This window comes from Lycium ferocissimum, chromosome 10, assembly GCF_029784015.1.
Source record: "Lycium ferocissimum isolate CSIRO_LF1 chromosome 10, AGI_CSIRO_Lferr_CH_V1, whole genome shotgun sequence".
Taxonomy (NCBI): Eukaryota; Viridiplantae; Streptophyta; class Magnoliopsida; order Solanales; family Solanaceae; genus Lycium; species Lycium ferocissimum.
The window spans coordinates 67,139,992-67,212,080 of NC_081351.1; the positions used below are offsets into that span (position 1 = coordinate 67,139,992).

Here is a 72,089-nt window from a genome sequence, read left to right on the forward strand (position 1 = left end):
TTGCTACTGAGGATAGGAATATACCATTTAGCCTGTCTTAGTTGAATACGGAAAAGTAAATGCGTTCTTATTACCTCTGGCAACCATAGGGATATAGGAATTATAGTAGCATCTACAGGCTTGTGAGCAACTCGAAAGATACTCATAAAGTTATAATTAACCCGTCAACCAGTAACCCAGGAAATAAGATGTCACACCCTAACCTTATTAGGGTGTGATGGGCACCCGACCCTTACCTAGGGCCGTGCGAACCCTCAGACTTTTACTGCACATAATTTTTTTTTCAAATCTCTAAACTGAACAATCATAAAAGACATAGTGAAGCTTGCAATTTTTGACAAAATCAGTAATTATACAAAATTTACTACACCACACAATTTGACATATCGGCTGGTGGAGCCGCTGACAGACTGACATATCATACCCACGACGCTGTCTGCAAAGTCTCTAACACAGATCCAGAAATCATGACAGACAAACTCTGACTTGGCAGTGCTCCGGGAAAGTAGAGCTTGCCGTCTCCGCTGGAACATCTTCTGTAATAACTTCAGCTCATCTGGGAGTACCTGCGCGGCATGAAACGCAGCCCCCGAAGACAGGGGGTCAGTACGGACAATGTACTGAGTATGTAAGGCATGCAACACAAAGTAACAGAACTATGACTGAACAGACAGAACTATCAGACACATACACTACTCGGAAATACAGACACTTACCGTTCAGACACAGTCCATACACACCGGTCTCATACGTCAGCAAAGGGTACAGAGAGTAAGTAGGTCTAATAGATTACCAAAATGCTTATTTTACAATCACAGACCGCACGTCCGAAGAGGTGCAGAACGTACAGAATGTCCAGACGATGTCGTATATCAGACGCAGACGTACAGAGGTATACCGAACAGATTCGTAATCATAGTCAGACGTACAGAGATATGTCAGACAGATTCGTATTCAGAGTCAGACGTACAGAGATGTGTCAGAGTAACATGTCCCGGCCCTCCTGTGAGGAACTCGGTGGATAGACTCATAAATGTATGTCACGTCATGGATCACGATGCATATAACGTGTCCCGGCCCTCTGATGAGGGACTCGGTGAATAGGATCATATATCGATTCATAAGTCATATATGCAAATAACGTGTCCCGCCCTTGTTAAGGGACTCGGTGAAGTAGAATCATGCATTTCGAATCATGTGCCAAGTATACATAACGTGTCCCGCCCCTCTCTTGCGGGTCTCGGTGAATAATCATAATATGCCGTCCTGGCCACCATCCCCGTACCATCAAATCGTAAGTACATACGAGATAACGTGTCCCGGCCTGCAAGTACGAGGGACTCGGTGAATAATGCGAAGAAGTGCACGATAACATGTCCCGGCCCGGGACTCGGTGAATCGAATCGTATCGTGACGTACACACGAGATCATAACATGCCCGGCCCGGACTCGGGAAAGATACATTGAGTCGCGCACGAGCAGAGTAGTGCGAGAAACATATGCATATAGAATCGGACTCGATGAATACATACGCTTTATTAACATCGAAGAATCGAACAAGTTTCGGGTTCTTCCGAGTTAGCATCGGAGAGTTATAAGCATTTGACATGCAGAAACCTCTTCGGACTTTCCAAGCGATCCGGAGTCGTGTATGGAGAACATTAGGACTTATAACGATACTCGCATCAGAATACTCAGGTCAACAGATTCATACCCAAATAGTCATAGCAGAATTCTTATGTCAAACATTCATACCAGAATACTCATATCGAAATTTTCATGACGGATTATTTATACCAGAATACTTAGACCGGAATACTTATGTCAGATCATATACATATCCGAATATTTACCTTCGAATACTTATAACCGAATGCTTATGCCAAAACATGTACATCGGAATGCTTATGTCAGAATATTCAAATCAGATTATTCATACCGGAGCGTTTATATCAGAATAGTCAAACCATAATATTTTATCTGAGTTACCAGACACTTATAGCAAGCTCGGAACATTAGCCAAAGGTTTCCAGTACTTTTCATGCGGAAGTAAGGCAAACAGGACGATATACATAGGTCTCGGGGTTTGTGGGCCCACTTCGGGTCAACTGAGGTGACGTACCTTACTTACATAATTTTACACTTCATGATGTCATTCATAATAGTTCTAAGGCAATCGGGTTCCATTTGTTCAAGTTCTAGGCGTTTAAACAAATTTTCAAACCATTAGCAGCATAAATGATTCAATTCTATTGAAAGAAAAAGGGCAATTTTTGGACATGAATTTCGAGGAGTAGAGTTGTCCTCGAGGTCCAATTTCAAGCCTAGTATATCTAGGACATGCCAGAGAAAGAAAGGGTAAGCCTTACATACCTTTCGGACGTCTTATGCTCGTCCAATCTCGAATCCCGTTTCGCCCAAAATTTGCAAATGGTCATGTTCACCAATTGTCAATAGTAGACTTTCTGCTTTCAAATCTTCCATTCTTCACTTGTCTACAAAAATTTGGGCAGCATCTCCTTTGTAATTACTCTGTCCCGAGAATATGGCTCGGCCCAAATCAACATCAACAGCAATCCGGGAATTCAACCCGGCCATACTATCAACAATACCAACACTATTCTGGCATTAACAACTCCTTACTACATAAGTTAACAATATTCATGCATTCAAGTAAACTACATACGTTCAAACCTACACTTATGATCATACGTTCAAATATCATCCCGAGGCCATTCAAACACGAATTAAGAACATTCCAAGCAATCCATACAACTTCCAAAATAATCCATCCAACATGCCATTGAACCCGAAATCACCAATTTTCCATAGGAACAACGACGATGCATTTCCTTCTTCCATATTCATAAACTATGTCGATAATCCCATATGTTGACAACATTATTATCATCAAAACAAGGAACTATATCAAACCATATTGGCTTCCAAAAACATACCTACAACATCTACCATTTCCACATGGATCATTAAGCTTCATTTTGCGACATAAAATTCATAATGACGATAACCAAATACTAGATAACGTTAGTTCATTTCTTGCTTTCCAAACAGCCCTAGTCACGGCTCAACATCCACATGTGTGATCTCATGAATTCCATACATTTTCTACACATTACAACGACACAAAAACATGCTAAATACAATTTGTTCACCACTTCCATACAATCAAACACACACACGGCCGCAACACTATGCATACGGCCAACATACCACACACCATATTTTAATGAATTCCATTCATTTCCATACTCCACAATACTCACAAATCATGCATAACACAAGTAAAACAAGTTTGAGCCTTACCTTTCCTTCAACTCTCTTCCACGGCTAGCTTGAAGAATCACAACAACAAATGGTTTTCTTGTTCCATCAACCATTCCATGTCGACGAGGGCCTTCTAATTAGTAAGAAAACATGAAGAAAGAAATTCTCCATGCTCACTCCAAGGGGGCTGGTTCGGCCAGCCCCTTGTCCGTCCCTTTCTCCTCTTCTTTTTCTTGTTCTATCTTGTTCTTTCTTTCCTTCTTCATGAAATATAGAGCACCCTTATATTTATATATATCCATATTACATGCATGTGAGGGGCACATGCCCCTCTCTCTAGATTTTTCCCTCATTTTCTTGATTTTTCCACAATTAAATTAAAAGAAGACTAATGTCTTCCTCAACAAGCTTTGGCCCATAACTCTTAGGATTTACAAATTGGCCCCCATTAATTAAAAATAAGGGCACATAGTGCACGGCCAATGTGGCCCCCTTCATGAGTTTTTCTTGAACCGTGTAAAATTACCATTTTGCCCCTAAGCTCCCACATTATTTTCATTGACCACTTTGCAATTTCCCCTTTTTAACCTTAACCTTTCTCAATATTTCCCATGCAATAATAGTCATAAATTACATTTATAACAACTCGTACATCAAAATTTTCTTTGAAAATGATCTCGTCCTTAACTTCCCACGACGACTTCGAAATATCCAAACGTACAAAATACGGGCTATAACATCCTCCCCCCCTTTAGAACATTCGTCCTCGAATGTTCGACTGATCTTATGGGGTCTTGCAAAGACCTTGGGAGGGGGGCTCCTTATGCACCAACGATTCTTCTTTCCGACTCCGTGCACGACATAGCAAAATTCCTTATCATAAGTTTTCCTTTCGCTTTCCATCGATCTCCTCACGTATGAGGTGTCATACATGTTCATATGCATACACATATAATTAGCATCAACTAATCCACAAAATACTTCCAGACATTATTCAAGCCTATTCAAATTCCAGAACCGTGACATACTTTTCATTTCTTCTTTAATCGGGTCTATCGCATGCTGCGTAGCCTTTTGTGGTCTCCAATCATCTTGTATAGTCTGACTTCACTTAGGCCATCCCGGTTCCTCATTCGTCCTTTTGCAACTAAATCTTTAGAATTTCTTGCTTCCTTCCCGTGGTCACCCATCCCGAAATTGCTCCCACCGAGCACACTTAACCTCGAAACTTTAGTGGGATTCGGTGCCCTAATGCCGCTATTATCAAGTACACCTTTTCATATGACCTTTATCACATAATCTGAAGCGCTCAAAGTTCTACGTATCTTCGGGGCATGTTCGTAACACGTCCTTTCTTGTACAATTACCGTTTTTGCCCTTTTCAATCTTCCCTATCACCTTCTCAAATTCTTATTATCCTAAATGCGCACACCGCGAATGCCATCAATATCTTACAGAGTATATAGCTTCATATCACATTCTCGCCATCCGGAACTGCCGGTCTCGAGTAACCGGTCAAATATATCCACACTTACCTTCTTCCGTCATATGTAAGGCTTACAGATGGAATTCTTATTTCATTCTCCTATGACTTGGCTTTTATCGCACGATCCTTGACGGAAAGAAGGTCCAATCTTAGACGCTTCGTAACCTCGTTTATAAATGTGGCGCGCTTCACACCATAAAATGTGACTGCCGACACGACTTTGCGTACAACCCACGGACAGGACCTCGCTGCGATAATATTTTGTCACACCCTAACCTTATTAGGGTGTGATGGGCACCCGAGCCATACCTAGGGCCGTGCGAACCCCTCGACTTTTACCGCACATAATTTTTTTTTCAAATCTCTAAACCGAACAATCATAAAAGACATGGTTAAGTCATGCAATTTTTGACAAAATACGTAATTATACAAAATTTACTACACCACACAATTTGACATATCAGGTACAGGGGTATTGTGGGAGACCGACATATCATACCCATAATGTACGTCGTCTCGCAAAGTCTCTAACACGCATCCGTGTAACACATGACGAACCAACTCGACTGGCCGCCGTTCGTGCATTGAAAGGCGAGTCACCGTCTCCCGTGAACATCTTACGTAATAACTTCGGGCGGCTCATACGGGAGTACCTACTGCATGAAAACGCACCCCACGTGTGTGGGGTCGATACGACAATGTACCGAGTATGTAAGGCATGCAACACAAAGTAACGAACCCCATGACTGAACGACGGAACTATCGGACACATACACTACTCAAATACAGACACTTACCGTTCAGACACAGTCCATACACACCGGTCTCATACGTCAGCAAAGGGTACAGAGAGTAAGTAGGTCAAATAGACTACCAAAATGCTTATTTTACAATCACAGACCGCACGTCCGAAGAGGTGCAGAACGTACAGAATGTCCAGACGATGTCGTATATCAGACGCAGACGTACAGAGGTATACCGAACAGATTCGTAATCATAGTCAGACGTACAGAGATATGTCGGGCATTCGTATTCGGAGTCGACGTACGAGAGTGTCGGATAACATGTCCGCCCTCCCGCGGGGAACTCGGTGGATAGACTCGTAAATGTATGTCACGGTCATGGATCACGGATGCATATAACGTGTCAGGGCCCTCGATGAGGGACTCGGTAAATAGGATCATATATCGATTCATAAGTCATATGCAAATAACGTGTCTCGGCCGCTTTGTTAAGGGACTCGGTGAAGTAGAATCATGCATTTCGAGAATCATGTGCCAAGTATACATAACGTGTCCCCCTCTCTTGCGGGTCTCGGTGAATAATCATAATATGCGAGTCACGGCCACCATCCCCCGTGCCATCAAATCGTAAGTACATACGGTAACGTGTCCGGCGCAGTACGAGGGACTCGGTAATAATGCAGAGAAAGTGCACGATAACATGTCACAGCCGGGACTCGGTGAATCGAAATCGTATCGTGACGTACACACGAGATCATAACATGCCCGGCCGGGACTCGGTGAAAGATACATTGAGTCGCGCGCGCGGCGAGTAGTGCGAGAAACATATGCATATAGAATCGGACTCGATGAATACATACGAAACATTAACATACGAAGAATCGAACAAGTTTCGGTTCTTCCGAGTTAGCATCGGAGAGTTATAAGCATTTGACATACGAAAACCTCTTCGGACTTTCCAAGCGATCCGGGTCGTGTATGGAGAACATTAGGACTTATAACGATACTCGCATCGAATACTCGGTCAACGATTCATACCAATTAGTCGTAGCGAGAATTCTTATGTCAAACATTCATACCGTAATACTCATATCGAAATTTTCATGACGGATTATTTATACCAGAATACTTAGACCGAATACTTATGTCGGATCATATACATATCCGAATATTTACCTTCGAATACTTATAACCGAATGCTTATGCCAAAACATGTACATCGGAATGCTTATGTCGAATATTCAAATCGTATTATTCATACTTAGGAGCGTTTATATCGAATAGTCAAACCATAATATTTTATCTGAGTTACCGACACTTATAGCAAGCTCGGAACATTAGCCAAAGGTTTCCGATTTTTCATGCGGAAGTAAGGCAAACAGGACGATATACATAGGTCTCGGGGTTTGTGGGCCCATTTCGGGTCAACTGAGGTGACGTACCTTACTTACATAATTTTACACTTCATGATGTCATTCATAATAGTTCTAAGGCAATCGGGTTCCATTTGTTCAAGTTCTAGGCGTTTAAACAAATTTTCAAACCGTGCGGCGTAAATGATTCAATTCTATTGAAAGAAAAAGGGCAATTTTTGGACATGAATTCCGAGGAGTAGAGTTGTCCCCGAGGTCCAATTTCAAGCCTAGTATATCTAGGACATGCCGAGAAAGAAAGGGTAAGCCTTACATACCTTTCGGACGTCTTATGCTCGTCCAATCTCAAATCCCGTTTCGCCCAAAATTTGCAAATGGTCATGTTCACCAATTGTCAATAGTAGACTTTACGCTTTCAAATCTTCCATTCTTCACTTGTCTACAAAAATTTAGGCGGCATCTCCTTTGTAATTACTCCGTCTCGAGAATATGGCTCGGCCCAAATCAACATCAACAAAGCAATCCGGAATTCAACCCGGCCATACTATCAACAATACCAACACTATTCCGGCATTAACAACTCCTTACTACATAAGTTAACAATATTCACATTCAAGTAAACTACATACGTTCAAACCTACACTTATGATCATACGTTCAAATATCATCCCGAGCCATTCAAACACGAATTAAGAACATTCCAAGCAATCCATACAACTTCCAAAATAATCCATCCAACATGCCATTGAACCCGAAATCACCAATTTTCCATAGGAACAACGACGATGCATTTCCTTCTTCCATATTCATAAACTATGTCGATAATCCCATATGTTGACAACATTATTATCATCAAAACAAGGAACTATATTCAAACCATATTGGCTTCCAAAAACAGACCCACAACATCTACCATTTCCACATGGATCATTAAGCTTCATTTTGCGACATAAAATTCATAACGACGATAACCAAATACTAGATAACGTTAGTTCATTTCTTGCTTTCCAAACAGCCCTAGTCAGGCTCAACATCCACATGTGTGATCTCATGAATTCCATACATTTTCTACACATTACAACGACACAAAAACATGCTAAATACAATTTGTTCACCACTTCCATACAATCAAACACACACACGGCTGCAACACTATGCATACGGCCAACATACCACACACCATATTTTAATGAATTCCATTCATTTCCATACTCCACAATACTCACAAATCATGCATAACACAAGTAAAACAAGTTTGAGCCTTACCTTTCCTTCAACTCTCTTCCACGGCTAGCTTGAAGAATCACAACAACAAATGGTTTTCTTGTTCCATCAACCATTCCATGTCGACGAGGGCCTTCTAATTAGTAAGAAAACATGAAGAAAGAAATTCTCCATGCTCGCTCGGGTGGGGGCTGGTTCGGCCAGCCCCTTGTCCGTCCCTTTCTCCTCTTCTTTTTCTTGTTCTATCTTGTTCTTTCTTTCCTTCTTCATGAAATATGAGCACCCCTTATATTTATATATATCCATATTACATGCATGTGAGGGGCACATGCCCCTCTCTCTAGATTTTTCCCTCATTTTCTTGATTTTTCCACAATTAAATTAAAAGAAGACTAATGTCTTCCTCAACAAGCTTTGGCCCATAACTCTTAGGATTTACAAATTGGCCCCCATTAATTAAAAATGAGGCACATAGTGCACGGCCAATGTGGCCCCCTTCATGAGTTTTTCTTGAACCGTGTAAAATTACCATTTTTGCCCCTAAGCTTTACATTATTTTCATTGACCACTTTGCAATTTCCCTTTTTAACCTTAACCTTTCTCAATATTTCCCATGCAATAATAGTCATAAATTACATTTATAACAACTCGTACATCAAAATTTTCTTTGAAAATGATCTCGTCCTTAACTCCCCACGACGACTTCGAAATATCCAAACGTACAAAATACGGGCTATAACATCAGATAGGTAGAATTATCAGAAGATCAACTAGATTGTTGACTGCCATGACCCTGGAGCTCTCCATCATCTGATAAATCTTATAGTTTTGTTGAAATACTCTCAGTCACAAAAACAACCATTATAAATTGTTTACTTTCAGTTTTAGTTTAGTTACAACAAACACCTTGATTTTCATTTTCTTGAATAGTTTTATTCGAATTTGAACTAGTTTAATAGTAGAATCTAAGTCTCAGTGGGATCGATATCTGGACTGAAAAGTTCTATATTACTTGTACTACCACGTATACTTGCATGTGTGTTTGGGAGCAATAAGTTTTTGGCGCCGCTGCCGGGGAGTTAGAAGAATTTACTGTTTTTCTAATTTGAGTTTGTTTTTCTATTCAAGTCTTTACTTTTTTGGTTGGTCTACTTGTGTCACTTCAGGTTTCTCTGGTTTATGCTAAGCACTAGAAGTTCAGAAAAATCGTTAGTTGACCTTGATCCCGAAATCGAAAGAACTTTACACAGACAGAGAAAAATGGTTGAGAAAGCAGCAAGACTTGCTCTTAAAGAGGACGAAAAAGATAGAAATAGAAACAGGGATGAACAGGGTGCAAAAGCGCCTATGAGGACACAAGAACAACAGATTCTTTTGTCCAGTTATATTAGACCTAGTCTGGCAACTACTGCTAAGGCAATCATTAGGCCTGACATTACTGGAAATTTTGAGCTGAAAGAAGGAACATTGCGGCTGGTGCAAAGATACGTGCCGGTATATGGGTAGGTCTAGTAAAGACCCGCATAAGCACTTGATGCAATTCGTGGAGTTGAGCGAGAATTTCCAATATAGAGATGTTCCCGATGATTATGTGAAATGGTTCTTATTTCCGTTCTCATTAATTGGTGAAGCGAGGGAATGGTTGATGAATCTGCCTGCAGGTTCTATCACTTCTTGGGACGTATCATCGAATAAATTCGTCGACAGGTTTTTCTCACCCAAGAAAACAAAGGAGCTACGAGGGAGAATTTCTAACTTCATTCAGAGAGATTCTAAATCTCTGACACACACTTGGGAAAGGTATAAAGGCAATCTGCGAGATTGCCCACATCACATGCAGCCAAAAGAGATCATTGGAAACTATTTTGTTGAAGGACTTAAGCATGAATTAAGGGCCTTATTGAATGCCTCAACTCAAGGGCAGATCTTAAACAAAACATATAAGGAGATGGAAGCTCTCCTTGAGTTGATGTCCGAAGGGGCTTATGAGTATCAAGAAACTAGCCGGGGGTTACCACAGAAAGATGCTGGAGTTCTTCAAGTAGATAATGTTACAGCTATTCGGGCCGATATAAGTACTCTTACTAATGTAATGTTGAGGGCGTTTCCTCAAGCTCAGCAGATCTAACCAGTTCAACATATTCAGCAGGCAGTGTATGTAAGTTGTGGTGAGCCTCATGATTATATAAATTACCCATTGAATCCAGAATCTATTTATTATGTGGGGCAGCAAAACCGCGGTGTCGAAAATCGTGGGAACTATTATGGAAATAATTACAATACTCCATTCGGGAAGAGGAGGACTTCCTGACGAACAATTATCGGAACTCCCAAGCTCAGCCGGCTAGCAACTTGGAAGAGATGATGAAGTAGCTTATAGCTCAAACACAAGTAACGCAGCAGTAAAATTAGAAAATTCAGAGTGAGATGCAAAAATCTATTCATGAGCTTGAGCGTCAAATGGGGCAGATGGCTATTATGCAGAATGTCAAACCACAGGGTGCTCCTCCTAGTGATAATGAGAAAAATCCAAAGGAATGCAAGGTAGTCACCTTGAGGAATGGCAGAGAACTTGAAAAAGTGCCTTCGAAAAAGAAGAACATAGTAGAAGAAGAACTTATCCCTGCTAAGTGTGCTGAGCCAAAGCAGACAGTCGAAGAGCATCTCGTAGAGGAAGTGATTCAACCACCCCCTCCCTTTCCACAGTGACTTCATAAACAGAAAGCAGATTCGGCTTGCAGAAAATTTCTTGAACTCTTAAAACAAGTACACATCAACATTCCTTTGGTGGAGCTTTTGTAAGAAGTTCCAAAATATGCGAAATATATCAAAGATGTGGTTGCGAACAAAAGGCATTGGACAGAATTTGAGGCATTAGACAGAATTTGAGACCATTTGCACTTACTGAAGAGTGTAGTTCTAGAGTGAAGAGTAAAATTCCTCCAAGGTTGAAAGATCCGGGTAGCTTCACGACTTCGATTACTATTGGCAACATTGAAGTTGGGCTAGCATTGTCTGACTTGGGTGCTAGTATTAATCTGATTCCCACTTCTGTGTTCCGAACATTGGGCTTGGGTGAGCCTAGGCCAACGACTATTACCTTACAACTAGTTGATCGATCTCTTGCTTATCCTGATGGTATTATTGAGGATGTTCTTGTGAAGATAGGCCCATTTATTCTGCCACTTGATTTTGTGATACTTGATTATGAGGCAGATAAGAGCGTTCCTCTCATCATGGGGAGAGGATTCTTGGTTACTGTTGACGCTGTGATCTGAGTTAGAAAGGGGAAGATGTCCATGACAGTTGATGGACAAGAGACGACTTTTGATGTGTTTAAAGCTATCAAGCTTCCAGCCTATTATGAGGAGTTGAAGATGATTACCGTGGTGGAACCCGAGCTCACTAATGCAGAGTTAGATCACTTTCTAGCTTCATGAGATCCTTTGGAGACAGCTTTATTGTATAGGGAAGACATGATGATTGATGCAGAAGTCGAGGAATGTCTTAGCATCCTTGACACTTTATGTGCTTATTTGTGAGCAAACACACCATTTGAGGAGCTAGACAGACTAGAGTCATGGAAGAAGCCGAAACCATTTATCGAAGAGGCTTCAGTCCTTGAGTTGAAGTCATTGCCTCATCATCTTCGCTACGCTTTCTTTGGTAGTGGAGACACATTGCCTGTAATCCTCTCTGCTTATTTGACTGATGTGCAGGTTGAACGTGTATTACGAGTGCTAAGAGATCAAATCCAAGCCCTTGGGTGGTCGATAGCTGATATTCGAGGTATTAGTAGTTCATTTTGCATGCGCAAAATATTATTGGAGGAAGATAGCAAGCCTTGTGTTGAGTGCCAGAGACGACTGAACCCGATCATGAAGGAGGTGGTGAAGAAAGAGATAATCAAGTGGCCTGACAGCTGCATTATTTATCCCATCTCTGACAGCAAATGGGTAAGTCTTGTACAATGTGTCCCCAAGAAAGGGAGTATGATTTTGGTAGAGAACGAGAAGAATGAATTGGTGCTTCAACGAACTGTTACTAGTTGGAGGATATGTATTGACTATCGCAAGTTGAACAACGCCACCAGAAAAGATCACTTTCCTTTACCATTCATGGATTAGATGCTCGATAGATAGATTGGGCACGATTATTATTGCTTTCTGGATGACTATTCGGGCTACAACCAAATCATGATTGCACCTGAGGATAAAAAAAGACCACATTCACATGTCCATATGGCACGTTTGCATTCCCGAGCATGCCTTTCGATTTGTGCAATGCAGCATGTACTTTCCGGCGATGCATAATGGCTATTTTCACCGATATTGTGAAAAACTATGTGGAGGTATTTATGGATGACTTCTCTATTTTTGGGAACTCTTTTGATGACTGCTTGAACTATCTTGATATCGTTTTAGCTCGTTGTGAAGAAACAAACTTAGTACTTAACTGGGAAAAATGCCATTTCATGGTTCGAGAGGGCATTATTCTTAGACACAAGATATCGAGGAAGGGAATAGAAGTTGACAAGGTGAAGATTGAAGCAAATGAAAAATTGCCACCACCCCTTTCAGTTCAGGGAGAGCGCAATTTTCTTGGGCATGCAGGCTTTTATCGACGCTTCATCAAAGATTTCTATAAAATTGCTAATCCGATGTGCAAGTTGCTAGAGAAAGATGTGAAGTTTGTGTTTAATGAAGCCTGTCTGACGGCTTTTGATGATGCTCCTATTATCATCGCACCCGATTGGTCTCTGTCATTTATTTTGATGTGTGATGTAAGCGATTTTGCTGTGGGAGCTGTCCTTGGCCAGAAAAGGGACAATATTTTTCATCCTATTTATTATTCCAGCAAGACAGTTGATGTAGCCCAAATAAACTATACAGTCACAGAGAAGGAGTTATTAGCGGTTGTTTACGCCTTTGACAAATTCCGGTCATATCTTGTGGGCACGAAGGTAATTATTTATATTGATCACACTGTAGTTTCTTACCTATTTGCAAAGGAAGATGTGAAGCCGAGGCTTATTCGTTGGGTATTGCTGCTGCAAAAGTTTGACATTGAGATTCTAGACCGGAACCACTTATCGAAATCGGAAGATCGGAAACATGTAGATGAAGTAGTGGTGATTAAGGAGACTTTTCCTGATGAACAACTTTTTGCTCTTCAGTCAGCTGAGGTGCCATGGTATGCAGACATGGTGAACTTTGGTGCCATGGTATGCAGACATGGTGAACTTTATAGTGAGTGATATTTGTCCCCCTGGTGCTAATCACGAGAAGAAGAAGCGGATTTTGCATCATAGTCGTTTCTATGTATGGGATGAGCCCTATCTATACAGGGTTGTAAATTAGCTGATTAGAAGATGTATCCCAAAGAAAGAGGTCCCCGCGATTCGTGAGAAGTGTCATGCGTCACCCTATGGTGGCCATCACGCGGGTGACAGTACAGCTGCGAAGGTACTTCAATCCGGATTCTATTAGCCCACTTTGTTCAAAGATGCTCATGAATTTGTGACAGCCAGCGATAGGCACGCCAGTGAACCGAAAATATCTCCAAACATCATGAAATGCCTTTGAAGGGCATCTTGGAGATTGAACTATTTGATGTGTGGGGTATCGACTTCATGGGCCCCTTCATACCCTCCAAGGGGAACAAATACATATTAGTTGCTGTAGAGTATGTCTCGAAGTGGGTGGAAGCCATTGCACTTCCCACCAATGATGCTAGTGTGGTGGCAAGATTTCTGAAGAAGAATATTTTTACAAGGTTTGGAACCCCTCCAGCCATCATCAGTGACCAACGTACGCATTTTTGTAATCGGCTTTTTGATAAATTGTTGCTCAAGTATGGGGTAAAACACAAGATAGTGACTGCTTATCATCCTCAGACGAGCGGTCAAGTGAAGGTATCGAATCGAGAAATTGAGAGAATTTTGGAGAAGACTGTGAGCGTGAGTAGGAAAGATTGGTCGCTGAAGCTCGATGATGCTCTGTGGGCATACAGAACAGCCTACAAAACTCCTATTGGCACATCTCCTTATAAGCTCGTCTTTGGTAAGGCATGTCATCTACCAGTTGAGCTCGAGCATAGAGTGTATTGGGTGATAAAGAAGCTGAATTTAAATATAGTTCAAGCTGGAGAAAAGAGACTGTTGCAGCTGCACGAGTTGGACGAATTTCGCTATCATGCTTATGAGAATGGGAAAATGTACAAGAAGCGAACTAAGAGAATTCACAACAAGCACATCCAACCTCGTGACTTTGAGCCTAGACAGTTAATCTTGTTGTATAACTCTAGGCTAAAGATTTTCGGAGGGAAGTTGAAAAGCAAGTGGTCTGGACCGTTTGAAGTCGTTCGGGTAACCGCACATGAGGCGGTTGAGCTAAAACTGCTGAATGCAGAGCGGACATTCTTGGTAAATGGGCAGAGAATCAAGCACTATTTTGGAGAGGTCATCAATCTAGAGAATACCTCGGTGGAACTAGAAGAGGCTTGAGAGAGCCTGTATTGTGCCGCGAAGTTAAATCAAGCACTTCTCGGGAGGCAACCCGTGTTTATAAAAGTAGCATAAAGAAAAAGAACAAAAAAATAATTAAAAAATGAGAAAAATACAAAAAGTGTCGTGCCACGACCTTAACTAAGGTGCTGGTTGGGAGGCAACCCAACGTTTTTGTACATATAGGTCACGTGTATTCATGTTGCAGGACTAGGGAAGGAGGGAGACCACAAAATTCGCAAAAAAAGTCAAAAAATTGTTCCAGGTTTGTCGTATGCGTTGGATTTGCGAGGCGGGGCCAACGCCTGCACAAAATATTTCCTGCAGCTTGTTTTTGCGCGTTAGACCCGCGACGAGGGGCCAATGCCTGAACAAAGTTTTGATTGCAGCTAGTTTTTGCGCGATGCACTCGCGACGCAGCTCTAACGCCTGGACAAAAAAAAATGAGATGTAATTTTCCGTGTTGGACCCGCGACGCAAGGTCAACGCAGACGGGGGTCCATTTTGAAATTTTTTTAAGTTTAAAACACCACCCGCAGCCCTTCACTTCCATTCTCACCTTTCTTCTTCCAAATATCTCAAAAACTCGAAAAAACCCCTCTCCTAATCCTTTTCCTTGACAATCAAAGTTCAAAACGTTTCACTCATCCCTCATTAACTCAACAAGGTAAGTAATTTCTCATCCATTACATGAATTCCATCCCTTTTCTTCCTTTTGTTCTTGAATTGTGAAAAGTGGTAAAACTAGGGTTGATGGGTTTGGGCGATTTTGGGCGGTGTTTGGTATTATTGTGCTTGTGTGAGGTGTTTATGGCTAGAAAATGACTCCCATTGCACAAACGAGGGTTTCATAACCCACCATTATTGTCAAAAGTAAGGGAAGATTCTATGCTCGCAAGGTGTTCGATGAAAGTCCTAAACCACGTTTTTTGTGAAAATTGTGAAGGCTTGAGTAGCAATTGAACATTAAACACACATAGGAGCCCTTGTGCATTACCTTTCACCATAAATTCGAAGTAGGATGGAGAATTCGGAATTTGTGATTTTCCAACTCGAACCCTACAACATGAACTTGCTTAATTTTTTTTTTTTTTTTTTTTATTGTTTTCCTCTTTTGTTTGTTTGCTGTGTAGTATAGGAGTAGTTAGCTTCTTTTATTTTGATTTTAGTAATATGGTTTGAAGTAAGTGTGGGGTCGGTTCAACCCCTAATGAAACTTTATCGATAATAACCGTGAATAGGGCCACACACATGTACAACTACATATACTTGCGTGTGCGTTTGGAAGCAACACACATGCACTTCTATTATTTAAACATTATTATATTTTTACTTAATTAAGTCGTTTAATCATAGTAAGATAAATTATATTTGAACCTTATGGCACATAGTAAAATTATATTTGAACCTTATGGCACATAGTACAAGAACTTAGGCAATTTAAGATAGAAGGAAATACTTTTTCCTTCCTTACTGGCCTTCTTATCAATGAATATAAATATAAGGTGGTCGAGAAAATAAAATGATAATTTTTTATAATTTATTTTTTACAGCTTCCGCGCATCGACGGGTACTATACTAGTAAACAAAAACATATGAAGTATAAATCATATATAGACAACTAGAGAGAATGGTGTCACATAAATTGAGATCGGGGGAGTAATTGAAATTATTAAAATGGTGTCACTAGAGAGAATGGTGTCACATAAATTGAGACCGAGGGAGTAATTGAAATTATTAAAATTTGAAAAATGTACAAAACTTATTATTCCACGCTCTTTGACGAACCATGAACCTGAAGACATTAATTTTAAGCATGACGAGCCAAAATTGGGTGTCAACGCATGGTAGGGAATATAAATAATGAATCAAACTTTGCATTTACAGTTTACTGACAACTTTAGGGACTAGGTAATAAAAACATAAAACCTAAAGGGACTAAATCGATAATTTTACTAACTTTAATATGACGGTAAACGCAAAACATGATTTCGATCCCGATTCATAACAATATACGTTCACAATTGAGTTTATAATCTAAAGTTAGGCGCCTTTTTTCGACTAATGGATCTTCTCATTATATGCTTTAATTTTTTTATCCCTGCTAATATTCTTTTTTAAATAAACCACTAGGAGGTGATTAATGTTCTATTAATAAACAGAACAAGAGAAAATCAAATATAGAGCCAGATTAGACTAGAATCTTATTATTGACTATTGAGGAAGAGTACCCTCCGATCGTTATGCTTGTCTTGTACTGGATTAATTTATTTATATCTTTCTAACCTCTGTTCCCTTTTGTAATCCCTAGGTCAACTATATCTTTTTTAAAGGCGACTTAAGGAGTAATATATTAAAGAACACGCAATCACCCTCAATTATATAGTTCAAATCACTATAACAACTTTCAAGAACCTGAAGCTAGGCATCTTCTTAATTTGAAGTAGAATTCTAGTGCTAAAAATTATAGTTGCTAACCATGGCCTTCTTTCATGGCTTCGTCATCGTGTGGTTGTCTCTAACTGCCATACCATTTGGGTGTCTTGGTAGCTATGATTATGAAAAAATATCATCAGTTCAAAAACAAAAAGCCCTCTTTGTGTTTGGTGATTCCTTCTTTGATCCTGGGAATAACAACTATATCAATACTACTACTCAATTCCAAGCTAATTGGTGGCCTTATGGTGAATCCTTTTTCAACCCTCCTAGTGGCAGATTTTCTGATGGTCGTCTTATTCCTGATTTTATCGGTAAGGTTAAATCTCTACTCTTAAATCTCTACTCTTTATATTGATTGAGACATCGATTTTGTCTGTATACCACCTCGGATACCTTATGTATTGTATAAGAATATTATCATATGAAACAATATGTAAATTCATTTTGTTTTTTTAGCTGAATTTGCTGAGCTGCCACTCATTCCATCGTATTTTGCGATTTGCAAAGACCAATTTGTTCATGGAGTAAATTTCGCATCAGGAGGAGCTGGATGTTTAACTGAATCTTATCGTGGCTTTGTAAGTGATTTTTATTTCCATTGTGGTTTATGCTTTAACCAGAACATTAAACCAAGAAAGAATTGAAATTTTATCATTACAGTTTGTTGAACATAGCTATGTTCACGCTTACTTAAAAATCGATCCAAATCGAAAATCAGCTTAAATTGACTAAACAAATCAGCATTTTTTTTAGAAAAATTGATTTGGTTAAAAAAAAACGATAATATCTATTTTTTTTTAAAAAGGAAATAGTTGAACCTGACCTACAAAATATGCACACAATTTTTATAATTACTAGTTTCTCAAAGACACGTGTCCCGTGTGTATTCCATCTCAATAGGTATAATTTTTGGTTAAAAAATGACATAAATATAATTAGAAGTTGTGTTTTTGTTATAGGTAAAAGTTAAAGATAAAAGTGTAAGTACAAGATATGATAATAGTTTATTTTTATATACAACCAACTCAATAAAGGAAGATCCTCAATCATCTCAGGCAATTTATCATCTTAAATTTTGTTCAAGCTTTATAATTTCAGTACTTTAATTTCATAGGTTATTATGCTTGATTTTTAATTTAGCAAGAACAGATAACCTTTGAATACTTATGTATCTCTCTTGGAAAGCTATTTATTCTTAAATACACAAATAATCAGATAACTGATAGAATGTGGATTTTTTTTCCCACGGGTAAAATGCACAAAATGCAAATTGTCCTATTTTCTTAATCTATAAGAAATACTATAAGAATTATTTTCAACATATTAGAAATAAATAAATCGGTATTGATAAAATGAATCTAACCGCTACATTTTAATTAATCTACTAATCTTCATTTTTTTGTGGGGTGTCCATGTCACGACCCAACCGGAGGCCGCGACGAGCACCCGGTGCTATCTCACCCGGGCACCCCTTAATATACTTTCACCTCATATCTAGGTGAGCCACATACTAATCATGCTTTTCATTCATCATCATTCTAGCCTCAACGGGCAACAACACATCTATATCATCATTAACAACTATGCCCATACAAATGTACATAAGCCGACAAGGCTATCAAAATAATATCCCAAAATATAGGCCGACAAGGCCGAATATATCTAACCATATACACATGTCTACGAGCCTCTAAGAAGGGTACGTCATATCATAACATATGGGCGGGACAGGACCCCGCCGTGCCCATAAATATATACACAAAAGAATCTATACCAAAAGCTGCAGCTCCGAATGAAATGGAGCTCCGCTATGTAGTCCCTGAGAAAATACAGCTATGGATCAAGTTTGTCTCCCTAGCCACCTGCGGGCATGACGCAGCGTCCACAAACAAAAGGACGTCAGTACGAAAAATATACTGAGTATGTAAGGCATGATCAATATCAATATGAAAACATAATAGTCAACATATGAAATAACATAGGATGGGAGGTAATAGCATCATCATCATAGCACTTACTTGCTTTCCATAGGGACGTTCCATTTCTATTGCATATTCGCGTACATACATTCATATCCGTACTCATTTACCTTTCGTATTCATTTTCGTATGCGTATTCATATTTCCTTTCATACTCATGCTCATATCATATACATAGCCTTTACTTGGCACTTACATAATCTTAACATATTTGTACTCATATTGATGTCATATATATAGCTTATTCGTACTCATATTGATGCCATATACATAGATTTTATATAGCATACCCGACCACGAAGGCTCGGTGTTTCACATACCTGGCCCTACCAAGGCTCAGTGCCTGGCCCTACCAAGGCTCAGGGTTGTTCGTACCCAATTGCAGTGGTGCGCGCGCATCGTCATATACATATACATATATATACATATTTACTATATTCTACCCAACCATATAAGCTCGGGGTTCACAATAGCCTCTCATGGGCACACATACACATAAGCTCATATTTATCTTTAGCCTTTTTACTATCGTCATTCATTACATTCTATTTTTAGAGAATTACTCGTCGTATAAGGAACTTAGTGCAATCGTATCATTGAGCATCATAAGCTTAGTAGCTTCTAGAGGTAGAATCATTGGAGAATATCGTAGACTCGTAGAAGGATAAACATTTGGCCAAAGAACCATGCCTTATGAAAGAAGGGTTAGCCCTACATACCTTTCCGTGCAAATATTCTATCACTTGTACGTTCTTCTTCAAGGCTCACGTTCTACCTTCATTGAAGTGCATACTCATATTAGATAATGGATAGCTTAGCATTCATGACTAATTCTAGAGAAAATTGGACAGCATCTCCTTTATTCATACGACTTCCCTCGTATCATATATCAACTCCCAAACATCAATAATAACATTCACAATCTCCTCACAATAGTTTCTATTCAACTACATTGTCCTCACTTTCCAATTCGCTTCTAATCATCCATAACCATAGACATATCACAATGTCACGTTCATTCACATACAATGTCGATTCCATACTCTCAATATCATTTATAACATGATCATATTCATAATGTATCAAAAATCACAACTCATTCCAAACATTTACTCAAAAGTGGCACTATTGCACATTCATGACTCATTTCTTATATTCTTTTGTAATCCAAGTGTTTCAACTTTCAAATACCTTAAATAACATGGAAACATCATAAAACTTACCTTAGATGGTGTAGGATTAAACCTTGGTTGCATATACCTCACTTGAGCAAAACGCTAGATTTTTCCTTCACTTGAATCCCTTGGTTTTGATGAACTTTAATGGGTTTTCTTACTTTGATTCACTTGGTTGGATGATAGGAACCTTTGATTTCCTTTGAATTCTTGTTTATGAAATATATGTGATGCCCTAGAGACTTTAGAGAGAAGTGGAGAAGTGTTGGAAATGAAATAATGAAGTTGGAATCACATTTATAAACTTGGAACATTTCAGCCGGTTGGGAGTTCCACGGTCCGTGGAACCTAGTGTCGTCCGTGAAGCTGGTCGTGGTTCATGACCAGCCAGTCGTCTTCTCTGCTGGCAGTTCCACGGATCCATCCACGGTCCGTGGAACACAATGCTGGCCGTGGAACATGGCCGTGAAACCCATTATTTCACCAAGTTCGATCCCGTCATCTCGTTTGATCTCCAATCCTTATGGGACCTTCTTAACACTTGTTTATCACTTCATTAACAATCTAAGGGGCGTTATAACTCTTCCCTAACACATTATTAAGTTGTCATCAACTTGCTACTCATAAATCTTTTTCGATACTTATCGCATACATGGCCTTCTCTTGGCAACTTTCTCGTCAAACATCGAATGTCTTTAAAATCTTATTTAGAATCATCAAATGTTATATCTTACCTATTGAAACATCGCATACCTCGTACTCCTCATTAGCCTATTCACTGTGCATCAACGAAAAAAAATTTGAGGTGTAATATTCTTCCCCCCTTAAGAACATTTGTCCTCGAATGTTAAGCACCCGGGGATTCTACAAAAATTTCGCCAGAGTTTCCCCTATAATATAGCACTACCATCCAGTCACAACAACCCATAATATCAATGCCTCATAGGGCCACAACACAATAGCAATATAATTTGGCCACACACGACCCCAAATGCATAAAAGAAAAGCATACATACCTTATGATCTTGACGTTTCAGCTTGGCCCTCTTCCGAGGGCTGAAATAAGTGCGGATATTTGGATTTCATGATTTCTTCCGCTTCCCATGTCATCTCTTCTCGATTATTATTTCTCCACAAAATCTTAACTGAGGCCACTTCTTTGTTTCTAAGCCTCCGTACTTGCCTATCTAATATAGCAATGGGTTTTTCATCATAAGCTAACTTTTCTATCTCTTGAACATCATTTACTGGGACGATCCTAGTAGGATATCCAACACATTTATGAAGCATCGAGACATGAAAAACTGGATGAACTAACGCCAAATCAGGAGGTAGATCTAATTCATAAGCTACTTTGCCTACTTTGCGCACAACTTCATAAGGCCCAATATATCGGGGACTAAGCTTCCCCTTTTTACCGAATCTCATAATGCCTTTCATTGGCGACACTTTCAAGAATACCCAATCTTTAACTTGGAACTCCAAGTCTCTTCGACGATTATTCGCATAGGACTTTTGACGACTTTGGGCTACTAACAACTGATCTTGTATAAGCTTGACTTTCTCTATGGCTTGTTGGACCAAATCTGGCCCTATCAATTTAGCCTCTCCTGTTTCAAACCACCCAATTGGGGATCTACACTTTCGCCCATATAAAGCTTCATACGGTGCATTTAAATGCTAGAATGATAGTTATTATTGTAAGCAAACTCAATAAGTGGAAAATGATCATCCCAATTTCCTCTAAAATCCATCATACATGCTCGTAACATATCCTCAAGAGTCTGAATAGTACGCTCAGCTTGGCCATCCGTCTGTGGATGAAATGTCGTGCTAAGGCTCACATAAGTCCCCAAACCCTCTTGGAAGGACTTCTAGAAATTAGCTATAAATTGAGTACCTCTATCGGAGATAATAGATACTGGAACACCATGAAGTCGCACTATCTCTTTAACATAGAGCTTTGCATAATCTTCTGCTACATACGTCGTTCTGGCTGGTAAGAAATGAGCTGACTTAGTGAGTCTATCCATAATTAGCCATATGGAATCATACTTACGTCGAGAACGGGGTAAACCTATAATAAAGTCTATGTTAATCACTTCCTACTTCCAAGTTGGGATCTCTATAGCTTGCAACAATCCGCCTGGCTTTTGGTGCTCGATTTTCACTTGTTGACAAGTGGGACATTGAGCTACAAATTCTGCTACATATTTCTTCATCCCATTCCACCAATACATGGATTTAAGATCATTATACATTTTCGTTGCTCTGGGGTGGATAGAATAACGGGAACAATGAGCTTCTCTCAATATTTGGTAGCGTAGACCTGCTACATTAGGAACACATAATATGCCTCGATATCGGAGAACCCCATCTCCTGTAATCTCAAATGATGACTCCTCTTTCTGAGGGAGTGTGTCTCTGTACTGCACTAGCATGGGATCTTCGTATTGTCGCTCTTTCACTTCCACTACTAGTGACGAAACTACTGAATTCTGAATGGAAGTTCCCCTGCTACCTGAGTCCACTACTCGAACTCCTAGGCTAGCTAACTGCTAGAGCTCACGAGTTATTTCTCTTTTCTCTGATTGTACCTCACATAAACTTCCCATATATCTGCTGCTAAGAGCGTCAGCCACAACATTTGCCTTTCCGGGGTGATATAGAATATCAACATTACAATCTTTTAACAATTCTAACCATCGTCCCTGCCGCAAATTCAACTCTTTTTGCTTGAAGATATACTGAAGGCTCTTGTGATCTGTATAAATATCTACATGAACACCATATAAATAATGTCTCTATATCTTTAATGCATGAATCACTACGGCCAATTCAAGATCATGGGTTGGATAATTCTTTTCGTGTTTTAGCCAGAATCGCCTTGGAAGACACGCAATCACCTCGCCATGTTGCATCAATACACAAACTGGCTAGCCCAACGCCCGAAGCATCGCAATAAACAACATAACCTTCCAATCCCTCTGGAAGTGTCAGGAGTCGTGCAGAAGTCAATCTGTCTTTTAGCTCTTGGAAACTACGTTCACAAGTATCCGTCCATTGAAACTTAGCTGATTTCTGGGTCAACTTTGTAAGTGGTGCAGAAATAGAAGAAAAACCTTCTACAAATCTCCTGTAATATCCTGCTAAGCCCAGAAAGCTACGTACTTCCATAGGAGTTGTAGGCCTTGGCCAAGTCTTTACAGCCTCAATCTTTTGGCTATCTACCCGAATTTCATCGGCTGAAACAATATGCCCCAGAAATGTCATTAAGTTCAACCAGAACTCACACTTAAAAAATTTTGCAAACAACTCTCGAGTTTGAAGAACTCTAAGGACAGTACACAAATGATCAGCATGTTCTTCCTCGGATCTAGAATACACCAAGATATCGTCAATGAATACAATCATGAACAAATCTAGAAAAGGCCTGAACACATCATTTATCAGATCCATAAATACTGCTGGTGCATTAGTTAGCCCAAATGACATCACCCGGAACTCAAAATGGCCATATCTCGTTCTGAAAGTTGTCTTAAGGATGTCTTTCTCCCTAACTCTCACTTGATGATACCCGGATCTCAAATCTATCTTGGAAAACTATTTGCACCTTTTAACTGATCAAATAAATCATCAATCCTCGGAAGAGGATACTTATTCTTAATCGTCACCTTACTCAATTGCCGATAGTCAATGCACATTCTCAAAGAGCCATCTTTCTTTCGGACAAACAAAAGATGGGTGCTCCCCACGGGGATGAACTAGGCCTAGTAAAGCCTTTCTCAAGCAAATCCTTCAATTGCTCCTTCAACTCTTTCAATTCTGCGGGAGCCATTCTATAAGGAGGAATAGATATAGTCTTAGTGTCTGGCAACACATTAACAGCGAAATCAATCTCCCGCTCGGGAGGAAGGCCTAGGAGCTCTTCCGGGAACACATCCGGGAATTTATTCACTACAGGAACTGACTGAAAAGTCGGTGGTTCGGCTTCTACATCTTGAACCCGCACTAGATAATAAATGCAACCTTTTGTAATCATTTTCCTTGCCTTTAGATAGGAAATAAACCTACCCTTTGGTGACGCCGTATTTCCTATCCATTCTAAACCGGCTCTCCCGGAATCGAAAGTCGACCCATTTTCATTCTACAATCGACATTGGCGTAGCAAGAAGCCAACCAATCCATGCCCATAATAACATCAAAATTCACCATTTTTAACCCATGCAAGTCAATCATGGTACGGCGATCACAAATCACAATTACACAATTTCTATATACTAGGCTAGCTATTACCGATTCACCAACGGGTGTAGACACCTCAAAAGGCTTAATCGACTCCGGTTTGATTCTAAACCAACCCACAATATACGGAGTAACATATGACAATGTGGAGCCGGGATCTATCAAAGCATATACATCATGAGAAAGTACCGATAATATACCTGTGACAACATCGAGAGAAGACTCAAGATCTTGGCATCCACTAAAGCATAAATGCGGTCCGAGGACCGCTAAAACCGGGGGTTCTCCCCACTCTACCACGGCCGACCGGCGCTTATGAACCTCGGCCCCATAGGGCGTATAGGGCCGAAGATCCCCGCTACTGACCCTGAAGGCTGGGTTCTACCTCTGCCACTAACTGAGAGGCAATCTCGCATAATATAGCCTGACCGACCACATGAATAGCAAGCCTCGGAGCCCAATCTGCACGGAACCCAATGTAACTTTTCACACTGAGAACATCGTGGTATGGATGGCCTCGCCTGACCCGAATCACCTCTAAACTGAGATCCCGAAAAGCTCTGACTCGGCCCGGGATGAGTAGATCTATCAAATCTCTGGCCTGAATACCGTGGCAGCGCACTAGTCATAGAGTAGCCCAAATGTCTGGAAGACTGCTGTCTGTGCCCACTTCTATATTCGTTCATCGGACCTGAAGATCTAGCCCTCTTGCTATGCCCTCTATCATGCTCATTTCTTTGTTGTTGTAAGCTTTCTTCTAAATTTTGAGCATGGGCTTAGATGCGTGCAATATCCATATTGTCCTGAAGGGACGCAGTCAAGCATCTATCCATCAAATGTGGCCCTAGGCCTTTCACAAATCGGTGCAATCGGTCACCCATATCCGCTACCATGGCCGAAGCATACCTAGCCAAGGAATTGAAGCGGAGACTATACTCTAGAGCACTCATGCTTCCTTGTCTCAAATTCAAGAACTTTTCGGCTCTAGTTCGCCAAACTTCTGGGGGCAAATAATGTCGAAGAAATGCATCTACAAACTCTTGCCATACCGGAGGAGGTGCATTGGCTCCCCGTGAAACCATCCAAACCGTGTACCAACATACCGCAACATCCCTCAATCTGTAGGATGCTAACTCCAACGACTCGGTGTCTGAAGCATGTATCAACCGAAGCGTCCTCAACATACCATCAATAAAATTCTAAGGGTCCTCATCCGGCTTTGATCCAAAGAATTCCAGAGGGTTCAAACTAATGAAATCACGGGCTCTTGCACTAACAGCCCTATCACCTTACCCTGAACTTTGCCACTGAGTCTGGGCCGCAACCAATTGAGTCAGCAAATTAATGGCCTCTTTCACATCTTGGCCTGAAGCGTTCGGTGGAGGAGCCGAGGAGGTCCGGAGTTGGTCGAGACTCCCTCATGCTCTCTAATATAGGCACCGATCGGGAGGACTTAGATTTGAGCCGCACTGGGGACTCACTTTCTTCTACTACCGGTGGCGGTGCTCTTTTGCCCCGCTTTTCGGCCACCGTCTTGCCCTTTGGGCCGCCGAAGCCTTTCTTTTTACAGGCATTTCTGAAATACGCAACACATGGTTAAGAAACAAGAAATTCTTACATCATAGCTCTATCGCACGATTTCTTATGAAGAAAGAAGGTCATTCATTCCCAAAATGTCCGCAGCTTCTTGTTTATAAGTGTGGCGCGCAACACACCCATAACCAAGACTCTGCTAGACACGGCTCGTAGACATACCCTAGGACTGAACTGCTCTGATACCACTTTTGTCACAATCCAACCGGAGGGCCGCGATGAGCACCCGGTGCTATCCCACTCGGGCACCCCCTTAACATGCTTTCACCTCATATCTAGGTGAGCCACATACTAATCATGCTTTTCATTCATCATCATTCTAGCCTCAACGGGCAACAACACATCTATATCATCATTAACAACTATGCCCATACAAATGTACATAAGCGACAAGGCTATCAAAATAATATCCCAAAATATAAGCCGATAAGGCCGAACATATCTAACCATATACACACACATGTCTATGAGCCTCTAAGAAGTATGTCATATCATAACATATGGGCGGGACAGACCCCGCCGTGCCCATGAATATATACACAAAAGAATCTATACCAAAAGTCATAGCCTCGAATGAAATAGGAGCTCCGCTATGTAGTCCCCGAGAAAATACAAATATGGATCAAGTTTGTCTCCCCGGCCACCGCGGGCATGACGCAGCGTCCACAAACAAAAGGACGTCAATACGAAAGATATACTGAGTATGTAAGGCATGATCAATATCAATATGAAAACATAATAGTCAACATATGAAATAACATAGGATGGGAGGTAATAGGATCATCATCATAGCACTTACTTGCTTTCCATAGGGACGTTCCATTTCTATTGCATATTCGCGTACATACATTCATATCCGTACTCATTTACCTTTCGTATTCATTTTCGTATGCGTATTCATATTTGCACTTCAATTTTAATTCTTCGACACATTTATTTATTCTCAGGCACTTTTACTTTTTCACTTTTCACTTTTCACTTTTCACGTTCTTGCTGAATATTTATTCTCTTCTCATGTATAGACGTATGCAGTTCAATTTTAATTCTCCTACACAAATTTATTTCCTCCGTACACTTTTACTTCTTCACTTTTGACTTTTCATATTCTTTAAGAATTAATAAATCCCACGTGGACATATGTCATAGTACTGAATATTTATTCTCTTCTCATGTATACACGTATGTACTTCAATTTTAATTCTTCGACACATATTTATTTTCTCCGTGCACTTTTACTTGTTCACTTTTGACTTCTCACGTTCTTGCTGAATATTTACATATGTCATAGTACTTAATATTTATTCCCTTCTCATATATATACGTATGCACTTCAATTTTAATTCTCCGACATATTTATTTTCTCCGTGCACTTTTACGTATTCACTTTTGACTTTTCACGTTCTTGCTGAATATTTATTCTCTTCTCATGTATAGACGTATGCAGTTCAAATTTACTTCTCCTACACAAATTTATTCACTTTGACTTTTCACGTTCTTTAAGAATTAATAAATCCCACGTGGACATATGTCATAGTACTAAATATTTACTCTCTTCTTATGTATACACGTATGCACTTCAATTTTAATTCTCTGACACATATTTATTTTCTTCATGCACTTTTCGTTGTTCACTTTGACTTTTCACGTTCTTGCTGAATATTTATTCTCTTCTCATGTATACATGTATGCACTTCAATTTTAATTCTCCGACACATATTTATTTTTTCCGTGCACTTTTACTTATTTACTTTTGACTTTTCACGTTCTTTAAGAATTAATAACTGAAGTACTCCCTTCGTCCCATATTACTTGGCCACATTACTAAAAATATTTATCTATTCTATATTTTTCTTATATTTTTTTATATTTCTATTATATATAAACGCCCAAGGTGGACGAACACAGCAACAATAAGTTGTACAAAAAGCAACTGAAATTGTACTCTAAGCAAGGACTAACGTGTGTACATTTCAGAAGTTGAACATTAATTTTACCTCTTGTGTGTTTACTTTTTAAGTCCCTCGGGTCCGCAGTGTCTCAATTGTCCTTTCATTTCCTTCAATTGGCGTATAGTCCCCCTGTCTCAATTGAAGTGTTTGTGTTTGACTAGACACGGAGAGTTTAAGAAATAAAGATAAACTTTCAAATTTTGTGGTTCTAAATTAAAAATATATATAATATAATAAAACATCCTTTGGATCTTGTGATTATAAACATGACATGTAGGATATTTAAATTGTCAACTTACTAAATATAAAAAGAAGTGGACATAACCAAAATAAGACAAATTTTAATAACAATTGAGAAATTAAGGGGAAAAATAAGAGGAAAAAAAATGGAGACTCACTAAGGAAAATCGCAGTATCTTTTGCAAAATATACAAACCATAAAGACTAATTAAACTAATCATGTTGAGCCCCGTGGATCGCACCGGCATAGCTTGCTAGTTGTTTTTTAAAACCCAAGAGTCTTTCCTTAAATGACACATTTGTTTAGAAAGAAAACACACCTCTTCGGATGAGGAGTTTAATATATATATATATATATAAAACGTAATTTCACTTTCAAGTTAAGGAGTTCATGCTTTTAATATAATATAGATTGATATAGATATAGATAGATATATAATACAATAATATTAATAAGAAAAACAAGATATTTGGTATATTTTGTAATCAAAGTTTTATTTTCATCATTTGTTTTTCATTTTTTTGAGCGGATAGCCCTTCTTTTGGGGTGGTCTTTAATTTTTGCCCCTCAAATTGCTGGTCTTTAATTTTGCCCTTCGCTTAAAAAGGTGACCGAAAATATTTTGAGGTTCTGGGTTTGAACCCCCGCTCAATAAAAAAAAAAAAAAAAAAATCGCAAAGCAAGACTTTTGTAAAAGGTCTGCCTTATGCAGCAGACTTTGGCTTAAGGAATAACTAAAAGTTTGCTCGTTCATAATTAAAAGTTTGCCTTACAAGGCAAAGTCTGCCGGCTCTGGCATAGGCTCTATGTAATTTCGCCCGAATATGCATAGGTTCATAGAAACCTATGTCTTGCGAAAATATTATTATTTTTTACTCTACTGGATTTTGAACCCAGAACCTCGGGGTATCTTCGGTCACCTTTTTAAGCGAAGGGCAAAAATTAAAGACCAACTAATTGATGGAGGAAAATTAAAGACCAGTCTGTATGAAGGGCAATCGTGCAAATTGCCCTTTAAATTTTGATACATGTTACACCAAATATTTAGTTGGTTATTCATTATATTATTGACTGTTAGTCGAGTTTTAAGTTGGTAAATATAAATTGAGTAAGGCGGTTAAACTAATCCGAACCGATAATAATTAAATGGATAAATTTGATCAATATTTGGTCTAATTTGATTTTAATAGTTAAAAACTGACAAAGGTAATTTAATTTTGATTTTATCCAAAAATCAATCTTATCGAAACATGAACACCCTAGTTGAATGCGCAGTTTGATGAGAAATAAAGGACAGAATTGATAACAGTAGAAATTGACTCGATCAGGTCATCGGATGAGTCAGGTCATTGGGCCTATTATAGGCTAGGCCCGGATAGTGACGTCTGAAGCCCAACAAAAATATCTTTCGACATTCTAAGTCATTGTTCTCCACTTAGTAGGCGATTGGCCGTAGAAACCAAATATTTTTCATTTTATCTGGAATGTTTGAAGTTGGAGCTGAAATTGGAGGAGTGTTTGGCTATAGTTTTTAAAACAGCTATTTGAATGTTTAAATGTATTGAAAGTGAAAAAATGGGAAAAAAAGTGAAAATAGAATTTTAGGTGTTTTCCAAATTTCAAATACAACTTCAAGCTGTATTTGCATATTCGTGATGGTAATGTTTAAATATATCTAAACATGGCAATGTTTATTTAAAAAAGGATGAAATGGCTTTTGATATACCATTTACTCTTTTGGTACTATATGAATGTTCCTTTGAGTGTATTCAACTATTCTTTGTGTTTCAAGAGTTGATTTTTTTAAGCATTTCCTCATATACGTTATTTTATGTAGAATGATCATCCGTATCTTTCGCTGTGGGTGGACGTATTAATATTTTTACATTTTTTGAACTTTTAGCTTTGGATAAAGAGACATAAAATTGGCCGTCTGAAAAGACAGGTTCACGTAAATAAATTCCCACAAAATCTAGAGTTTGACCTTGAGCTTAATGATATTCTTGGAATGAATACATGTGTATTTTTGAAGTCACCACTGGCTATAGTAGCACTAATAACATGCTTGTTAAAATTATGACATATCATGTGCTAAATCATATCAAAATGTTAATTTGAAGGAATGAAATTCTATAGCCTGCATTTGACACGTAGATTCATGTTGGGTCTGTGCGTGCAATTGTGCTAAATCATATCAAAATTGTTGAGTTTCAACGAATTGAGTTCTAGAGCTTGGCATTGGACGCGTAGATCTTCGTGTTGGGCCCGTGCGCAGCACGGGCAATGATATCTAGTTTTCAAAAAAATCCGGAAAAAAGTGAATAATTTTCATGACCAAACGGAGTCCTTAATTCTAAGGCATAATACAGTTAAAATGGAACTACTTAGCCCCATTGTTAATTAATTTGTACATACAACTTCAATCTCTGTTTGTGTGTCTATTTGTCAGTACTTTTATATTTCTCTAATTCTCTCCAAATCACTTAATAAGTGCAATTTTAAGTATCCCAATAATATTTGCTATCAATTCTGAGGAGATATCACTAACGAACTTTTATTTTCACAATTGCAGGTTATTGACCTTAAAACACAATTAAAATATTTTAAGAAGGTGGTGAAAGATTTGAAGAAGAAGTTTGGAGAAAAAAAGTCTGAACGACTCCTCTCCAATGCTGTATACATGTTTAGTGCGGGAACTAATGATTACAGTAACTTTAACGCGACATATCCAAAGGAAGAATATGCAAAGATGGTAATTGGCAATTTGACATATGTTCTGAAGGTGATTATACTATTGATAGTTTTTGAGGTTTTTTGCATAATTTTTTTCTATATATTGCTTTTGGTTTTAATTAATCTTCTAAATTTAACAAAATCTAGCAAAAATGTAGCTGAATTTTGTGACTTTATTACAATCAATTTTGATCATGTTAAGAGAAGGTGAAGAAATAGAGTCAGAATGTTGTCTAACGGATAATGAAGTTAAATGATAGTAGAGTTCAAAATCATAGTAGAGGTTAAAAGCACTAGATGATGTCTTTTATCCTACCTAGACCTTTATAGCTAAAGCTAAATGATATTTATACTGATGAAAGATATAGTAAGTACCTTGTAAAATAATTGAGACACACAAATTGATCAGGATAAATTATTATAAAAAACAAAAAAATCTAGTGAGAATCAAAGTATGTGTCTTGTTTTTTTGGGGTCTACGGAGTTTTATTAGACCTCTTGCTAACATAATATTTGTTTTAATTTTTTTGCATTTAATTCAACAGGGAATATACAAAGAAGGAGGGAGAAAATTTGCCTTCCTAAACTTGGCTCCTTTGGGCTGTGCACCAAGTTCTAGGGCTCTTAATTTCCAACAAGGAAATAAAAGTGGTAACTGCATAGAAGAAATGAACACCCTTGCAAAAATACACAACTCAGCTTTGCCTAAAATGCTAAAGCATCTAGAGCAGCAGTTACCTGGATTTAAGTATTCCTTGTTTGATTTCTTCAAAGTTGCTACTGAAAGAATTGACAATCCTTCAAAATATGGTAAGTTCCTCTGTCCCTTTTGAAGTATAAATCTGAACTCAGTTATAACCTTTCATTTCATTTTTTTACATTGTTATAATATAAGATCATATTGCATCGTCGGGTATGACTATCTGAAAACAGGTAGATATGCATATGTAACAATGAATTGTAAGATATGCAAATAATGTTAATTGTCGATAGTTCATATTGTAATGTATCTTATATCTCTTGTAATTTGAATGATTCATGTACTAATATTTATAAGTATTTGCAAACTGCACCAATTTATGTTAAGGTCCTGAATTTAACATGGTACCAAAATAGATCAAGAATCAAAGATTAACCATCATCCACCAACGAGATATTATTTTGTGCTTGTGATTAGTAAAAAAATTAGACCTGCACGAAAGTATACTGTAAACCATAAAATAATATGATAATTAAAAATGAGAATTCTCTAATGAATTGCACTTTTAGACGAGATGACTCACTCAATTTGATATGATTAGGTTCTATTTTACATGATACAGTGACACGTGCTAGTAGAAAAATAGAACTTTCACTGACAATGTACACACGCAAACACACACTAGACATATTTTTGCTCTATTTCTAAATCAATAGTACTTGTTAGACAATTATATTTTTGTAGGTTCTATGATTTCTAACATGTATATATTTGCGTTTGTCTAGGCTTTAAAACATCTAAAATAGCTTGTTGTGGGACGGGTCCATTCAGAGGAATCAATAGTTGTGGAGGCAAGAGACAAGTAAAAGAGTATGAATTGTGCAACAATGTCAAGGATTACATATTTTTTGACTCTGGTCATCTCACTGAAGTGGCATATCAACAAGTTGCTGAATTAATGTGGAATGGAACTATGGATGTTACTGAGCCTTACAACTTAAACTCATTTTTCAATTTACCAGCATAGCTTATGATTGGTGGCATTATTGTGCAAATAACAATTCTGATAATAAGGTTTTACACATTTGATGACTTCGAATCTCATGAATCTGTTGTGCTTCAGATATAGAATCTGTCATTGTGTGAAAATGAAATTGGAGAATGGTTTGAATGCAAATAATTCCCTTTGATTAGATGAGATTATCTTTGCTTTTTACTTCGTTTTGCTCGCCCTCTCTCTCTCTCTCTCTCTCTCTCTCTCTCTCTCTGAGTGTGTGTCTTTTTTTTTTTTTTTTTTTGGGGTGGGGGTGGGGTGGGGGGGGGGGTTTGGTGGAATTATTCGTGATTTATTATGGTAAGAATAATTCAATCGGTTTGAATTATTTCCATAATACGAGCCTCAGTAATTAGGGGTTGTTTGGTTGGAAACAAGCTATCCCAGGATAACTTATACTGGGATTAGTTATTTTACCCTCCCACAGGGATAAAATAACACCACAATCCCGAGATTAGTTATACCACCATTTTATCCCAACCAAACGTGGGATAAATTTACCTCAAATATAATCTTGGGATTATTTATCCTTATCCCTTGTACCAAACGAGCCCTTAATGTTATGATCCTTGTTGTGCCAATATTTAATTAGGACTCAAAATTTTATTTCTTGGTGGAGAAGGAACCAAACCCGTTTTTTCTAGGTTTTACGAAAACTTGGTTATAAATCGAAGAGGGGGGGGGGGGGGGGCTTCTAACCTAGAAAAGATACAAGGTTCGAACAATACTTGTCCACCGAAGTATTAAAAGAGTTCGGCGATTAACGTGGGATCACTGCAGAACTAGAGAATGACTTATTGAAAGATATTTATTCACGCTTCAAGAGGTATTTCCCGAATTAACTTTCAGCATGTTTGTGTGTTCTAGCTTGTTTAAAAGTGTTGTCTTTTATTCATGTGAGCAGTATATTTCTTGAATATTTCCGTTGTGCATATTTATAAAATAAGGATGCATACTATTTGTTTGCCAAAAGGTCCAAATGCTCTTTTGATCAGTCTAAGGTTTAATAATTGGGTCATGTCATCACTAAAGATGGGATTTCCACTTACCCTGATAAATTTCAAACCATGGTGGGTTGGCCTAGGCCTGTTCAGTTAAAGCTTCCAAGGGCTTTTGGGGGTTAACAGGCTATTACATGAAATATGTTGCTAATTAGGGGACTCTTTGTAGACCCATCACGTATTTGCCTAAGAAAGATGCCTTAAAGTGGAATGAAGAGGCAAAATTAGCCTTTGCATCCCTTAAGACTACCATGACTTCCACCCCAGTATTGGCAGTGTCTGACTACTCCAAAGTATTCATAATGGAAATTGATACAAGTCACAAGTGTACAGGTATTGTCCTAATGCAAGGGGGCAGGCCAATATCTTATTTCAATAAGGTCTTAAGCACAAAGGGAAATCTATCTATGAGAAGGAATATATGGCCTTGTTGAATGTAGTTGATAAATGGAGGAACTATCTATAATTCAAACACTTTGTGGTAAGGACTGACCACCACAGTTTGAAGTACCTACTTTACCAAAGGGTAACTTCCTCTATTCAATAAAAGAGACTTACTAAGCTGCTTGATCTGGACTACAAAGTGAAATACAAAAGAGCAGCTGAGAATAGGGTCGTTTATGCACTCTCTAGGCAACATGAGAAGTTGGACATTTGCTACGTAGGACACTGGTCAGTTGTTCGCTATCAGTGTCTCAATTCCTTCCTAAATGCAAGAAGTGGCTTCCAACTATGAAGAGGATACACATGTATTAGACCTTATAACTCATCTCACAGAGGACCTACAAGGTCCCGACATTTGGCATAACTCCTCAAGGCACCTGAGAAAGAAAGACAAGATTCATGTCGGGCTTAATGGTAATCTAAGGCAATAGCTAATAAACATTTTTCATGATTCTCTTATTAGAGGTCATTCAAGACAGTTGGGTACTATGAAGAGGCTTTCTCAACTCTTCTATTGGCCCAATATGAAATAGATGATGATTCAATTTGTGGCTAGTTGTGATGTATGTCATATGAACAAGGATGGAGATGTAACCTATCCTGGCCTCCTATAACCCCTTCTTATTGCTAAACAAGCATGGACCCACATTAGTATGGATTTTTCAAGGTCTGCCAAAATATAGGAACAAAAAAGTTATACTTGTGGTGGTGGACATAATGAAAAAATACGCACATCTCATCTCTCTTTCACGTCCCTTTTTTACAGTTACTGAGGTCTTCTGGTAGAGAATGCACATTTTATATGAGATTCTGGAATCAATTGTTACTGACAGAGACATGATATTCTTGAGCAACTTTTGGCAGTCATTATTCATGTTATTGGGTACTCAGTTTCATTATGACACTGCATATCATCCTTCGATTGATTGTCATACTGAGAGGGTGAACAGACGTCTTGAAAACTATCTAAGGTGCATGATTGCTAACAGGCATACTCCGTGGAAACAATGGCTAAGTGCAGTAGGGAGGTGGTATAATACCACTTTCCTCACTAGCTTGCAATCGCTTTGAGTATTTATATGGTTACTCTCCTCCTCAATTGTTCATTGGGCCCTTTCTTGAGACAGTAGTATCAAATGTTGAGAATGTAGTCATGAGAAGACAACAAATGCAAAGAATTGTTGAAGGATAACTTATGCAAAGCTCAAGAAAGGATAAAGTTGTATGCTGATAGGAGAAGAACTAACAGAGAGTTTTAGGTGGGAGACATGGTTTATCTGAAGCTTCAGCCCTACAAAGAGGCCTCTATTGCCGTAAGGAAGAACCTGGAGTGAGTTCTAAACATTATGGTCCCTATAGAGTGGTTGCTAGAATTCAACATGTGGCCTATAAGCTTGACTTTCTCTTCTAAGTCTAAGGTGTGCCTTGTGTTACATGTTTTACTGCTAAGCAACAAAGTGGTTGTACAAACTGTTTTTTCAAATGCTGATGAAGATGACCAATTTCAAGTCAAGCCAGTGGTCATTCTTCAAAGACAGGTACCAAAGAAGAACAATGTTGTTGCTGTGAAGGTGTTGGTTCAATGGTCCAATCTACCTCTTGTGGATGTCCCTTGGGAAGATTATCAGTTTATCAAGGGTAATTTCCCAAACTTTGATTCTTAATCCTTGAGGACAAGGATTGTTTGAAGGGGCGAGGAATATTATGACCTTGAGAAAGACAATAGAAAATAGTGTAGTTGACTGCAACTACTGGGATTCAAAACTAAGTAAGTAGGCGAGAGAAATAACTATTTTCCAATCAACAGTTATGATTAGACATAGTTAAATTAGCAGTAAGGGCCACAATGATGCCACGTCAACTGAAGGTTGTTACTGAAGGTTGTTATAATCTACACTGACAGGAGAGAGAAGGCAATGGATATATGGTATTTTCCTCTCCTTTCTCATTTCTCTCCCAGGCTCTCTTCTTCTTCTTCTTCTTCTTCTTCTTCTTCTTCTTCTTCCTCTTCTTCTTATTCTTCTTCCTTCTCTAAACTTCTATCATTCTTCTTCTCTTGTCTCGAGGTTGACTATGGATTAGCTTTAGTTTCTGATTAGTTCCTACTCATTTTAGTTTTTTTCCTTCTTGCAATAGAGATATGTTTTGTTTATATAAAACCGAGAAAGTTTCTCCAAAATTATTGTGTTCTATTTTATATTCCTCCTAATTTCAGTACTAAATAGTCAGATGCTGACATGTGGATTGTTGAGGAAATAACCAAGGTGTTACTTGCTGATTAGTTAGGTACCACTAATTAGTGGATGGAATCCCCAAGAAGAATTAGAATAGCTGCTCCCACCCCCTTGGCAGGTACAAATAAATGACTGATTAAGCAATTGTACAGATAGCCAATTTTGGTACCCCATTTAAGTCACTTTATTATTCTTTTGTGATACATAATTGAAGTTACAAAAATTCAAGGAAGTTACAGATTTTGTCTAAAGTTTGACATGTTATAATGCAAGCATACTTTCGACATATGTGTCAAAACACTGGCTTGTCAAGACCAAATTTCTGACATATAAGTCTGAAGTTTGGATTGCCAAGGCCAAACTTCCACGTTGACTGAACTTCAGACTTATGCCTAACTTCAGACCTGGAGTTATCCATGTCCATTTACCAAATAATTGGCCATGAATCATCATATGAAGTCATTTATTTAGTAATAATAGATTATTGGATGATAATAGGCTATGGACGGTTTCAGGAGAGGTAAAGGGAAGCCAAAGAAGTATTGGGAAGAGGTGATTAGACAGGACATGGCGCAGTTTCAGGTTACCAGGACATGACCTTAGATAGGAGGTTGTGGAGGACTCAGATTAGGATAGAAGGCTAGGTTGCTTATCCTTTCATCCTAGTAGTTGTAGTTTTGCTCATTCGTTTATTGCCATTTGATTTCTGCTTATATCTGTTAGGCCTTGTACTTTGATTATCTTATTTATATATGGTAGCTAATGATCCTTTCTTTCTAGACTGTTCTATCATGACTTTCTCGCTTTTGTTATTCCTCATTTTCATATTGTTTTTGATATGCTTGTCCCTATCTAACTTTTTGTGTTGTTTTCTCTCTTGAGTCGAGGATCTCTCGGAAACAGCCTCCCTACCTTTCGGGGGGGGGGTAGGGTGTACATTCTACCCTTCCCAGACCCTACAATGTGGGATTCTATTAGGCATGTTGTTGTTGTCTTCTAGTAGTCTTAACAAATAAAAGCACAAAAATCAACTGAAGGGCATAGACCAAACAATTACTAACTGTAGCTTTGGTTAATTTAACAACCATTAGATGTGAATACAAGATAATCATGATAAAAGTTTCATATCAACCAAGTATCAGTTTCATGTATTGGCCTTTTTAAAAATGTACAGTAATAAAAAGGAAGCTTGTATAAAAAAGCATAATTACAGACTATTCTCTTGCATATAAAAAATTTCATTATGAAGGGTACATCAACAAATAAATGATAGGTATTGTCCAAACTTATCCTGTTGCAAATTAAGTTGCTCATGAGTCATGAATGTAAGATTAACTGCTTAAAATTTTGTACCTGCAAATTGAAGAGAAAGGAGAAGAAAAGGAGAAGCAGCAAAAGGTGGACACACAGAAGCTTTTGTCTAAACTTTTCAACGTTGGCTATCAGTTAAATAATTTGAAATAATTAGATACAGTTTAAATAACATGGAGAAGTAGGCTATAGGGTGCAATTCCTACACTTAATGGGGATTTTGACCCCTAAAATAACATTGGCCGTAAAAAGTGGAACTGAAATATATAAGGGGTGGATTCTTCTTAGCCTCGCAGTCTGTTAGTGAAAGAATAGTATCCAAAAATTCCCCTCACTAAACCTCGTATCCTATTAGTGCTTTCAGTTAGGAAGTTGGGCTAATTGTTAGACTAACCATTTCACAATTTATAGTGCAGACATGTGAGAGTGAGTGGAATGAGAGCACCAAGCAGTCAGAAAAGAATGCAGGAAGGTAGCATCAGTACAACAACACGTACTAATAGGCATCATAGACCGACAATAATTAGCTAACATATATATAAGAAAGAAAAAACGAAAGATAGGCATCTAAGCAACCAAATATACAGTCACTAAGCACATCCACATCAGTCACTAAGCACATCCTCGTAAGACTTGCAGTAATGTGAACCACACTAGATCTCAGTAGTCTACAGCCACAGCCTAGGCAAAAACCTCTAGTCCTCGAATCCATCAAATGTCTAGGTAAGTGATTAACAACCACGCAGCATCTCAAATGAATCAACAACTATCCTTCCATTTCCATTGATAAGTGAGATATCAAGAGAGATATGAATGCAAATACAAGTCATAAACATAGCAAATATGGAGACAGGCCCATAATAACACCTTATGGAACCAACCTAATTGGATTTCACCTCCACATCACTAGCCATTCCGCACATAGTCTAGAGATGGCTACTATATCAAGTATGTCCAAAGAATCACGGATGTTTCCTTCTCACCTATTCACAGGTAATATCAATGTATCATGGAAATAAGGATGACTGCAATGCAAAATAACAATACCAAGTGAATCATATCAATCCCAGTCGTGCCACACGTGGACACATTTCACAATATCAATATCAAGTCAAGTCCTTTCCTATATCTATGATAATGTCAAGACAAGTTACAACCGTATCATAATCACAATATGGCAACTAAGTACAAGTCCAATATCACACACATGGCAACAAGCCAATAAATCACAAGAAGGCAACAAGCCCACGAATTAGTCAACAATACCAACCTAAGAAAATTCATCCCAACTTCATACCTGAAGGCTTAACATGCTCTCTCCGTCAATAAGTAACTTCTACATATGATTCTCTAACTGAAGTTTAACTGAAGGGTAAGCCTTAACCTAACTCGCTGCTGAACTGGAGCCACGAATAATCAGATCTGAGCCTTTTCCTTTCGAAGAGCCTCCGAATACTCAAATTCTAGTCATTATCGAATTCTAAGTTAGAAACGAGAAACAACGGTACCCATATTTCTATACATTCGTTCGAATCAAAATCAACTAAGTAAAAAAGGGAAAACGGTCCACAAGGGTAAAACGGGTATTTCAAAGATGGAATAGGTAACCCAATGTTCTAGAAGTTTAATTCTACTCCCCAATCGCTAAATTAGCTCAAGTATTGATCAATTTTATCATTCAAATCCAAACCCTCAATTAGGGTATAAACCCTAACTTTCAATTCTTCAACTATAATGGAAAATTCAAGCCCATTGGTTACTAATTCATCAAATTCCATGCTTAGACTAGTCCAATCCATCAATTAATCTCATACTGGAAGACTAAATATCAATTAATAAAGTAAAGGTCAAAACCCATCTTCTTCCTTAAGTCCTTTAGACTTTCTACCATAGATTCATGCTTAATAAAGAAAATCTAGGTTAGAGAACTTACCCCCAAGAAAAATTCACTTAGAACCTCTTTAATTCGTCGTAAAGACACTTAGGAGAAATAATATTTGGAATGGGAAATGAAAGGTTTTCACTAAGCATTAAATAGAATCTGATTTTGAGTTTCCTGCCGCAGCGGTAATGGGTCCGCTACAGCGGGACCACTCTGGCGATACCCGCATAGCCACCCCTCCCCCTACCCACGCCACCCCCTTTTTGAATGTATATTGAATGTAAGAGGAAGTTATGTTTTTAAATGTATGTTGAAATGTAAGGGGAAGTTATGCTAGATTGCTGTTTAAGGATGGTAGATGTGGTTTATCTATTTATGTTTGTTTAAATTATAAAAGAAAAATTAATTATTATTTAGTTAACAAAATTAACACAATAACTGGATATTGGATGGTTGAACCTTCGTAACTCAATCAAATAAATATTTATGGGTTTATATCTGGATGTATACCTCTTTTAATTGAAAAGAGGAGAGAGGATAAGTCTAGATTTAAGGCACCTTATGCATAGATGCATCTAAAATAACTTGTCAACAACCCTATTAATTGTGTTATTGTATCCGTGAAAACATTGGGTGAGACAATAACTGAATATCGGATGGTTGAACATTCGTAATGCATCTATTGATAGTTCAACCAAATAAATATTTCTAGGTTTATATCTGGAGTTACACCTCATTTAATTGAAAAAAAGGAGACAGAGGATAAGTTGGGATTTAAGGCACCTTATGCATAGATGCATATAAAACAACTTCGCAACCACCCTATTAATTGTGTAATTTGTATCCGTGAAAGCATTGAGTGATTCTGTGGACTAGTAAGAAATACACGTGTGCCAAGGCTTGAAGGCCATTGGCTAGGCGTGCTTGAGGAAATGATATAATTTCTCTTGATTCACATTCTTTTTTTGTTCGTCTCCATTTTTTTTGTAAGTATGTGTATGTTCAAAGTTCTCACTCGGGTTTTCTACGTTTTTAACGTTTCTTCACTTGTTTCTTCACTTGTGTGCACAAAAAAAATATGGAACGCATTCCCCGTCATACTGGAAAAGATCCTCACTCATTTTGATGACACCAACACATTGATTATGCGCCGCTTGAGTTCTTTGGAAGCTGGGATTGATCATTTAAACGTTCGTCTGGATGAAAGGCTAGAAGACATTAATCAACGAATGACGACCTTGGAGAGAAAGATCGTTGAAGTCAAGCAGCACCACGATATGCTACTTGATGGTCTTAATGCTGTTTTTGTCAACCTGGAAATGATTTCCCAGACGCAACCATTGATGCTATGACGCCTGTTTACTAAATTTAAGTTAAATGCAAATGAGGTTGTTACAATTTCTGGGTTGTGGTCTATTTATTTATGTTAAGAAAACTTTGTATTAAACAACTTTCATCTAGAAGGCAGTTGGTGCGTCCCCATTATTATTATTATTATTATTATTATTATTATTATTATTATTATTATTATTATTAAACCTTATTATAGTTTACAAAATGGGTCAACCATTCCGTCGCTCATGGAATTTTTCTTGTTGGATCCTTCATATAAGTAATGGCGAAGGGTCAACCAAGAGTCAATCATGCGCTTTTGTACTGCTTGATCCTTATGGTGGCATCGCCTGACGGCTCAACCAACAACACTTTAGAATACTAACAATTGAACAATAACCCTCAAGCATTGTAATATATGATCAAAATCATGCTTTCAAGTATTCCCTCCAACAAACAAAATTAGTATTCAAAGAGAGAGGCTTCTTGGCTATCGAGATTGAGATCCAGCAGCCCACATGTTGTGACGTTCCATCACCATTTTGCTGAAATGGGAGTTAGGGGAATTCAAAGCTAATCCAAGTAAGTCTAATTAATTAATTAAGATAAGATAAACTAACAATCCAAAAAAGCACCTCATTATTTTGTTGCAGTGGGGTTTAGACCAAATTCAAAGTCAAGCCAAGTAATTCCAATGACATTAATTAAAATAAACTGACAATGCAAAACAATACCTCATTTCTTGCTCTTGTCGAACCGGCGCGCCGTCGATTTGCAGTACCCCTTCCTCTTCCTCCATCTTATGATGCTCCATCATCATTTTGCTGCAGTGAGGGTTAGACCAAATTTAAAATTAAACCAAGTAATTCTAATGACGTTAATTAAAATAAACTGTCAATGCAAATGCAAGACCTTCATTAACTACCTATACTTCTTGTAATCCTCCATCATATTAGGGTAACCTACAAGAAAGAACTTTTTTCAAGTGGTGTCGTACAACATCTTTTCTCCACCTTGTCAAAACATACCTATAGTCCAAGTATTTAATCTTCTTATGTACAATCACCTTAAGTATATGACAGCAAACCATCCCCCTTGATTCAAAGCACTTGCAATTGCAGTCAAAATGTTCCCCCTGTATAGTGTGTTTAACCCTGTAGACAAATTGATTTTCATAAAAATCATTTCTAATTGAGGAATCTGTTATGTTGTACTTCTCCGCTCCTTCCATAGCTTGCTCATCCTCAACTAGTCTTAATTCATAGTGATACAACCTCTTTAACTCATACTGAAAAATTTGAAAAAATATGCGGGTATAAGCATCTCGGAGCTGCACCTCCCATGAGCACATAGACTCGCAAGTTGTTTCTTGTAACGAGATTTATGCTCAGAATCCAACTCTTTTCATACCTATTTCTCAATGCTAACTCATACTGCTGAACAAACTATTTCGGCGTGCTTCGATGGCTGATAAATCCATCGAGTTAGGCATGCATTCCCTCACTTCTCTGCGTTGATAACATCCCAGCCCAGAAGTGGTCATTAAGGAATACTGGCACCCATCTTTGCCATTTTGAGAACAACTTACTGAACAAATTATTTTCTTTTAGTTCATATTTCACAATAAAATCACCCCATCTTTGCTCGAACTCTTCACTGGTAATGCTATCAAGGACAATGTTTTTGAATTCATACTTGGCTACTTTGTATTGACTACCTGCGACAATGTTTTTGAATTCATACTTGGCTACTTTGTATTGACTACCTGCCAACCTTTAGACGATTTGGAAGCTTAGCGAATATGTGCCAAATACAATATCTGTGAATTGTATCATTTTCAAAAACTTCACTAACACCTGCCTTAATGCTTTCACATTGGTTAGTAAAGATAGCCTTTGGAGCAACTTGTTTCATGGCTTTTAGCCATGTTTCAAAATTCAATTTGTAATTCTTTGCGTCCTCATTGGTAAGAAGAGCACATCCCAAAAGTATAGACTGGTCGTGACGATTAATACGAACAAAAGAAGAAAATGGCATGTTATACCTATTCACATGATAGGTTGTATCGAAGCGGATAAAGTCATTGAACTGCTCATACGTATATTTACAGTGGGAGTGAATGCATACGGCGCTTTTAATCCTATTAACACCATCCATTTCCATAGAGTAGAAAAATCTCACAAAAGAAATTTCATAAAGCATTTGCATCACCTGCTATCAATTCCGACCTCCTGGCCTATTCAATATAATTTCTACAGTCCTTTGAGTTACAACCCATATTTTCTGGCCCACCAGATTGAAACTCCAAAAGTCTCGCGCTCTTGCAAGGTCTTAAGCCAGCTCTGTCATTAGCTTCAAGAGTCCTCTTTATAGATTTACTAATAGATCTGTGTCCAGCCATATACAACGACATGCTAAAGTTCAATTGATGAATATGGTCGCTACATACCTTAGTCACCATCCATGAACCATCTATCTGCTTAACGGCATTAACTTTAGCCTTACATCCAACCCTCTTGGTGTATTTTGCTTAGTTGGTTTCCTGGACTTGTCACGAGAAAAATAAGCATACGAACGAAATTTGATTGTTCTTTTCACCCACACAAAACCCTCTCATTTTCGTATGTTTTTTTATAAAAATCAAACATTGATTCAGCAGATTTGAATATCATACCACGTTTTGGACCTAATAATATTTCCTCTTTAGAATACACTCACTCCATTTCTTCACCCTCTTCGCATTCTCTATGGTGACTGCCAACTAAATCGGTACTAATCTCATTATCTTCTCCAGCAGAATTGTGTTCATCTTCTCCAGCAATTAAATTAATCTCATGCATTATCTTCATTAATCTCATTGTATGTGTTGTGATTGCCAACTGAATTAATCTCATTATCTTCATTAATCAAGTTGTCTTCCGATGTCAATCCTAGATGCTCTTATAACGTAAACCTAATAGGATCAAATTGGTTATCTTGATTGGGGTTCATTTAAGTGAGAATGTTTAACACAATAGAGGTTATGGCGACAGAGTTTGCGTGATCAGGTCTTCTCTAGGTTTTTTTTTTTTTTTTAAATCTTCTATATGATCGAGGTTTTTTTTATCTTTTATACGAAGGGTCAACTGAAAATGAAGGGAAAAATTTTCTACTTTTTTTTATTCGTATATGTATTGAATTCCTATACGTATAACAAAGTATAGAAAAGAAGAAAAGTTACCTCGATCAGTGCAACTATATCTTAAGCGTGCTTAAGATTGATTTGTCTTGACTGTTGTGAAGGTTAAAATTATGGCAGAAGGGTCTAGGACCCCCCTGAACTTGTCGATTTTTATTCAGTGTACACCTAAACTTTACGTTGGCCTAATTACCCCCCTCAACTTGAAAATATGATAGCTTGGACCCCCCTAAACGCTAATGTGGCAAAGAGCGTGGATACACTCTCTTTTAGGTGCGTGGATGGTTAAAAATTCGAAAAATCAGCTTCTAAATGGGGTATTTTTCAACTATAAATTGCCACATAATCAATATAATGATTTTATTTGATCCAATTGTATTTCTTATTGGTTTTTCTTAATATACATTGCATATTTTATCCAAACTGTGTTTTTTTCTTTTCGATATGATGATTATTTATTTTAGCTATGTATTTTTTTTTTCTTTTTTCGGATCCAAATCTAAATAACTTAGTTGAAAGTTTCAACTTGAAATTCTATTTATTTTATTCAAATAAAAATAAGGTTTAGCAAAAGTAATGAAGTTTAGACGGTGTATTTTTTACAAAAATATTGTGTATTTTTTTTCATGCAAGTACTATTTATTTATACTGTGCATTATTTTTTTTGGGTCAAATTCATAAAATATTTGGTTAATATTTTATTTGACTTCTTTTTTAGATTTAATGATTATTTGTTCTTACTATGTATTTCTTCTTTTCCTGGCCAAATAAAAATTATAGTCAAAATATTTTCAAGTTCTTTTTTTTTTTTTACAGATTTGGCCCGAAAAAGATGATTCAAATAATCGTTGAACTTAAAAAGTAAAAAATATATATTTTATCCTTTAAAAAATGCCACATGGACAAAAAAATCCATGTGGCAGCGCATGTTGACCACCTCCATGAGTTGTCAGCGTCCAGGGGGGTCGTGCCTATCATATTTTCAAGTTTAGTGGGGGTAATTAGGCTAACGTAAAGTTTAGGTGTACACTGAATAAAAATCAACAAGTTCGGGGGGGGGGGGGGGGTCCTAGACCCTTCCGCCTAAAATTAACCTTCGTTTGGATGTTAAGTTGGTGAAGGTTAATTAACCATCTTTGGCCTGTTAAGGGCATATAAGACCTTTCACTTTGTCTGCCCATTTTCTGCCCAAGCGTTTCTGGCCAATTAGCACTTCCCAAAATGCAAATGTATTTTAGTACAGTGAACGTCAACGGAGGGAGTATTGCAGTAGTAATTTTTCTTTCCCTATAATTTAATTGAAGCCGCAGCCCTATCCATTTATTCATTCGACCCAACTTTATTTTGTTCCGTTCATTTATATATTTCTAACTTATGTTCCTTTCTGTATTCTTGGGTCAACTATATAGGAGTACATTTTAAAAACGCCTTAGAATTTGTAAAGAACACCCAATCACTCTCAATTGCATTCCCCAGGTCACCTACATGTTTTAAGACTTGATAATATACTCAAAAACGTGTAATCACTCTCAATTGTATTCCCCAGGTCAACTATATATTTTTTAAAGACGACTAATAATAATATATTAAAGTGTGGGGTCCAGCCCCATAAATTGAGGAAGAAAAATCTTCCCTTTTCATATGTGCAAATCTGCACTTCTTCAAAATGGCAATAAACGTTGAAGAATTGGCACTGGCCAATTAATGTCAAGAGAAAATTGGCACACTCCATCCCTATAAATGGGGAGCCCTTGCTCAGTTTACAGACACACTAAAAAAACACACCAATCTCAAACAAATACATCTGAGTACTTAGAGAGCGGAGTGAGATATACCATAGACTGTGTAAGAAAACAGTCTGTGAAGAAAAATGGAGTGTGAGAGATATTATAGTGAGGTGAAAAAAATCAAAAAGAGTGTTATTTCTTTTGAGCGTGTAGTGGTCTTTGGAGTATTTATACTCGTGACTACACAAAGGTAAAATTTCTTACTATAGTGATATCAGCTGCTTCTCTTGGCCGTGGTTTTTCCCTTATTCAGAAGGGTTTTCACGTAAAATCTTGGTGTCATTATTGCTTCATTTTATTCTTGTTGATTTAACCATAACTTAGTGTTCCGCGTTTATCGCTAATACCGTGAATATTATTTTTGCAGGTCTATTTTATTCCTAACAAGTGGTATCAGAGCCAAGGTTCTGTCTGAGTATGCTCTGTGGTTGCAGCACAGTCTGAACTTCCACATCAGAAAAGAATTACTTTGGTCTCCTAATAAATAGTATTTGTATTTGTGATAAACGATGAAAGTCAACACTAGTAGAATGGCTACTTTGAGTGGTATGACATTTGGAAGGGTAAAATGGAAGATTTGCTCTATGTTAAGAATTTTCATCAACCTGTCTTTGCCACTAAAAAGCTTGATAATAAATCAGATGAAGAGTGGAATTTGTTGCATCGGCAGGTTTGCAGCTTTATTAGACAGTGGGTTGACGATAATGTGTTGAACTATATTTCTGGAGAGACACATGCTCGGACCCTATGGGAGCATCTTGAAAGTTTGTATGCTTGGAAAACTAGTAACAGCAAGATGTTTTTGATAAAGCAAATACTGTGTTTAAAATACCACGATGGTTCTGCAATGACAGATCATATGAATATTTTTCAGGGGATCATGAACCAGTTATCTGCTATGGGCATTAACTTTGATGAAGAAATTCAAGGCTTGTTTCTACTTGGTTCCCTATCAGATTCTTAGGAAATTATTAGAACTTCATTATCAAATTCTGCTCCGGATGGTGTGATCTCTATGGATTTTGCCAAGAGCAGTCTTTTAAATAAAGAGATAAGAAGAAAATCTCAAGGTTCCTTCTCATCAGATGTCTTGATCGACACTAGGGGGAGAGGCAAGAATGGTGGTTCTCAAAATAGAGAACATCATAGAAGCAAATCCAGAAGCAGACTTAAAGATATTGAGCGCTATCATTGCGGGAAAAAAGGGCACACAAAGAAGTTCTGCCGAATTTTGAAAAAGGAGAATAAAGATAAGGAGGAAAAGAAAGAAGATGGCAATCGTGTGGCCATCGTCACTACAGAAGATCTTGTTATTCTTGTCCTTGATGCGGATCGATAAATATTGCCCGTGATGAGTCAAGTCAATTGTGGACGGTGGTGCCGCATCTCATGTGACATCAAGGAAGGAATTTTTTTCATCCTATACTCCGGGTAACTTTAGAACTTTGAGTATGGGTAATGAGACTGTATCTAGGGTGGCTGGTGTTGGAACGATTTGTCTGGAAACTAGTATTGGAACTAAACTAGTTTTAAACAATGTAAAGCATGCACTCGATGTTCGTTTGCACTTGATATCTGTTGGTGTTTTGGATGATGAGGGATATGTCAGTACCAATGGTGCTGGAAAGTGGAAGCTTACTAAAGGTTCCATGATTGTGGCTCGTGGCGAAAAGCGTCGTGGTCTATACTGGACTGCGGCCTCTACATGTGTTGATTGGTGAATGCAGTTGAGAGCAATAGCTCTACAACATTATGGCATAAGAGGCTTAGCCACATTAGCGAGAAAAGACTAAATGTTCTGGCCAAAAAGAAATTATTGTCAAATTTCGAAAGTGCTAAATTAGAAAAGTGTGAGCACTGCTTGGCTGGAAAACAAAATAGAGTTTCTTTCAACTCTTATCCTCCTTCAAGAAAGACAGAGTTGCTTGAATTCAGATTTATGTGGTCCAATGAAAACAAGGACCTTGGGTGGTGCACTTTATTTTGTTACTTTTATTGATGATTGCTCAAGGAAACTTTGGGTCTACGTCCTAAAGACTAAAGACCTGTTGGGTGTCTTTAAGCAGTTTCAGGCTTCAGTTGAAAGAGAAACAGGAAAGAAGCTAAAGTGTATTCGTACTGATAACGGTGGTGAATACTGTGGACCGTTTGACGAATACAGCAAAGCAAACAGTGGCATCGACACCAAAAGACTCCCTAAGACCCCTCGGCTTAATGGTTTAGCGAGAGGATGAACAGGGACCTTGATAGAAAGAGTCGATGTTTGCTTTACGAAGCAAAGTTGCCGAATTCCTTTTGGGGTGAGGCTTTGTTGACCGCCGCACATGTTATTAATCTATCCCCTGCGGTTGCTTTGCAAAGCGATGTTCCAAACAGAGTTTGGTATGACAAGGATGTTTCCTATGACCACTTGAAAGTGTTTGGTTGCAAAGCTTTTGTATATGTGCCTAAAGATAAGAGGTCAAAATTAACTGCCAAGACAAGGCAGTGCATCTTCATTAGTTATGGCCTTGATGAGTTTGGTTACAAGCTATATGATCCAATTGAGAAGAACGTCGTGAGAAGCCGTGATGTTATCTTCGTAGAGGATCAAACCATTGAAGATATTAACAAAGCGGAGAAGATAAAATCTTCAAGTTCTGAAGGTTTAGTTAATCTTGATCAAGTCCCTCATACAAATGTTGATGAAGTTGGTGGGCTCGATGACGATGGTGATGCCCATAATCATGTTCCAGATCAGCATGTTGAGGATGATAACGATGCTGCTATTGATGAGGTAGATGCTCCTACTCATGAAGTCGTGGATGAGTCAGATATTCCACTTAGAAGGTCTACTAGACAACCTGTTCCTTCTTCCCGTTATTCACCTAATGAGTATGTATTACTCACTGATGGGGAGAACCTGAATGTTATGAGGAGGCCATGGAAGATGAGCACAAGGATCAATGGATTGAAGCCATGCAAGATGAGATGAAATCTCTGCATGAGAATTATACTTTTGAGTTGATTAAATTGCCTAAGGGCATGAGAGCTTTGAAGAACAAGTGGGTATTCAAAGTTAAAGCCGAAGAACTCAGCTTGAAGCCCAGATACAAAGCTAGATTGGTTGTTAAGAGATTTGGTCAAAGGAAAGGTATTGACTTTGACGAAATATTTTCTCCCGTCGTGAAAATGTCCTCCATTCGAACAGTTCTTGGTTTGACTGCTAGTCTTGATTTGGAGATTGAGCAGATGGATGTGAAGACTGCTTTTCTTCACGATGACTTAGAAGAGGAGATCTATATGGAACAACCTGAAGGCTTCAAGGCAAAAAGGTAAAGAAAATCTTGTATGCAAACTTAAGAAGAGTCTATATGGATTGAAGCAAGCTCCCGGACGTGGCACAAGAAGTTTGAATCATGGGGGGAGCAAGGCTATAAGAAGACTTCTTCGCATCACCGTGTGTTTGCACAAAAATTTACGATGATGACTTTATCATCCTCCTGCTATATGTGGATGATATGTTGATTGTAGGCGGGAATGCTTCCAAGATTGACGAGTTAAAGAAACGATTGAGTAAATCTTTTGCAATGAAAGACTTGGGTCATGCTAAGCGATTTGGGCATGAGAATTACTCGTTCAAGAGATGAAAAGAAGCTTTATTTGTCACGTAAAAAAATACATAGAACATGTACTTTGAGCGCTTCAATATGAAGAGTGCTAAGTGGGTTAGCACACCTCTTCCGGTCATCCGAAACGAGCAAAGAGATGTGTCCTACAACAACGGAGAGAAAAGAGAGAATGGCCAAGATTCCTTATTCCTCTGCCGTCGGAAGTTTGATGTATGCAATGATATGCACTCGACCAGATATTGCTCATGCAGTCGGTATTGTTAGCAGATTTCTCGAAAATCCAGGGAAAGAGCATTGGGAAGCTATGAAGTGGATACTCAGGTATCTAAGAGGAAGCTCAGATGAATGCTTGTGTTTTGGAGGATCAAATCCAATTTTGAAGGACTATACGGATTCTGATATGGCAGGTGACCTTGATAACAGAAAATCCACTACTGGATATCTGTTTACTTTTTCAGGGGGAGCTATATCATGGCAGTCGAAGTTGCAGAAGTGTGTCGCACTGTCTACAACTGAAGCGGAGTATATTGCGGCTACTGAAGCTGGCAAAGAGATGATATGGCTCAAGAGATTCCTTCAAGAACTTGGATTGCAGCAAATGGAGTATGTTGTCTATTGTAACAGTCAGAGTGCAATCGACTTGAGCAAGAACTCCATGTACCATGCGAGAACAAAGCACATCGACGTCAGATATCATTGGATTCGTGATCAGGTAGAGAACGAATTGTTCCAGGTCAAGAAGATTCACACGAGTGAAAATCCTGCAGATATGCTTACCAAGGTGGTACCAAGAGACAAGTTTGAATTGTGCAAAGAACTCGTCGGCATACACTCAAACTAGAAGCCCGGTGTACCCTCCTTCAGGTGAATGGGACTGGAGGGGGAGATTTGTGGGGTCCAGCCCCATAAATTGAGGAAGAAAAATCTTCCCTTTTCATATGTGCAAATCTGCACTTCTTTAAAATGGCAGTAAACGTTGAAGAATTGGCACTGGCCAATTAATGCCAAGAGAAAATTGGCACACTCCATCCCTATAAATAGGGAGCCCTTGATCAGTTTACAGACACACCAAAAAAAACACACCAATCTCAAACAAATACATCTGAGTACTTAGAGAGCGGAGTGAGGTATACCATAGACTGTGTAAGAAAACAGTCTGTGAAGAAAAATAGAGTGTGAGGGATATTGTAGTGAAGTGGAAAAAACCAAAAAGAGTGTTATTTCTTTTGAGTGTATAGTGGCCTTTGGAGTATTTATACTCGTGACTACACAGTGTAAAATTCCTTACTATAGTGATATGAACTGCTCCTCTTGGCCGTGGCTTTTCCCTTATTCAGAAGGATTTCCACAGAAAATCTTGGTGTCATTATTGTTTCATTTTATTCTTGTTGATTTAACCATAACTTAGTGTTCCGCGTTTATCGCTAATACCGTGAATATTATTTTTGCGGGTCTATTTTATTCCTAACATAAAGAACATGCAATCAGTCTCAATTATATAGTTCAAATCACTAGAATAACAAATTTCAAGAACCTGAAGCTACGCACCTTCTTAATTTGAAGTAGAATTCTAGTGCGAAAAATTACAGTTGCTAATTATGGCCTTGTTTCATGGCTCCATCATTATTTGGTTGTCTCTAATTGCCATACCATTAAGGTGTCTTGGCAGCTATTATTATGAAAGAATATCATCAGTTCGAAAAGCCCTCTTTGTGTTTGGTGATTCCCACTTTGATGCTGGGAATAACAACTATATCAATACTACTACTCAATTCCAAGCTAATTGGTGGCCTTACGGTGAATCCTTCTTCAACCCTCCTAGTAAATCTGATGTTCGTCTTATTCCTGATTTTATTGGTAACGTTAAATCTCTACTCTTTATATTGACTCAGATATTGAATTTGTCTGTATCCCACCTACGATACCTTATGTATTGTATAAAAATATTATCATATGCAATAATATGTAAATTTATTTTGTTGTTTTTAGCCGAATATCTTAAACTGCCACTCATTCCATCGTATTTCGAGATTGGCGAAGACCGATTTGTTCATGGAGTAAATTTCGCATCAGGGGGATCTGGATGTTTAGCTGAATCTTATCCTGGCTTTGTAAGTGATTTTTCTATTCCCATTTTGATTCATGCTTTGACCAGAAATTTAAATCAAGAAAGAATTAAAATTTTATGAGTACAGTTTGTTTAATGTAGGGATTTCACGCTTAACATAAAAAATGATCCAAATCGAAGATTGTTAAACAAATCGGCATTTCTTTAGGAAACTTGATTTTGTTTTGATTAATCTAGTTTACTTTGGTTTTTTTTTTTTTTTAAAAAAAAGTAAATAGTCGAACCAGGCCTACAAAAATATGTTCACAATTTTTATGATTATATAAGATGCAATAACAGTTATTTTCTATATAAAAAAAAAATATCTAATATACTTTGTCATCTAAATTTTATTTTTATCATTTGTTTTTTCAATAATAGGCTAATGACTTTTAGATCTTAAGTTAAGCCTATTTCTTAAAAGAAAACGTCGAAACCGAGCTCATTTCAGTAAAGAGACAAAAAGAATGTTAACTTCGCTAATTATCTAACTTAGATCAATTCACATTTCTCTGTTTCCATACAGTTGATTCCAATGACGTCATAATCGATCAACAGTATACAGTGACAACTAGTTGTGTGTTGTCTATTGACAGTGCTTTTAAAATATTTTGTTAGAAAATTGAATTTGATACATGTTACACTAAGTATTTAATTGGTCATTCATTAAACTTTTCGACTGTTAATCAAGTTTTAAGTTAGTAAACATGAATCAAGAAAAATCGTTCAATTAATCCAAACCGACAATAGTTAAATCGATAATTTGATCAATATTTGGTTTAATTTGATTTTAATAGTTAAGAAACTGGCATAGGGAATTTAATTTTAACCAAAAATTAATTAAATCAAAACATGAATATTCCTAGTTGAATCCCTAGTTTGATTGGCTCGATCAGGTCATCGGATGGGTCATTTGCACGATTGCCCTTCAAAGGCACTGGTCTTTAATTTTTACCCTTAAATTGGTGATCTTTAATTTTTTTCCTTCGCTAAAAATCCCTTGGTTTTGGGTTGGAACTCCCGTTCGATTAAAAATTAAAAAAAAAAAAAAACCGCAAGAGAGTTTGGATTCGCGCGCGGACTCGCCTTGCGAATCCAAACCTCTGCCTTGTGAAATTTTTTTTTTTTTTTATTGAGCTGGGGTTCGAACCCAGATCCTCGGGTATTAGGCGAAGGGAAAAAAATTAAAGACCAGTGCCTTTGAAGGCCAATCCGCACAAAAAAATGTCATCGGATGAGTCAGGTCATTGGGCCTATTATGAGCTAGGCCCAGATAGTGACTTTCTGAAGCCCAACAAAAATATCTTATGACGTTTTTGTCATTATGTGAATTGGCCTTCTTTTGGGGTGGTCTTTAACTTTTGCCCCTCAAATTGGTGGTCTTTAATTTTTGCCCTTCATCTAAAACCCATGGGTTCCGAGTTCGAACTCCCGCTCAGTCAGAAATTTTAAAAAAAAAAATGCAAGGCAGAGTTTGAATTTCGCTCTGCCCCCTTCGGCAGACTTTTAATTACGCTTAACTAAAAGTCTGCCGGAGGGGATAGAATGCCTTAAGGAAAAGTTCCGCCTTATGGGACACATTTTTAGTTATGCCTTAACTAAAAGTATGCCCCATAAGACATAACTAAAAGTATGTCCCATAAGGCGGAACTTTTCCCATAAGGCGGAACTAAAAGTATGCCCCATAAGCAAAATTTATGCCTTAAGGAAAGTTCTCATTTACAAGCATACTTTTGGTTATGCTTAACTAAAAGTTCGCCCCCCATAAGGATAACTAAACTATGCCTTAAGGAAAAGTTTTGCCTTATGGGGCATTTTAGTTACGTGATCCGGCATAACTTTAGTTTTTCCTTAAAGCGTGTATGCCGGATCCGGCATACACGTCCCCTAGCCCTGCCTTGCGAAATTATTTTTTTATTTTATGTCTGAGCGGGGGTTCGAACCCAGAACTCATATTTCAGGTATTCGCCCACCTTTCCAAGCTAAGGGCAAAACTTAAAGACCACAAATATGAGGGGTAAAATTTAAAGATCACAAATATGAGGGGAAAATTTTAAAGACCACCCCAAAAGAAGGGCAATCCGTGCAAACAAATGATTATTCTCAACTTAATTTTAAGGCCCAACACAGTTAAAATGGAGCAACTTAGCCCCTTTGTTAATTAATTTGTACAGTCAAACCTCTCTATAACGACATTATTGGGTCCGAAATCTTTTGGCTACTATAGCGAATGATTGTTATACACGTATAGCAATATAAACATTTAAATAATATTTTAATGTTATCGGTAAAAAAGATGCATAAAATTTAATTTTTCATTTTAATTGTTAAATCATAAGCTTAATAGCACTTTGTGTAATGAAGAAAAATCTTTTAATGATGGAAATATACATTCATATAATATTCTTTGTCAAAATAGTATATTAAAGTATCAAAATCTCTAAACCTGTTATTGGTAATCTTAGAGATTCTATTTCTATAAAGATGATTAATTATTATATTATCAAAAAAAGAAGATCTTATAGAAGGATAATTTTATAAAGAGCGTATTGTTATAAAAAAGGTTGTTGCTTCTATAGGTAAAAAACTGTTATAAAGAGGTACAATATAACATAAAAAAAATCGATTCCGAAAAAAACTTAGTTATTATAGAATTATGTTGTTATATGAGAATGTCAATATAGAGAAATCTGAATATACATAATAACTTCAATCTCTGTGTGTATGTCTGTCGGCACTTTTATATTTCTCTCCAATCACTTAATACGTGCAATTTTAAGTACCCGAATAATATTAGCTATCAATTCTGAGGATTTCTTTTGAGTAAAATATCAAAGTCACTCTTAATTTTCTTAAAAGAAATTAGTGTTGGCATGATGTACTCACCAGGTTCTACCATTATAGATTTATTAAATGCAAAAATTATAGTCAAATATCATTCGGCCATCTAGTTTACAAAGTATGTACACAGAGTATAGGTAGTGAATAGTTTATACTAAATATACATATAATATACATACGTATACATAACATATACAACCGAAGTGTATAGGTAGCATATACTTCGGTCATATTTGGAAAACTAGTTCGCCGAAGGGTACATTTACATAAGTTTCCCTTAGTAAATTGCCGAAAAATCGCATAAATTTTGTGCCTGAAAATTCTATCTAAATCTTACGTCAAATAAAAATAAACAGAAGCTTCTGAGGAATTTGTAATCTATTTACCTTTAGTTTTTCATAACAATTGTATCTTTCAACATAGTAGATTGCTTGTGTACTCTTCGTTTTACTAAAATTATATCACTAACGAACTTTTATTTTCAAAATTGCAGGTTATTGACCTTAAAACACAATTAAAATATTTCAAGAAGGTGGTGAATGATTTGAAGAAGAAGTTTGGAGAAAAAAAAGTCTAAACGACTTCTCTCCAATGCTGTATACATGTTTAGTGTTGGGACTAATGATTACAATAACTTTATAAACGAGCCAAATCCAAAGGATGAGTATGTAAAGATGGTAATTGGCAATTTGACATCTGTTCTGAAGGTAATTATACTATTGCTAGTTTTTCCATTTTTTCGCATAATTATTTTCTATAGATTACTTTTGATTTTAACTAATCTTCTAAATTTGAAAAAAAAAAATAGCAAAAATGTTGCTGAAGTTTGTGACTTTATTACAATTTCATGTACTGCAACCAATATGACTCGATAAATGGATGTGGTTGGGGTGGAGGATATATAGTAAAGGGAATTAAGGCGACGAAAATGATGTAGTCGGAATGTTGCCTAACAATTAATGAAGTTAAATAATAGTAGAGTTCAGAATCATAGTAGAGGCAAAAAGAACTAGATGATATATTTTGTCCTACGTAGACCTTTATAGATAAAGTTAAATGATATTTGTATTAATGAAAGATAGCAAGTACCTTGTAAAATAATTGACACACACAAATTAATCAGGATAAATTGTTATGGAAAAACAAAACTAGTAAGAATCAAAATATGGATCTTTATTTTTTTTTTTTTTTTGGAAAATTTACTTATCATAGCTATCTCTAAGACCTATTTATGAATAATAACTCCCTTTTATTTTATTTATTTTTCATAGCTAAAATATTTTCTTAAATTACACATCGTAACTATTGTCCTGTATTTCACAAGTTCCTCTTTTAAATTGATTTTCTCTCACCTACCAAATCTATCTTCTCCCTCACCCCTCTTTCTCTCTCTCCGTTCCCTCTCCTATCCCAGATCTCGTTTCCCTTACCCCTCCCTCCCTCCTCCATCTCCACCACAACGCCACTGTCAACACCAAAAACAGCGGTACCCCCAGATCTCTTTTGCCCTTACCCCTCCCTCCCTCCTCCATCTCCACCAAAAAAGTAGCCGTCATTTGGCTGAACTTCTGCACACTTTCTTTGATTATATTTGTTTGGGTTAATCTCTTGGGAAACAACACCTACAGTTGGTACATTAATTGAGACTCAATCTGTGACTGAAATCTGGTAATGAGGGAGAATTGACACTCTCATTTGTTCACTTCAACTAAAATTCCTTCTTGCCCACCACCTGTTTGAAATTTTGCCTCAAAAAAGCATTTAGTTATTGCTTACCTAATCTCCGGAGCAATCAAAAGAGGCCCTACTCGCCGCTCTTTTCTGTGAAGATTAATGCCTCCCTAAGCTTCTCCAAGAATCGTTATGAAGATTCGGGCAACTAAATGTCGTTTTCACGATTTTTATATTTTGCTTTATTTCACTGTATTCATCTTTTTTTGGTGTAAATATAGTGAATGTTCCAACTATAAGCCTGTTTTTACTCCACTTTATTTTCACGACTTTTATAATTCGTTGTAGTTCAATATATTCATCTTTTTTGGTGTAAATATAGTGAATGTTCCGATGGGGCATTTGTAAACAATGATATAGAGCCGCTGGGACATTTGTATTTCGCTGTATTTCAAAATGACGAAATACAGCTGCTGATGTATTTACGTGCATTTAAAAAAATTGAAATACAACTTAATCGAGCAAAACGATGTATTCTGGGAGACTTCTGTATTTTTGGAAAATTATTTGCTGAGTTTTTTTGAGTTCAAAAAGTTTGGAATGAAGTAATTTGGAGAGAGAAACGTGAGCTGTTATGAAAATTCAGCCGTTATGTGTGATACATGGTTGATTTAATTTGACTTACCATTTAAAATGAAAGAAGAGAATCTGTTCCATAAATACAGCCTATTTTTACTCTGCTGGATTTTGTGTTTCCGTGTATTTCAAAAATGCGAACTCTGCCGGATTTTGTATTTCCGTGTATTTCAAAAACGCTAATACAACCGAATACAATAGAAACTAGCTACGATTTGTAAATACAGAAAAAATAGCTATAAATTGTTAGAAGCTATTAAAACGTAGTTGTTTATGTAAGTTTCACTTATTTTTTGTGGGGTCTACTGAGCTTTATTATTACTTTTGCTGTAGGATAAGATTTGTTTAATTTTTTGGCATTTAATTCAACAGGGAATATACGAAGAAGGAGGGAGAAAATTTGCCTTCCTAAACTTGGGTTCTAGGGCTCTTAATAAAAGTGGTGACTGCATTGAAGAACCGACAACCCTTGCAAAAATACACAATTCAGCTTTGTCTAAAATGCTAAAGCATCTAGACCAGCAGTTACCTGGATTTAAGTATTCCTCGTTTGATTTCTTCAAATTTGCTAATGAAAGAATTGACAATCCTTCAAAATATGGTAAGTTCCTCTGTCCCTTTTGAAGTATTAATCTGAATTCTGTTATAACATCTCATTTCATATTTATACATTGTTATATAAGACGACGTATATAATCAACATCTTATTGCATCATCGGGTATGACTGTATATGAAAACAGTTAGACATGCATATGTAACATTTAATTGTTAAATATGCAAATGATGCTAATTGTTGATAGTTTATATTGTAATGTATCTAATATCTCTTGTAATTTGAATGATTCATGTACTAATATTTATAAGGACTTGCAAACTGCATCCATATTAGGTTAAAGGTCCTGAGTTTAACATGGTACCAAAATAGATCAAGAATCAAAGATTGACAATCATCCACCAACAAGATATTATTATATGCTCGTGATTAGTAAAAAAAAATTAGACCTACACGTAAAAGTATATTGTAAACCATAAAATTATATAATAATTAAAAATGAAAACTCTCTAATGATTTGAACTTTTAGACCAGATGATTCACTCAATCTGATATGAGTAGGTTCTATTTGACATGGTATAGTGACAAATGCGAGTAGAAAAACAGAACTTTCACTGACAATGTAGACGCGAAAATACACACTAGACTTAGTTTTGTTTTATTTCTAAAAATCAATGGTGCTTGTTGGACAATTACATTTTTGTAGGTTCTATGATTTTCTAACATGTATATATTTGCATTGGTGTAGGCTTTACAACATCTAAAATAGCTTGTTGTGGGACGGGTCCATTTAGAGGAATTTATAGTTGTGGAGGCAAGAGACAAGTAAATTAAAAGAGTACGAATTGTGCGAAAATGTCAAGGAGTACATGTTTTTTGACTCTGGTCATCTCACTGAAGTGGCATACAAACAAGTTGCTGAATTAATGTGGAAGGGAACTATGAATGTTATTGAGCCTTACAACTTAAAACTCATTTTTTACCAGCATAGTTTAAATTGGAGACATTATTGAATAAACAACAATTCTATTACAATGGTTTTACATATTTGATGACTTCGAGTCTCATGAATCCGTCGTGCTCCAGATATAGAACCTGTCATTGTATGAATATGAAATTGGAGAACGGTTGAATGCAAATAAATTCCCTTTGATTAGATGAGTGTTTTTTTTTTTTTTTTTTTTTTTTTTTAACTTTGTTCTACTTCATTTAACTCTCTCTCTCTCTCTCTCTCTCTCTCTCTGTTTTCTTGTTAGTTTTTAGTGGAATAATTCGTTATTTATTATGGTAATTAGGGGTGTACATGGACCGGATTGGTTCGAATTTTTTAAACACCAAACCAAACCAATTGCGTCAGGTTTTTAAATTTATATACCAAACCAAACCAATAAAATTCGGGTTTTCTCGGATTATTCGATTTTCTCGGGTTATTCGGGTTTTTTTCCAGAATAGTCTTGATACAAAACATATAACTTTTACTTCAAATATTTCTTTAGTCCTAGTAAGATACAACAATGTAATTAACGTGTTTCATAAGAAAATAACACAAAATGTGAGAAGAGTGATGACATTGTATTAAAATATTCAACAAAAGATAATAAAATTGGTTAAAATAAATATTGCTAATTAATAAGCCATAAAGAAAATGACCATAATCTAAATACACTAGGTCATGCTAAAATAAGTATGGCTAATAAGTATTAATTACAAGACAAGAAAAAAAACCTTAAGTTATGTATTTTCATTCTCTAAACCAATTATGCAAAGCTAAATAATAGATATCCAACATTATTGTTATTCCTAGTGGTAAATTGAATTTCTTTTGTTAGTATTACTGTTGAGTTAGTTTTGGTTTGGACTTTATATGAGTTACTAACATCCATAGGATATAAAACTTATTCATATTCAAAATCCCATGTTCAAGCTTAAATAATATGATAATAGATAAAAAAAAAACTATGAAAAAATTTAAGAAATATTTATAAATTACATTACAAATAAATATTTTTATGTATAAAATATTTTAAAAATTGAATACATGTAATGTCGGATTGGTTTGGTTCCGTTTGACTTTTTTAGCTAAAACCAAACCAAACCAATTATGGTCCAACTAAACCAAGTCAAACCAAATCACTAGTCAGGTTTTTTTTCTCGGTTTGACTCGGTTTATTAGTTTGGTGCGATTTGTCCGTTTACTTTGTACGCCCCTAATGGTAATTAAGAATAATTCAATTAGATTTTCGAATTATTTCCATAATAAGGAGCCTCAGTAATTAATGTTATGGCCCTTGTTGTGCCTATACAGTCAAACATCTCTATAGCAGCATCGTTGGGTATGAAATATTTTAGCCGTTATAGCAAATTGCTATTATACACTTATAACAACATTGACATTTAAATAATATGTCGCTGTTATAGGCAAAAAAATGTATAAAATCTAATTTTTCATTTTTATTTGCCAAATCCTTAGCTTAATCACACTTTTATAACAAAGGGAAATCTTTTAATGATGAAAATATATATTCATTTAATATTCTTTGTTATAAATATTGTATTAAAATTTCAAAATATTTGGTCAAAATCTCTACACTTGTAATTGCTAATCATACATATTCTATTTTTATAAAGATAATTAATTATTATGTTACCAAAAAAGAAGAAACCTGTTATATGGGGGTAATTTTACAAAGAGCGTACTGTTATAAAGTTGGTTATTGTTGTTATAGGTAAAATGCTGTTATAGAGAAGTATAATATAACATTAAAAAAACGGTTCCGAAAAAACTTAGCTGTTATAGAGAGGTGATGTTATATGCGAATGTTGTTATAGAGAGGCCTGACTGTATTTAATTAGGACTCATAATCTTATTTCTTGGTGGAGAAGGAACCAAACTCGTTTTCTAGGTTTTAGGGAAACTTGGTTATATAAAAGGGGGGGGGGGGGGGGGGGGGGGGGGGGGTCTTCTAACATAGAAAGAGACAAGGTTCCAACAATACTTGTCCACCCAAGTATATTGAAAGAGTTCAGTGATTAACTTGGAATTGCTGCAAAAGACTGCAGAACTGGAGACCGACTTGTTGGAAATACTTGTTCACACTTCAAGAGGTATTTCTCGAATTAAACCTAATATCCTATTAGTGCTTTCAGATAGGAAGTTGGACTAATTGTTAGACTAACCATCTCACAATTTATAGTGGAGACACGTGAGAGCAAGTGGAATGAGAGCACCAAGCAAGCTCTAGTGGTGGATTGTCATTCGGATCATTTCAACCAATCAATTTTTCAGTTTTTCTATATTAGCTTATTACTTAAGATGAATGTAATTGGGAAAAAAACTATTACTGATATGAAAGTTGGAAATAACCTTGATGTGAAAGCGGGGAAATATATAACTTTATATAAGCATGAAATTGGTAAAGCAAATAGCGTGGGATGGAATTTGGATTGGTTGGTTTTTGACAACTAGTAGACATGACCATTAAGAACCTCAAAACTTCTTAATGCATCATGAGTTTCCGAGAAACTACAGGGTTGCAATCATATCTTGTAACAAAAATCTAGTCATGTCTCACCAATCAGATTTGACCTAATGTAAAGTATGTTACATGAGAAACTCAATGCATGCGACTACTTACGTGCTTAAGAAAGGAGTAGTAGTTATGGGTTGTCAGAGTGATAGTTTTGTTCTATTTCATTGATATCATGTCATAGCAGAAATATAAGGTAAGAATGTCTATAATCGACCTAATGTAGTCTTGCCCTTCCAAGCCTCACGCCTAGTGAGAGCACAGTGCACCTAACTCCTTTATTAATATTAATAATATTCATAGTTCTAAAACTATCCTTCATTCATTTCGGGCCCTTGCACAAAGATAAGGCAGCCTCAAGTATCTAGTCTTCCCTAGGATAAGTAGATAATAAACCACCACATATGAAGGCAGAATTTTATTAGCAAGTTGGTAACTAGGATCAGACTCTAAATTTGGTCTACAAGCGGGGGAGCCGCTGCTCATAACTACTAGCTATCCATCTTACTAGATGTGAAGGATGCATACTCTTCTAATTCAAACAGGGAAAACAGATGCCCTTCTAACTCAAACAACTTTCATTGAAGTAGAGGCAATCTAATAGTCTATGTGGCCAAGTTTCTAAAAACAACTTATTTGAGAAGTTCTTTTTCAAAAAAGTATTTTTGGTGAGAAGCAATTTGTATTTGACCAATTAATTCAAAAAGCACTCTTGCGCAGAAATTAGTATTTGGCTGGGCTTTGAAAAAGTGCTTTTTAAGTGTATCTTCTCAAAAGTGCTTTTCAAAAAAAGTGTTTTTGGGGAAAAACTATTTTTTTTAGCTTCTGAAAAACAGCATCTGCTACTCTCCAAAAGCACTTATTTTCTCCCAAAAGCTTAGCCAAACACCTCATTTTTTGGAAAAAAAATAAAATAAAAATAAGCACTTTATTCTCCCAAAAGCTTGGCCAAACAGGCTATAAGTCTATACCAAGAAAGCTGATATATCTTTCACTCGATCATTAACAATATACCAACAGGCACATCTAGCAAAAATCAAGAGAAACTTTTGCAGGTTTCAAAAACATATATAGCAAAGGGAGAGTGAAGAATCACCAAATGTAAGCTCGTAAAAAAGGGGGTTCATATACCTTAGAACTAGGATGAACTACCTCAAAATTAACAAAACTTCCCCAAATTTTCCATCTCAGGATAAAAAAAAATCCAATGTGAGATGGAAGAGCTTTGCCATGTAACTGTCAGGTTTATCTAGGCTACCAGCAAAGAAGATTTCTCATCTTCAGAATGTAATTTCTGATCCAACTAAGCTAATTCCACAAGGAGCTGAGTCTTGATGCAAGTTTTGCATTCTTGTAATCATCACGGAGTTGAATAAACCTGAGTTTGCAGACAAAGAAATGTTCATTCAAAAAAGATTTTAGGTTGAAAAGCAGGCCAGCGATAGACACAGAAGAATTCAAAAAACTATCCGTCTTTTTGAAACTTTTAGAGGCTGAACCATACACAGGATAGAAGTCATTCAGCCTTTTGTTATCTTACTATTCAGAAAACAAAATTTTGGTTATTAAAAAACTGTAGTTGACCTGTCACTTGAACTCATGCATAACATGAAAAATAACATAAAGTATTGAAGTAATCCTGTGAAAATATGCAGGAAGCACAATCTAGATTTCTGCACACAGTGCACAAGAATATGTCAACATCTTAATTACCTCTGAGCATCTTTCTTAATGCTTGGAGTTCCCTCAAACAATGGGCCTAGACTTTCAGGAGCAACAATAAACACATTTGCAATGCTGAAGCAAAGGTCAAAATAGGAAACATTAGGGGAAAATATGTTTTGTATAAGCCCTAAAATTTTCAGAAACCTCGCAACTTACATTCCAAGCTGTTCAAATTTCTCATCAACCTGAGGGGCATTGAAACTACGAACAAACTCCCCATATTCTGTTATGTCACGCTTCAAACGCAATCCTCCACTGCAGAAGTCAGAGAAATTTTTTCAAAATTATGTCAATTAAGAGTAACATAAGAAGTTCATCACAAATATAGGGATTTACTGCAAGGTCAAAGCAGATACAGAGCATAAAGTTTAAAGTTTTTATAACCATTGAAAGATGCTGGTCTTGTTCCATAGTGCTTTCTTTCCCCAATCCTTCTATTCACTGTGTTTTAATCATGTAAAAGCTGCTTAAAATTGGTTTGCTTTCAAAAGTCACATGGCAGCTAATTTTCTTTCCTCCAAAATAGAAAATTTTCTTTTAGCTGCTTTCTTCCATTTTTACAGTAAGCCAACCACCTACTCTCCTTCCCCTCTCAGATTTCTGCCTCACCAAACAGGATAACAGAACTCGAAAAGGAAGAAGGATGAATAAACATGACAGTATTCAATGTGATTCGATCAATTATTAATGTCCATGGACGAAGAGGACTAGTTTTTCCCAAATATATCCAAGAGGGTAGACTCGCATTTCTCTCACAATGAACTTTTCTCAAGTATTTCCCAAGGTTTATGTTGAAGATAGAGGTGTTAGCCCAAGACCGTCAACTCGTCCCAAACGCCATCAAAGATCGAGACTGAATCTTGGCCCGAGCAACAGTTATAAGTCACTGGCGTGGACTTCTCATCACGATTTTCCCATGAGCAAGGAGGTGGAGGTCAAAGCTGTTAAGTAGTCACGCACATTTTATCAAACCATGTTTACCGTTGCGCATGTAAATGCTGTGCAAGAATGGGGTAATTTGGAAGTGGTTGGCACCATAATTACCAAGCAAGCAGTAGCGGATGCAACACTTAGGCAACTGATTCATCCGAGCTCAATATTTTCGACGTTGAGCATATATCTATATGTGAGAACCTACTAAAATTTAACAAATATTAGATCTGAACCCTTAATTTTAAAAGTACAATGAGTTGAGCGCTAAAAATCTAAAAGGTCGAACCTATCATGTTTAAGTCCTGGATTCGCCTCTGCACACTAGCACCCTGAAGGGTCCTCCTCCCTCAATATCCAATGAGCTATCGCCGTGGTATTACTTGGAGGAGACTCGAGCATATGGATCACACCCTCCTATATACATAATACACATCCACACCAACTCAAGGAGGCGAAAGCTCTTATATAGAGGAAACACATCTCCTCGTTACACATTCTGTATATTGTCCTCTTCAAGGCATCTGCTTCCTTTGTTTCTTGTTCTTTTCAGGACATTTCTGATCTGTTGATAGCTTGAAATCAGACTATGTGGCCCCTTAGAAATCGATTTTCACTCTAACAGTGATGTCTTGTGTAGTAGAGACAAACGTGATTCTCACACTGAACCAACGGGCCATAATATCTGACAGATCAAAGTCCAGCCCCTATTCTAGTTGATAAACCAGAGCATCACAACCTAATTCTGTAATATTTTCTCTTATCTCTCAATTTCCTTGATACAGCTCTTGATCTCTTTATTGATGACTTGATGCAACTCTCTCTTGATCAATACTCGATTGATACTAATAAATGAGCAAGAGATCATCAATTTATAGGGAGGATTCCTCCCTGAAAGAGGTCACCATTTTTCACTCAAAATTGAGTCAAGAAACAATGGCCATAAAATAACAACACACATAGGCCAAAAGGAACATCTCTGCTGATGACAAAGTTTAATGATTCAGGATTGGGGCATCACAACTTATATACTTTTACCTGAATGCATAACCAATAAAAATACACTTTTGAGTTTTTATTGTCCTCCACTGGCATGCACATATGCAGGACAATCGAAAATCTTTATGTTTGAATTATCAGCAAGTTCGCCGAACCATACCTCTTCAGGAGTCTGAAACTCCATAGCTATCAATGGTGAATATTTAACCAAAAAAGCATGTGATAGAGACTGCTTCAGCCCAGCAGTACTTTGATAGACCAGCATTTGGAAGTGTGTACACCATACTCTCTCCAGAAGAACTCTATTCATGCTTTTAGCAACCTCATCGTTTCATTGATCCTTATAACATCACAGTGTTTGACAATTTCTTGATCTTAGCAAAATTTGCAAACCACTTTCTTCAAATTCTAAAACTTTGTCTTGCTTTACTGTCTCCTTCTCGGTCAAAGTCTTTCTCTTCTTGAAAGTACAAGAACTTTATGCTTGTGCTATCCTTCAGATGAAAAACTTCATGGTCTCCAGTTATCAGAGTGCTTATAACTCAAAATACATTTTGTTTTATGCTCTATTGCGAAAATCAAGCCTTTATGTTTCTATATATGCCATGCTCACATGAATCCATATTTCATGTAATCTTACACAAATAAGCCTTTGGTTGTTCAACAAAGTCCTACCTTTCTCACTCATATGCTAACATTTAATTCAAAGTAACTTTAGTTCTATGATCTAGTACAAAGACCAAGCATTTTATGTTTGTTTACACTTGCAATGCTCTTAGAAATCTATCTCTCCTGCACTTTGACCACAAAGTAAAGACGATCTCCACCTGATGATTTTTCAGTTTCAGATATGAAGGCTTAGGCTTACAAAGGTCAAAGGCTTTATTATTGAGAAAGTAAAAGGACATGTGATCAATTCGTTCTCCTTTATAACTGATCCATTGCGTGTCACGTCGCCCTATCCATAGGGGAAGAAAGCAAAGTCCTTGCTTGTTCAACAAAATTAGGTTTTTCTCACTTATACGCCTGAGCATCATATACTACAATTTTGTAATGTTAGAATCAGACATAAATGATGTGGCAATTGCTGCAATACCTGTAACTGTGAGACCTTGATATACCTATAAACTACTACTGCTGCTACTACACCAAATGAACAAGAGAAAGGAATTACCTCGGATTAAAAGTGAACTTCTGCCAATGGTTAAGTAATCCTTTGTGCAAGCGATTTCCCTATAAAATATTTTTAAAACATAGTATCGCTATAAGAAATTCTGCTTTACAGAGAATCAAAACAGTTGTGATAACTTAGACATGGCTGAATTGTCAGATGCAACATAAATGCATAGCACTAAAATGGATGCAGGGAGACAAGTTTCAATTTCTTTCCAGCATTCGCATAACAAATGTATGTAAAGAACAAATCAACCCTGGATATCTCCTTAGCAGATCAATTTCTTGGGTGGATTTGTTAATTGGTGAATTTGAGAGTTACTGGCTCGGGCATGTATAAGGTCATAAAAATAACCGATTGGGTCAAGGATCAGTTGTCATACATCTAACAGCAGCATTAACCGGGAAATTACAAGAAGATAGTTTTACCAAACAGATAATAAAGAGAAGTGATGACCTGATAGAATCCCTTTAAGAATAGGAAGGGAAGTCTTTCTTTTTGTAGATTGTAAATACTTTTGACAGCACCTTCTTGGTGCTATATAAATAATACACTTAACGTTTCTCGACAAAAAGATACTTGAGAGAATATTTCCAGCATCAAGGGTTTGAACAAAAAGAACAGTAACATACCAGTTCAGTCAGGAAGGCTTGTTTGTTAAGCCCTTCCAGTCCAGTGAATGCTGACTCAAGCACACGGGAAAGATATGCAACGGCACTGGTCGATGGAGGCATTATTAGTATATTGGTAAATAATGAAATCAAAAGATGGCCGAAAAGGACATAAAGCACAAAGATCTTAAAATATACTACAACAGATATAAGAGGAAAGCAATGACAAGATCAACTGAAATTTTGTACTTTGATGTGTTCTTGATGTTTCAAGAATATAACATTTTTCAACTTCTAAAACGGAGAAATATCAAAGACAGACTAACAAATATGCATCTTCTAACTAATATAGGGCTTCACCATGCACAAGCACTTGTGGGCCGATGGTCAGGGATAATGCCATCATCTGGTGATCGATAATCTGTTGCTTTTTGTTCAGTTGACAGTAGCCTTTCCACCTGATAACAGTCAAAGGGGAAACATGATATCAAACAAAATGTTTGGTCTCAGAGGACAGATGAAAGAATTGGAAAACATAATATAGTTGATAAAAGTGACCAATGAGATATTTTGCCTAGTGAGGATAAGGTGTCTTCGTATCAAGCCTAGACAGCAGAATAAATATTCTTCATCACAAACCTCAGCCATGACAGTTTCAATGCATTGTTGAAGCCCCTTACAAGCAACACTCTCTGCACGTGACATAGCTGTTGCCATTTCTTCACTGGAGGCAGCATGAGCGCCATCCACAGGAAGTAAAAGCCGCGATATGGAGTTCACAAAATACTGAAAAAAGCATGAGTTGGTTGTTACAAGAAGCAGCACAAGAATCTAATCACAGCTACAACTACAAAGATTTAAATTGGCTTCACTGGTATCAAACCAACCCACTTGCTGCAAAATAGCCACACTGCTTCCACAACATTGCACAGCCACCATGAAAGATCTGAAACTGCTTTCGCCAGCAGCAGCTGCATTTTCTGCCTATATGCCACCAATCATAACATAAGCCAGCTAGTGAGTCTTTAATATTTAGATGTTATACAATGTACAACACTTTAGATCATGAAAAAGACGGAATAGTTACGGCAGAAGCAGCTGCTGCAGCAACTCTTCGGCTAACACTAGTTCCCAGCAAGTGCTTTTCCCTTAAGGCAGCAGCCTCAGTAAGGCCTTCTCTGGCTCTTTCAAGACCTCCTGTTATGTATTGACTGACCTGTAAAAGGCTAGAGTGGTCAAACAATTGTACAATAACTACTATTAAACCTCAATTCCAAATTAGTTGGGGCTGGTAATATGGATCCTCAATAACAACTCAGCTCTATTTGTCCTGTTTCATTGTATACCTAATAATTCGTCTTTAGGACAAATTATTGGTTATCGGAAACTAGAGATTCTCTAAACCCTGTACTTGTTCGTACATCGAAATATAATTTCTACCCGAACTAAAAGACTCTTGTCAAACACCGGATCTGTTGTAAGTGTACCCAGGGCGAGAACCTAATGTAAGTGTTCCAATAACCTAAGTTGCTCGGACTCGGGTGCGGGTCTCCGATACGGGTACGGATCCAAGTGACGGATTCGGCATAATCTAAATTTTAAGATTCAGGGGTGCAGATCCGGGTATGGATACGGGTGCCGAGATTCAGCTAAGAAAATTCAAAATTATAAAAAGTAGAGCTATAAACGTTGAGATCTATTCTATGAAAAACTTAGATGTATATTCTCTGAAACACGAAGCAGCAAAAATGAGACAAAAGTACTATAATATTGAAGGTATGTCATTTCCCTTATTTTAAATGTATTTTATCATTAATTTTGAGAAATCAAAATCTCTATTTCCCCCAAATTTGTCGATGGACTCCGGTCAGAGTATCCGAACTTGGTTGACCGTATCCCGCTCCAGCTCCCGCTCCCGACCCGTGTCGAGACGGGATCGGCACAAAAAACCGAGAGTACACGCAACTTAGCCAATAACAATGCTACCTTTTGAGGACATGTTGAGCCTTGGAGACCAAACGTTAAGTTCCATATAACATTACAGATTTCACGAACATTCTGAAGAAGTTACTTTTTACTTTGGTAGGTGGTTATCCTCTTGACGCATAACACTGCCGTAGCATTCTCCATTCCTGTAATCCTAATTTAATTCTTTTGTACAACTTCATCTAGTTGAATTGACTGCATTTAGTCATCTTACTCCATTTTTCTTCTGTTGGCTAAACTTGTAGTATATATGATTTTTTCTTACTTCTACTTTTCCTAAAACCATTACTCTCTTGAGTGCTTCTGCACGGTTCAAAATTTTGGTTTGACTTTTTCGTTAGTTTCATTGATTAACACATTATCTTCTGCAAATAACACACTCCATGGAATCCCATTTTGTATATTATTGATGAACTCATTCATAACTAAGGTAAACAAGTATGGTGTAACCAAAAGATTTTGGGAGATTTCTTTGCCTCTCCCACTCTTTTAACACTTCTCAAAGCTCCTTTATGGCACAATAAAGTAAAAATATAATACCACAATTTAATGGTACTTTTGCCTTCATCATCAGAGATGTTTCTATACAAATGAAAGATATTTCCACAGGAAAAAGCAAACAGTAAAAATAGAACTGATTATTCTGCATTAGAGAAATTGCTAACATGAGTTCTTACATAAGATATATTTTACCTTCTATGAAATTCCTATTTGATTCATGCATACTCCAAATGACATGACGAAAGAACTGTAAGATGTCAACAACAGAAACAAACTATAAACGTAAAAGGAGGTGATGAACTTACTTGGTCCAGAAGGCATGCGAAAACAGGTTTAACGCTAGCAGCAAGTGTAGCAGGCTGTATACAAGACGTATAATCACTTAGCTACTCCCTGTAGGTTTCTAACTATGAAGTATAGCATTTAACAAACAGATAAACATGTTAGGAGAATGGCCTAAAGACATGTACCAGCAGCAAAAGACACACTAAAAAAGATAACTACGACATACTTGATTACTACAAGACCTTATGTTCTATTAATGTCTTTATAATCATATTTGCAGATTGAGGATGTGGCTTGAACATGAGATCTTCAAGCTCAAATTGAAGACGTAGGAAAATTCGCACCAGCTCTGCTCAGTTTTCCATGGATAACTAGCAAAAGCATGTCCAGCTAGAGTTACGAGGCTGGCCATCAAAGGTGAAATAGGATAGAAGTGGGGGGTGGTAGTCCTTCAAGTACTTGTTTACCAATTAATTCAATCCCTACTTAAAAGATGAAGCAACACGCAAGGGGTAATTAGTAAAACTGACAAGACTACCGACCAAGGTGTTATCGTCACAAAAGGTAACACTAACCAATAGTACATACGTATTCAGTACGCATAACAATATCTTAACAGCATCACTGTTCGCTGAAATAAAAGCAAACTACATAACATTCTACTAAATACAATGAGGAGGCAAGATATACACAGGGAAAAGTAGATACTTTCTGCTTTTCAGTATCCAGTCTCCAGCTGAGATGCACATATTATGCACTTAGGATATGAGTATCCAAAGTTTATTTTCTCGTTCACTAATTTTCATTTTTTGAATATGAACATCCTAAATATGGGTATGCAAGGGAGAGACTAGAGTAAAAAAGTAAAAGAAGAAAGCATATGACTCTAACAAACAAATAGAAGGTCTAAACTCTGACCAAGATGGATTTTGTACAAACAAAATTCGGCGACAGATTCTATAGTGCTGTTCAAAAATTCAAAAAAGAGAGAAAAAAACAAGAAATAGTTTGCTATTGTTTAACAGCTGCAGACATTTGTGATTTTTATGGATAATTCGTCAAGGAAAACTATGCAAGGAAGGTCGATAATAATAATAAAATGTAGCTGAGACAGTTGCTTCCAAACTGATGGAAAGTAGGAGATGGAGAAAAGATTATACCATTATTGGCAGATGGCTAATAATGGAGCATGGAAGAAAATTTCCCCGATCGATTCAACTTGGTGACCAACAACATAATGCAAATGCACAATGCCGGAAATGTGATGATTAGACAATAGAATATGGAGGAATCTCTAATGAATGGGAGACTGATAGGGTCAATATGCTACTGCAGTTGATGGAGAAGCTGACACTGGGTGTAAACACAAACGACTACTCGTGGCGGAAAGCTAAAGAGCATGATAGATTCTCAGTTAAATCTTGTTATCAAGCTCCTCAGAAAATTTAAACCAGTGAATATGGTCAGTGGCCAATGAGAATGGTTTAGAGAACTGAAGCCTCAAAGTGGCTTGTTTTGGATGTTTAGCTCTAGATGAGGCATATCAAGCTAAAGACAATTTGCAGGGAAGAGGAATTAACCTACGTACCTAGCGCTTTTGTTCTTTTTAGGATTCGGCTGAATCTGCAGGCTACATTGTAACTTTACTTGGCAAATCTGGTATACATGATTGAACTTATATTGAATCTAGTGGTAATGCATTCAGCTTAAACAAATAGTAACCAGTTGGCAAGGAGAAAAGCGAAGGATCAGATGCAGGCATGGAGAAGAATTCCTTAATGTTTATTTTGGACCATTTGCCTAGAAAGAGACCACATGTGTTTCGATTGTTTTGCTAAAAGTTTAAGTGTTCTTGGAATTAAAAGCTTTTTTTTTTTTATAGGATTAAAAGTTGGTGTGAGGGAATGGTTGTTAATGATACAGTGCTGGAGTTTGCAGATCGTTACATACTCAGAGGGACAAATCTAGCTCTTTTGCATAAAATTAGTACAATATTGGGGCTGAGGTCTTCTGAATCAAATTTATATTTCTTACTAAAGAAAATATGGAGGAGACTCTCACTCCCTCTGTATGTATAAGTCAACTATAGATCTTCACTATTCGACCAATCTTTCTTATGACATAAATAAATTATTGATGTGACAGGGGAAATCTCCACATACAACATATCCAAAGTAGAGAAACTTTCGCTATCACTATCAACAGTCATATGAATTAACATTTTTTCAATCCAAATTCTAATCTGACTAGCCTAAAGCATCCAAGAGGAGGTCAAAAACTCTACTGCACTTGAAAATGCATGTGATGTGAACAAATCTACCCTGACAATTCAAGCCTAATGCAATAACTACTTCCCTTTAGTCAGCCAGACAAAAGCAAAAAAATTGAGAGATGATGAAGGTGAAAGCTTCAGCAAGATCTTGAAACATGTCATATGTACCTGTAATGAAAACAAACTGCATCTGGACATTGCTTCTTCGTTCCAACGAACAAACTGTGTCACCACAGTGACAGAAATTTCCGGGTTAGAAAGTATTATTGAAGCTCCTTTTGAGCGTCCAATTGTCCCAGATGACTCAGAGGATAACTGACTTTCACTACGCAGTTCGTCCATCTACAAATTAAAGTAAGAGGTCTGTTCAAAAGTGTTCAAGAGCAGGTTCACCAGAATGATATGTTACAGGTGGTACACTATTATAAACTTCTTAATTCAGAAAGTTGTGGGGTGTCTATTGTTACAGTGACATTATGGAGCAAGATTGTTTAACGCTCTCTAGAGACAGCTGATAGCCTTGTCAGCTAGCATACAAAAATATCATGCAAGCTAAGTTTGACTTGGGAGGAGCCTCTGTGGAGTAAATCGTTTGCAATTTACACGGCACCTAGTTGGTGCTTTGGAACGTGTAAAGATATGGCACCTGGGCCTCACTCAACCCCAAAAGCTAGCTCATGAGGAGAGGATTGCCTAAGTCCATATAAGTAAACCACCAGTACATTCCCCAAACAATGTGGGACTCTAACCCACTCTAACACCCCCT

At 37.2% G+C, this 72,089-nt stretch overlaps 4 protein-coding genes across 5 annotated transcripts in view; 2 read left to right on the forward strand and 2 right to left on the reverse strand.

Annotated features, from left to right (window-relative positions):
* The first annotated feature begins 10,538 nt into the window (after positions 1-10,538).
* LOC132035085 (uncharacterized) lies at positions 10,539-11,389 on the forward strand. Its single transcript, XM_059425403.1, has 2 exons — positions 10,539-10,816; positions 10,990-11,389. The coding sequence occupies exons 1-2, from the start codon at positions 10,539-10,541 to the stop codon at positions 11,387-11,389; spliced, it is 678 nt and encodes a 225-aa protein (XP_059281386.1).
* A 5,613-nt stretch (positions 11,390-17,002) lies between these two features.
* On the forward strand, positions 17,003-32,863 carry LOC132032554 (GDSL esterase/lipase 2-like). Of its 2 annotated transcripts, none has more exons than XM_059422193.1 (5): positions 17,003-17,366; positions 17,563-17,633; positions 30,810-31,019; positions 31,516-31,780; positions 32,456-32,863. In XM_059422193.1, exons 1-5 carry the CDS (start codon positions 17,096-17,098, stop codon positions 32,695-32,697), a joined length of 1,059 nt encoding a protein of 352 aa, XP_059278176.1. In that variant the 5' UTR covers positions 17,003-17,095; the 3' UTR covers positions 32,698-32,863. The 2 variants fall into 2 exon arrangements, with proteins under 2 accessions (XP_059278176.1, XP_059278175.1); XM_059422192.1 differs by having other exon boundaries at positions 17,004-17,366; positions 17,512-17,633.
* An 8,555-nt stretch (positions 32,864-41,418) lies between these two features.
* Positions 41,419-43,085, reverse strand: LOC132035086 (protein FAR1-RELATED SEQUENCE 2-like). Its single transcript, XM_059425404.1, has 5 exons — positions 42,743-43,085; positions 42,517-42,645; positions 41,995-42,082; positions 41,663-41,752; positions 41,419-41,473 (listed from the first exon to the last, which is right to left on the reverse strand). The coding sequence occupies exons 1-5, from the start codon at positions 43,083-43,085 to the stop codon at positions 41,419-41,421; spliced, it is 705 nt and encodes a 234-aa protein (XP_059281387.1).
* An 18,750-nt stretch (positions 43,086-61,835) lies between these two features.
* LOC132032556 (exocyst complex component SEC10b-like) overlaps positions 61,836-72,089 on the reverse strand; it is a 23,473-nt gene continuing 13,219 nt past the window's right edge. Inside the window, exons 15-25 of the mRNA XM_059422194.1 lie at positions 71,492-71,665; positions 69,072-69,125; positions 67,367-67,495; positions 67,171-67,263; positions 66,919-67,065; positions 66,640-66,737; positions 66,301-66,385; positions 65,669-65,727; positions 62,722-62,820; positions 62,554-62,637; positions 61,836-62,218 (exon numbers count right to left, since the gene is read on the reverse strand). Of these exons, the coding sequence (XP_059278177.1) occupies positions 62,149-62,218; positions 62,554-62,637; positions 62,722-62,820; positions 65,669-65,727; positions 66,301-66,385; positions 66,640-66,737; positions 66,919-67,065; positions 67,171-67,263; positions 67,367-67,495; positions 69,072-69,125; positions 71,492-71,665 (1,092 nt within the window). The 3' untranslated portion in view covers positions 61,836-62,148. The remainder of the gene's footprint in view (positions 62,219-62,553; positions 62,638-62,721; positions 62,821-65,668; positions 65,728-66,300; positions 66,386-66,639; positions 66,738-66,918; positions 67,066-67,170; positions 67,264-67,366; positions 67,496-69,071; positions 69,126-71,491; positions 71,666-72,089) is intronic.

Bases quoted from the DNA above. Each gene is read 5' to 3' on its own strand.
- LOC132035085 (XM_059425403.1), top strand. From the start codon at position 10,539: ATGCAAAAATCTATTCATGAGCTTGAGCGTCAAATGGGGCAGATGGCT. The intron at 10,817-10,989 runs GTGACTTCATAA...TTGAGGCATTAG, and splicing joins CCACCCCCTCCCTTTCCACA to ACAGAATTTGAGACCATTTG.
- LOC132032554 (XM_059422192.1), top strand. From the start codon at position 17,096: ATGGCCTTCTTTCATGGCTTCGTCATCGTGTGGTTGTCTCTAACTGCC. The intron at 31,020-31,515 runs GTGATTATACTA...TTAATTCAACAG, and splicing joins ATTTGACATATGTTCTGAAG to GGAATATACAAAGAAGGAGG. The intron at 31,781-32,455 runs GTAAGTTCCTCT...GCGTTTGTCTAG, and splicing joins TGACAATCCTTCAAAATATG to GCTTTAAAACATCTAAAATA.
- LOC132035086 (XM_059425404.1), bottom strand. From the start codon at position 43,085: ATGGATGGTGTTAATAGGATTAAAAGCGCCGTATGCATTCACTCCCAC. The intron at 42,646-42,742 runs GTATTTGGCACA...ACATTGTCGCAG, and splicing joins TGATACAATTCACAGATATT to GTAGTCAATACAAAGTAGCC. The intron at 41,474-41,662 runs GTATTGTTTTGC...CTCCCATTTCAG, and splicing joins CGACAAGAGCAAGAAATGAG to CAAAATGGTGATGGAACGTC.